Raw genomic sequence first — 72,089 nt, 5'->3', positions numbered from 1 at the left:
ATATGATTTTTTCCATGTCTAAAATCCCTGCTTGATAGCTGAGTTTGGGTATGGCGATGTTATACCCCAGGAGGTGTCATACCAAACCTGTGAACCAAATTCCTGCCCTTACAGTCTTCATTCTGGCATCACACTTCAAAAGGTGGCAGCACCTGTGAAGGCAAGAGGCCAAGCTCCAAGTTGGTCTGACAAGGAGATCAAAATTATGGTCTTCCTCTTAAGGCAGTCAGACCTGGAAGAAACTGAATAACAGTTTGCAACAGAGAATGGAAAAAAAAATGACATCTGATAAGAGCTAATGGAACACCTCTCATCCCAAACAGGAATTATCCACAATGGGCCCCAGTGCAGCACAGATACAATGACCTACAGTGGCTTATGACTGTCCAGCTAGCTGCTTGGATATACCAGATGATTGTAAGGACAGATTTCTATAGTAAGTATTTTTACATTTTTTAAAATCTAATTAAACATAGGTTTTAAGAAACATGGTAGATAAACATTCCCCAGGATTCCATAAAATCCATGTAGGCTCCATGTAGAGCATACACTGACTGTAGCCAGGTACATAGCCACAGTTCCCCCTTGACAGAACACTATGCATATTAATCATGGTGTGCTGCTGAAGGAAATCACACTAACACGGATATTGAATCCATGTAAGCTGGAATGTAGAGGCTGTCCCGTTGTTGCGGATTGTTCAGGAAATTCCTGAAATGATGTTATGCACAGGATTAGAATCTTTGTAATGTACTTTGCTATTGTATAATTATGTTTGAAATTTTTTAATGCCCATTTACACAGTGCAGTGCTTAGTGTTGCTTAGCTGCACTTACACATACACAGCTGACACCTACTAGACATTAAAAAATAGAAACTGGATATAATTAATTTGTTTAATTATTTTTTTAATGGTGCAGGGTGGTGCTTAGCAATGCTAACAGCCACCTTAGTAGTATATGTGAAGGTATACTGGCTCCCTCACTAACCAAGTAGCTAAATAGGTTAAGTCATGCCCTAAAGTAGATTATATCCCGGATTCGAGTCCTGAGCAGTCATACCTTTTTAAATTTCATGCTGTGAGAATGTGTGAGGTGACAGGGCAGTTTAATATAAAAATAAAATTGTTACATTTGCAAAAGCTGTGATGCTAAGCATTGCTTAAACATGGTCAATGGCTATTCTTGTTTGGGCATTGCTAAGCTCAGCTAAAACACAGTTGTGTGAGTTTGCACAATGCTCAGCTCCACTAAAATGGTTTGCACAATGCTAAACAGTGTGGTACTTTTTGAAAGTTACAGTATGAAGTATAAGGGTGGGAATGCTGCCTATATTATATATAACATTCAGTGGAGTCCATAGTAGCCTGTTGATATGCCTGGCAATGTTGGTGAGGGGGCGTGCTTTCGGGTGCAGAGGTGGGGTGTGCAGTAGTAAAGAGTGCTTGGTAACCAACCATAAACCCCGGCTGCTGCAGGGCAATTACACAGGCTCAGAATGTAAAGCTGAAGCCAGGTATTGGCTGGCCAGGGATCTTACCAGTGCTACTGGTATCTCCGCATTGGTGAGCAGTGTCATCACCACTATGATGACGTGAAGTGGAGGAAGAGAGAAACCTTGGACACCTGAGTCCAGGAAGCTCCGGCTGGACAGACCCTACAGATATGTAAGGATATTTGCTACTACTTTACTAATATACAAGCTGAATCCATGCAAAACTGGCATGCATAATGGTTTGCTTCTCTTCCAACAGCTGCAGCTGAACAGGCTCACAATATCCAGTCTCATGCAGGGCGTCTGGCCAGGATGAGGTGAGTGTGGTAAGTAGGGGAAAATTGCCTGATAAATGTAGTTTAATACCCACAGTAAGATTCAGGATGTCTTCTGGCCAGTTTGAGTCAAATAACGCTCTCTATTACTCCCACTCCAGGAACAAAGTATATGGGTAAGGTAGCTCATGTTCTGGGCAGATATCTATGTATATAAGTCACAGATTCTAAGGAGCAATAATAATAAAGATTAGAGCAGGACTGTGATTTGATAAGCACTGTGTTCAAATAACTGCAGTAGGGCTGTATTCACTGCATGTATGTCCTAATCTGACTCCAGTCAATTGTTAAATTAAGTGCACATTTCCCCTGGAGTCACAGCTTGTGGGTTCTACTACCCATGCCAGCCAACTAAGACATGACCAGCTGTCTAGTCTACTTAATGTACATGAACATACCTCTCAATTGTCACTATTTTTCATAATGTAATAACAACTGCTCAATCTGTTTGGTCCTTGATTAGCAGATAATTGATTACCTGGAATGCAATTTATTTGCAAATCCATTTAGAGAACACCTTGGTAGTAATGCATGTGTACAGTATGTGAAACAGTTCCCTGTAGTTATGTACCTCCATATGTTAGTACTTGGCCCATACTGTCCCATGCTAACAGATTGAGTGGTATGTACGTGCAACATCATCTATACTAGAATCGGAGTCACTGTACTCACAACTGACACTGCACAGCTGTAGATGTATGTATTAGTAGTCTGTGTAGTAATAGCATCAGCAAGTTCACTAAATATATGTTTTTCCTGTCTCTCTCCTCCACTCCTCATCTTCTTTAATTTATTAATAGGTTCATAGGTTCATAGGTTCATACTAGGCTATCTGTCCTAGGGCATTTATAAGCCTAGCCAGAGTGTGTTTGGCTTTCGCCACCCATTTTAAATTAATTTTGCTATGCCCTTTTTCGAGGTTAGTATACTGTGCCTCTGTCTAATGTTATTTATTATTATGACTTGATATTAATATATTCTGTTAAACTAATTGTTATATTGGCTTTATGGGTTATTTCATACTGGTTTGCTTTTAACATATTTACTGTTATGTTATGTATTGCTGTGTTCCACATAAAATACCTTAATATGTATTTTAATGAATCAATATTATCTTCCATTATATTAATACTAACATTTGTTTGGTTATTACTTTTCTTATCTTATGTTTACATTTAATTTACTAGTGTGAAAAAGTAGGCTGGTTCCAGGTGATCCATCTACCTTGTCTCCCCCGGCTCTGGCACTGGAGCCCAGCACATCTGGACCTCAGCTTGGTAATGCCCCTTCTGCTGCCCTTGCACTACCTGTGGTGTTGGGTAGTTCTGTCCCATGGGCTGGGGCTGAGCCCTCTCTGTGAGCAGTGGTGAAGTTGGTGATTTTCTCACCTATGATGAAATACCAGGTATGGTGTGCAGGTTGCTCCAGCAAACTGATGGAGCTTGCCTGTGCCAGATGGCGAAAATGCTCGCTACCGTGGTTGGGTAGCCTTTCTCTGTAGACCAGCCTCCACTACTGCCACCACTGGGGCAATGAAGAAGCAGTGCCAACAGTCTCTTGGGTGTAGACTTGAGTTGCACTGCTATCTTGTGGATGCTCCTGAGATTGAGATTCCACAACACCCTCTCCATCCAAGGTGTTCACCCCCCTTTGTGTCACATACAAACCCTGTCTGCTGTCTTGTCTGTCAGCAAAAACTTCCTCACCTTCCCAACTTACCTCCCCCACTTCTCCCCACATGCACCTATGTCCTTTCCTCAACATTCAACTCTCACCTAAAAAGAAAAAATGGGCACCTATCCCAAAGAAAATATTGTCCCATACATAGCTCTCCATTTCACACATGTGTCCACTGTACACATGTAATTTGGTCTAATTGGCTTGACAACGTAGTTAGGTTGTCATCACCCCTCTCTGGGGATGAGAGTCCAAATTCAGCTAATAGATCTATTAAAATGCACAGTTGTTGCTGTTGAAGAAATGGATAGCTATGGTTCTTTCCTACACCCATCCTTCACAACTCTACCTGCCTTTTACTATGTTTTCCCCATGCTTGCACCCCTTTTCACCACTGTTCTAGCTCCCCTGTTTTTCCTTTTAAGATTTGTTGCATGACTATGCATTTAGAGCAATGTTAATCATATTCAAAGTGTACACCTGCACCCTATTTCGAGCCCACAACCTTTGCACCTGCAGAGCAGTGGATCATCCCAACAAGCCGCACAGCACCTAATAAAAGCAGGTATTTTAAGCAAAACATTGTAATTTTGTAGTTCCCTCATTAAGCATGTTTAAACACTGTGTGGCATCATGTTGCACCACACAAATCAGCTAAGAGTTTCATACAAAAATAGTACTGTAATTAGCACTCTAGTACACAAATACATCACTAGAAAGGCACACACATAAGCTTAGATGTAATTGGAGTATCTGATAGCAACTAACCCTGCAGTCTGCAAAATGTAAGAACACACTTGATAAAACATTAATGGAAAAGAGGATGTTAACTGTAACTTTGTTATATAAATGCAGCACTCTAAAGTCATACACATACTAATAGATGCAAGTGCAGTACTTAACAGCAGATAACTGTGGAATGTTAACTACAACATGTAGGAATTCATCTCCCATAACAGTGACTCTGTAGCTCAGTCTGTAAAATGCATTGAAAAACATTTAGCTTTTTGGTACACATGGTCCTGGGTTCGAGCACAGCTGCATCTACCAATGAAAATTGGCCATCAATATTATAAAGTGTGATATGTATGTATGACTCATCACTATTTATCCACCCAAGGCAGTACAGTTGGAATGTCTGCATCTATATTACAGAGAGCAAAGGCATACAGATAGGACCATTCTATTCCTACACCTAGTGCAACAGGTAATGCAGTAGGCTGCATTCCCACTGGATGTTGAAATGTGTACTGAAATTGTGCCCTAAGAGTATTACACTGCAGCCCACAATGTTTTGCTGCTGATATCACAGACAATCACAGATGCACGAGTAACATACATATATTATGGTTGAGCTAGACGCAAGGGTTGCCAGCACTCACTCAACAGTGGAATACCATAGCATAACACATGATCTGGCAGTTTTCCACCTGTCTGACATCATGGTTAATCTACACCTACCTGTTTTGTAGGGCACATCAAGCATTTTGGCTTGCATTGTCTTATTGATACTGTTGGCTGACACACTTACTTGACACACACACCTTACTTATAGTGGGGTGGCTACACTCAGTCTGGCTCTGTCTATAAAACACGGCTGCCACAGGTCTCACACTTACTCTTACAGCTTGTTGTCCTGCAAAGTATTCACCCTTTCTGCGTATGCCTATTACCTGCAACATCACCTTCAGCTCCAGCCTACAGCACACACATTTGTATGTAAATAGTAGCTGCTACAGACATCCTCTCTGCCATGTCATAGGATCTGTCCCCCACATTTCCAAACCTAACATAGAGAAAGGGGTTGTAATGTACACTGTGGTCTTATATTGTGTTCATTGATTGCATTGGACTGGCTAATTATAACGCAAAGCAGATGTGCTGGCTGAACTTTGCATTTCAGAAGCACAGATTGGTTCTGAGGCAATTACTCCCTAATACAGAACCATGTTAAAAAAGCAGCTAGCTAGCCAGAGAAAGCATTGTGTATGAGAGTTACTATTCATGGTCAACTCGTTGCCACAACATTTATATATTGGTATCGTTCAACAGAGGAGTATTGTACTCCATCAGGCATGTAACCATTTTGTTTCTAACATGATGCATACTTGTCCATGTACTTAGGGGGAATGGTGATTACAGCAGTAATCCTTGAGTGGAACTGTACTTCTGACATGCCATTGATCTGCAGATGGGTTACACCTACAGAGGAACTAGTGTGCAGTACACGTAGAATGCTGTCTGTTAAATATGTATACCACTCTCCTGAGAATTTCATGTTGATAGGTGTGGTAATACTACACTGCTATTTCTGTGGCACTTCTTGTTTTTTTTTTTTTTTTAGATTCATAGATTAGTACTAAGCTAACTGCCCTTGCAAGCCATTTTAAGCCTAGCCAATTATCCCTTGTGAGACTCAAACCCTGCACCTTGTGTTTGTAAGGCAAACACCTTAAGCATTAGGCCACATATTACAAGGGGGTTTACCTATATGGCCCACTGTCACCATCCTGTATTTCAGAAGAAAGAGATCATCAAAGGCCAGGCCATTAGAATAGCCAGGATGACATCCCTTAGGGAGAATGTTATTATAGAATTTGGGTTTCTCAGGGAGATGTTTTTGGATAGGGGTTATCCTGGTGAATTCATTGATCCCATTCTTCATGAGGTTTTGGATGAGTGGGGTAAAAAATATCCACCACTTTTGGGGAGGGAGCTTATTACAAGTCCTGAGATGGGGACACAGGTAGATAATAGGGCAAACATTGATTTCCAGCAAGCTTGTGTGGTCCAATATAGCACCTTATATAAGGGAGTTAAGAATATCCTTAATAAAAACTGGAGTATTTTTAGGATCAACTGTGAAGTATATGAAACTCTAGGTACTCAACTTACCTTTTCTACTAAGATTGGTTCCAATTTAAAGACAATTTTGTAGAGGAAAAATGTTAAATCTGATAATAGGGAAAGAATGAGTGGAACTAGACTTTTTGGAAGATGTCCTTATTGTCAATATATTTTAGTAACAAAATCCATCACCTTGGCTAACACAAACACCAACACCCTTCTTTTCAGGAAAGAGAATTGTCTCTCGAGTAAGTTAGTTTATCTTGCTAAATGTAATTCCTGCACTTCATTTTATGTTGGGAAAATGGAGAGATTGTTTAAAACCAGAATTTATGAACATCTATACGATGCCAAAAATAAAAAAGAAGCCTTGGTCAGGCACAGTTTAATTGTGCAGGGTTTACTGGTTGTAAGTTTGCTATCCTGGACATGGTAGAAATAGACCTTAGAGGGGGTGATTGGCAAAACATCTTGTGTAAGAAGGAACTAGTATGGCAGCTGAGGTTAGCTGCCCACATTTCCCTGGGTTTAAATGACCGTTTAAGTATCATGCCTATTTTAAAAGAAAAAGCAGAACTAGTTTAGTCCCCACAATAAGCTTATGTTTTACACTTGATTCAAATGTGTTTTTGGTTTTAAACGTGCTTATTTATGATTCAGTGTTTAATATTCATGTGCTGTTTAATATTATAGCAATAACCCATGCCTGGGTGTGGGTAATACTGGATTAACCCACGGCTGGTGTGGTTTGGTCACGAGGGCGAAGCCCGAGTGGCCAAACAAAGCCAACCGTGGGTATATCCAGCATTACCCACACCCAGAAGTGGGTTATTGCTATTGTACAATGACATTATTTAAGAAAAAAATAATTACTTTTTTCAAATAATGGCATTTTATAATGCCTCCTTGCTGCCCTTCTGCAGCTGTCTGGTATTTTGCGGCAGTTCTGATATACTGCGCATGTGTATGCCTAAGCAGTACATCAGAGCTGTGGACAAAAGCAACGGAGAAAGCAAGATCTCTGTTGCTTTTTATAAAGCTGTCTCGCTATGTTAAACTCATTTAACATAGCGAGACAGTTTTGAAAAAAGCAAAAGAGAAAGCAAGATCTCCGTTGCTTTTTACAAACTGTCTCGCTATGTTAAAGGAGTTTAACATAGCGAGACAGCTTTAAAAAAGCAACGGAGAATCTCTGTTGTCTTTTTTAAAGCTGTCTCGCTATGTTAAAACTCGTTTAACATAGCGAGACAGTGTGAAGCAATGGAGATCTTGCATTCTCCGTTGCTGTAAAAAACGGACCTTTTTCCATTACTATAACTCTGATTTACAACGTGCATGCTAACCAATCAGTGTGCACGTTTTTGAATATTAATGGGGGGTTGTTGTATAATTATGTATTACTTAGCTTTAAATTCTATTGAACAGATTTTAACCATCATTCTTGTGGGCTATGTATTTAAATTATTTTTTTTTTGTATGATCCAATGTTCTGAAAAATTCAACTGTGGATTGATGAAAGCACTAAACTTTTTGTTAATAAACTGCTGGAGAAAAAACTTTTTGTTTATTAACTGCTGGAGAAAAATATCTTGTTTATACACTGTTGGAGAAAAGATCACCCAGATGCTTATTTTGTTGGTTCAATAGTTTTTCTTATAAGCCCTACTCCTACTATGTTTGCATGATGTCAAATGTAAGATGTGTAATCAAGCAGTGATTACTGGTAGCCATCTGTTATTGCTGTATCTCTACATACTATACTGCCATGTATGGGATCCTGACATATGTTCCCATTCTGCTGTCTTTCAAGAGATATGCAAACAAGATGCTGGTGCCCTTTTACAGAAGCTGGAAATGAAGCTATCCTTGATGTCCTGCTTTAGCATCACCAAATCCTGCTGTCTGGGGGAGGAAAAACAGAGAAGACTGGGCAGCATTGTGGGCTGACCTGGTTTGCAGTGTGAATGCTATAAGTCAGCAGAGCAGGTGTGACATCATGCCACAGATATGGTAAATTCTGCCTGCATAAGAGCAGCAAATGTGGCCAGGGATCGTAGTGTCACTGGTGGAGTGATTGCAGTGGAACAACCACTGTCAGACACAAAAGAATTCCTGGTGAACCTAGGAACACAGGACAGCTTCCAGGCATCCATCACATTGTATGTCAGGGATGTGGTTGCCACCATTTCCACACAAGAGGACTGCCCAGGTATGCTCAGTTGGAAAAGCAGTGGAATACTATAGCATTCTATGTTTCATGCTATACATACTTTTATTTTTTGGGGAAGAGGAGGAGGTTAGTTGCAGTGTGAATCTCATCTTCAGATTGTGTACATACCAAGTAACATTTTATGTATTGTAATGTGAGATATGTAGGTGTATTAACCTGTCATAGTGCAGCATGGGTTGCTCTTTACATTAATTCTCCCTCAATTTTTCACAGGACCATCAGGAATCATACATAACTGTGATCCTGCTACTGGTAAGCATAACATTGCTGTGATACAGATGTAGATTGAGTGCATTGTACTTCCTAATGTGTCATCCCAAGCCTGCTGGCTGGATTGATGTGCTGTCTGCATGATTGCCAACCTCACAGAGTTTTACCAATGGAACATGGTTTACAGTCATACCTATACCTCTTAGTTCTGGCCACACTGATAGATGTGCAGTATTTATAGGGCAGTTTAGATTGCCTTATGTGTCAACTGTGCACAGTGTTGAAAAATGTCAGCAGTGTACATCACTGCTGCTCATGAAAGTCTTGAATGAGGAGCTTATTATTTACAGGCAATTACAGATTTTTTTAGAAAGTAATGTCCTCAGGTCCTGGTATATGAGGTTGGGGGTTAAACAAGTCTGTAATACTGACAGCATTGTACAGAGATTGACATATACTGCAAGATAGTACTGTAGAGCATAGTAGTGCATGTACTAATGTACCGCTTTTCCCTTTTTATCACAGGTAACCAGGGGGGGTTGTCCCCTTCACAACCTAATGTCAGTGACTTTTCAGACTCTGATGATGATGGTGGCCAAAGTGAGGCATGGGGGGCATTGCAGAGGCTGAATCTGCCCTCATTGTCACAATGCACAGTCAGTATACCTATACATATCCTGTCCCCTGATGCCACAGATATTTGACAGTCAGAGGGTGGGGACATTGAACAGTAAAGTGTGGGTACTATGGCTGCAGTCAGTGTTGATTCTGGTCATAGTCAAAGAGGTGACAAGTTTCTACACAGGTGGAATTAGAGAGGTGCTCATAGTAGGCCTGCTGTCCTTCCACCACCTGTTGCAGATGTCCCATCATGTGTCACTTGATGTATGTTTAGGGCCATCATGGAGGCCCAGGCATGTTCCAAAAGGACCTCCAGACAAATGTTCAGTGTCATGGATACAGCACAGTCTGACATCCAAGACTGCCTCCACTGTGTTGCTGATATCCTGGATCGGCTGACTGATGCAGTGGAAACACAGTGGTCTGAGAGAGATCAAAGATTATCTGTCTTGGAACGGTCATTGTCTGTGGTGGAACATCTGGTTGGAGTTGAGCATCATAACTGTGGACATAATTCAGCAACTACATCAGCTGAGAGTCCACGTGGCCATGCTTACTCATGCTCCCATAGTGGCAGTACATCTAGAGCCCCAGAGGTGAGTGTGCTATCCACACCAAGATGTGACAGGCCATGGGCTGATGGTGCTGGGCATTACCATGGAGAACATGGTCCATGCAGACAGCAGTCACCTACAGGTAGTAGCAATACTTCTAACCTTGGGCATGGAGGTGCTAGTTCACCTTCTGGCAGAGGCAGTTCCCATGTTTGGGGGCATAGACAGTGAACTGTCAGCTCTGCCATGCATGGCTCAAAGCTGTCCAACATATAGTCATGTATGGCTAGCACTGAGCTTGACTGTGTTCATGCAGACAATCACACACCACTGTCACAATTAGGTCACCTGCGGACACACATGGCACATTCAATGGTCCATCTTGCCTGCTTCCCTTCCTGACTCACACACACACATGCTTGCCAACTTATTGGGTCAGGCTTGGTCTCCTGCACCACCACACAACACCCTGTGCAAGTGATGATACCTGTGCTACATCCCTGTCATCCTTGTCATCAATGCAGGGAAATTAAGCTATGTATCTGATGCACAGGGTGACTACCTAAATTACTATGTATTCCTTTAATCCACTGTTGTCTTTTACATGCTACTTGTACTGGTCACTGACAGACATTGTCTGCTTATGGTTGTATTGAGTACACCACATTATGTTGTGTAGATTAAGTCTGATGATGTTGTAATGGCTGTATACTTACAAAATGAACAGTGTCTCATAGAACTGTTTGTGTCAGATTCTGGATTTTTTGGGACACACCTATGGCTACAGTGCTACAATAAACCTCTGACCATTAGAGCACAGGAAAGAATGTCAGTACAGAATCAAAATGTCTTCACAAAGGTAAAGCAGTAGAGGTGCATGGCTTCATAGCTTTATATGTATATCATAGGCTAAGAGGGACAATGGCATAATGCAGCCTGCTCCTGCATCCTTAACCTTTGACACAATGCAGTTTTCTTGATAGGTATAAGCAGTGTTCTGGGAGCTGACACTTCTACAAGCTGTGAAGTAGGAGATGCACCATCTACAATCCTGTGTCCATTATAGGCATTTATCCTCATCCAGTTATGATTGCCTTGTTCTCCATCCCACTGTGTTACTTACACATGATGTGCATTACAGCAAAGGTGTGGTTCACATGGAAGGGGAGCCTCCTATTACATGTAGTGTGTAGTGTCATGGTTACATACCTGGCTCCCCAGCATGGCCTATTTATATCACAGTCAAGGTGCAGCTGTCTACAACAGGTAAGTCCCATACTCTTATCCAAAATGACACACACAGTACTTTTGTGTATACTTCTTGAAGACTGTTTAAGTCGAGGTGCTAAAGTTGAAGAATAAACTGGGATCTTGTCTGCAGCTTGTGTGTGTCATTTTGGATACTTTTTTGTTTCTGTTCTGTGGTTTTGCATGTCTCGTACTAGTACTTTCTTGGATGTGCAGGTGGTACACAGTGGCAGCTGACAGCTCCCTGTATGGCAGCCATACACCTCCCGTCCAAAGCATGTAGTGGACATAATACATAGTTTCAGCCTTGCCATAGTTTGCATTGGACATTTTATGTACACTGTGTATTGGGTTATAGTGGGATCTCTTTGGCTGTTACAGGTGTCAGATATGCCTGTGTACTTACATACCGCAGGTGTTATTGTACACAATGATAGGTGTGATGAGTGCCACATACAGTCTAAAAATAATATTCTGTGGTTTACATGCCATACCTTTATCAATAGATTGTAAAACAGTGCATTAAGTCCCACATCTTACTGACCAGTGAAATTCAAACTACCAGGCCAACTGTTGGAGGTATGTAGACAATATGGTACTGTCCAGGGGGTGTCTGACTTCCAAAAGTATAGTGTTGTGCATACATTGTCATGTAGTACTTGTCAATGGCTCTGACAGCAACTGAAAGTGTGTGTCAGCCCATCCTGGGTGACTTTTGGTGCTGTGTGCAAAACATTGACAGTCCCTTATTTGTAATGATCTGCAAATGTAGCCAGTCTGAGGTTACTCATAGTGGCCATGATGGCAGAGAATGGAATGGCTAGGAGGGGTATTCCCAGGAATGATGTGTGTGGGTAGACCACTGGTGATTTGACTCACTGTAGCTGTGGCCTACAAAAAACAATCTTCCCAGATAATGATTCTTAGACACTTGGCTATAAAACTGCTAACATGCAAGTTTGGAAAACACCTCCACAGTATGTGCAGAGTGCCTGATGGCCTAATCTTGACAAATGCATTATTGGGCCATGGTAGGTGGGGTGAGTCATTTTCCCCTCATACATTGCAATCTGTAACAATGAGTTTGGTGCAAAGATTAGGGTAGACGTGATCTGATCTTGCACAACACAAACTGCATTTGGGCCAGTGTCTGCAGGTGTACTGCATCGTTAGTGATCATTTCCATAATAAGTGTTTTCATGGCTGTAAATGTGACACTACTGAGACATCTGGAGACACCAGTTGTCACCGCATGCTACTTGCCCTGTGTGCAACTATGTATTGATTTAAATTCCAGCATGGTTTCCAATAAGATAGTCTACTAACATGTCTGTGTCTGTAGAGACCACAAGCAAGCAGTGTGGGGGGGGGGTAGTGAAAGGTAAGAAGGCACTGCTCACACAGTTATCCTGCAGCTGCACACCACTCACGCAGTGTGTACTGTGCTGATACAATTACCTCGTGAGGAATACTAACAAGAGGGAGGTCCTCTGAATTGCTGGTGTTTGGTTACTACAACTGCTGGTCTCAACACAACCACCTTCCCCTGGGATACCATGCCCCTACACCTCATCTCACACCAAAAGCAAAGCATTAGTACCAAACTTCACATAAGGTGTAGGCCACAGCCTGTTTGTTCATCCACATAGTTGTCCCACTTCATGCAAGGCTCTGTAGCCTTAACATACCCTTTACCAGGTAGATGCCTTGAGTAGCAATCAAAGCAATCATTACAGTGTGACATGTATTATGCCTAGTATTGCAGGGTTCTTGGGTTTCAGTTCGATAATGTGTGGATGGTGATTTTGAGCACAGCCGCAATGTCACACTATGATGTACAATGTCCGGTGACAGACACTTGCAAGGTTGCTCAAACAAGCACCACAGTGGCAGTGATCCCTGTCAGGTCAGAATGTCACTGCAGTTCATGCAGCCTGAATGCATGCCATGGATCTGAGGCATACTGTAGAGGGGTCGGCACCTTTGGCCAAAGTGTGTGTACCCACACTTGTCCTATGTATGTCAGACTGTATATTTGTGTAACCAGAGCACGTCTCTGCTCCCACATCATGTCACCCAACACCCAGTGTGCTGTGTGGTAGCCTGACAGGCAATGCAGTGTAGCAAGGGCCATAGTAATGAGCTGAACAAGTTCTCTGTGCATGCACAGACATCCACATCTTCATTTCAAGGTGTGCCACTTGTACAACTGCATAAACTTGGCTGTAGCTGACAGGAAGACAAGAAGAAAGTCATGGCACTGTAAACTGAGAGCAGTCATAAAATCTCCCAGTTATGTCACCTGCCACAAGAGAGTCTTCATGAATGTATGCCTGTTCACATACTCATGGCTGTAACCTAATACAAATGTGTATGTAATATCATTTCCATTGGTAACAGCAATGTTCCTGCTAAGTAGCACTTCATTAGCCACACCTGATGCACATATTCAAGGGTCATATACATGGGCACAAAGACCTGGTCATACTGGTTTACACCTACTTTACCATAGATCACCATGACTCCACAGGGATAAGACGGGTAGCATATCATGCTCATGTCATTAATGAGGGCACTGTCACTTGATGATGCTGTCTTTATAACCTCTGTGCACTCTTCCTAGAGCATGCCAACATTTCACTGCAATGGCCATTTTGTCATGTAACTTTGCAAGTACCACCATTAATTGAACACAATGCAAACTTTCCTCACAAGGGAATTCAAGTTCCCAGTATTTGACCTATGGGGATTGAGTGCAATTACTGTCATTGTAGCTTGTGTCATATAGACCACTCAAAACTGATCTCTGTCTTGTATACAGGGTGTTGTGTGACCCTGCTATATTGGACATGCTGCATCTCTGTGAGTGGAATGGTACATGTATTACCTGCTGTAAGGACATAGGATCATAGGAAGTTACTAGGCTATTGGCCATGAGTCCATTACAAACCTGCCCAAGAATTTAGCCTGTTTATCAACATGTTAGCACCTGATGCCCCTGTCCAGCAGGGACACAGGTGGACTCCCATGGGGGTGCATATTCTGGTCCCCATCCAGTTATCCAGGTTGCATTTACAATGGGTTAATGAGGTACTCATCTTGACATTGAGAGGGAGTCTATTCCATAGAAGGGGGAGTTTCTGGGACACAAATCTGTCCCACCAACAAGTCCTATTGATGTCACAGGCCAGGGAGAGGTTGCAGCAGTCCCATCAAGGTGGGGTCTCAGATTGCTGTCTATGCCAGACAGAAGCCAACTCTGAGGAGTCTGTATGAGACTGAATAGAGGGGAAGTGTTTTTAGCCTATCTGTGTAGGTTAGATGTTTGAGGTCCTGGATTAACCTGGTGAGAACCTATGTGGTCACTCCAGCTGCTACATGTGTTTTGTGAGGTACATGCTGAAAGGGGTATTGCACTCAATAATGGGTCTTATAAGGGAAGAATACAGGGATGTTATGAATTGAGGCCATGTTTCTGGCACCAGGCATTTGTTTGGGTGAGACCCTCTTGGAGGATGCCCACATCATTAGGGGAATTGATGACAGTAGCCAGCTTGCAGTTGTCTGCAGACTTGGTCAACCATAGCCCACTAGTTTTGGCCTGCACCTCAGAAAACTATATCCCAAATGACATAGGCATCAAGACCTATCTCAGATGTACACAACTTGTTATGAGTCTACTTCTTGAGGTGGATTCCCCTATTTTGAGTAGTAGGGTTCTATCCGTGAGCTAGTTTGCTACCCATCTGGTATCATACAGAGGGATCCCTAGTTGAGAGAGTTTATATATTATACCCCAGTGGGGAATAGTAGTGAAGGCTTTGGCCAGGTCAAGGTAGGCAATGTGCACCATCTTCCCCTCATCCATGAATTTGGAGACTGCTCAAAGAAGTTGACCAAATTTAACAGGCATGACCTCCCCTGACAAAACCAAACTGTGTGGGATCAGGTGTCTGGAGGTTACCAGTGTCCTTATTAATGAGTTCCATGATACTCCATCCCATGGCCTTGCAGATCAGGCTAGTTAGGCTGATTGGTCTATAAATTGCTGGATCAGTGGATGCTCCACATTTGTTCAAAGGGATGACAGTGGCTGTCCTCTACTTGCCTGGGACAAAGCCGGTACTCAGGATGTGGTTGAATAGGGCACCTAAAGGTACCACAAGTCTCATGTAGGCTGTAGACTGGGATGTTATCAGGTCCCATTACCTGGTATTTGATGCTAATAATACATGCTGGTAGGAGAGATATGTGTACCACACTGTCACAAACTGTTGAAACAAAACCCCACCTAATGGAAAACAGTGCAGCTCACTGGCCCATCTGAGATGCAATCTGTATGATTGCATGGATAACTGTCATGTCACCACAGGGCTTCTACTTGTATCCCTTGTGGACAGGGGCAATATGTGCTGATTGTGTAAATAATGGTTAGAATGTGACTGGAATTTTATGTCACCAATGTCCATTAGAATACTACAGTCCAATGAGCCTATGATCCCTGTGACATCCCTGCACTGGCCCAGTAATCAAGGAGCCTCAATCCTCACCACTACCACCAGTGAGGGACAAGCACATTGGGAGGATGATGAGTACACACACAGTAAAGTACAATTTCCCTTAAGAGCACACAGAGATCACAGTCAGTCTGGGGTTGGTTTCTTCCTCTCTCTCCAGATCCCCAATAAGACATCCCGCTGGCAGAGCTATATGGTAAGATCTCAGCTGAGTGGTCAAGCCAAATCCTCGAGCACCCTCTCTGTCCAACCAGTGCTTTGTATCCCTACCCAAGATGCTGACACACATACACTTTGAGATTTGGTTTATATACAAACACACAGACACTCTTGGGAAAGGTTGATTCAGGTTCACTAGCTATGTCCCTTCTGCCCAGACCGTAAGGTAGAAATCACTACCACCAACCACCCTTACTTATCAGCTACTAAAAGGCTCATAGAAAGGGTGACCAATTCTACTGTGTAATGTTACTATTATCCAAATGGTAAGTGTGTCCAAGACTTTAAGGCTATTTAAGAGTGGCCTGTACAGTGTTAACAAATACATGCAAGTACTCTAACAGCTTAAATATCTCTAAAGAAAGCCAGCCACAATTAAAATGTTTAAATATATTTAATAATAAATAATAAAAGAACAAGACAATACTCAATAACTCAATACAGTGACAACAGAGTTCAGAATCACAGGAAATACTTTAAAACATAATTGAAGGACAGTCTCACAAAATACAGAAACAGTTAGACTATTCTTACTAAGTTCCTATCTATCTCCAAGAGAAATAATATGATCTATGTCTTACAGAGCAAATCAAGTGCTGGTGAGATGTTTACAGGTCCAGAGACAAATACAAAATGCACAGGCTCACTCTCTGAGATAGTTCTTAAGTTACTGTCAAACATTTTTGCTGGGTTATCTCAGATTACATCATTTTTGTCACCTCTGCCTTTAGTTTCCAGGTCAACAGCACCCTAAAAGTTAACACTTCAGTGTCAGGAATACTTATTTCTTAGACGCTGACACTTATCTCTTAGAAGCTTTCCTGAAACTGGAAGTCGTAAAACTGTTACACACTTCTGCCTTTGAAACCTAATAATTATTTCTGTCCTAAGACAATAGAAAGAAACTCAAATGAATTTAAAAGACAAAGTCGGCTATTCACTTCTGTGCTGGAAATAAAAAGATTTATTAGCGCTTTTGTTTGGCAATGTTGTCAAACTTCATCAGATACGTATCCAGCACAGGAGTGAATAGCCAACTTGGTCTTTTAAATTCATTTGAGTTTCATTTTTCTTTTTTGATTCAACACAATAGAAATAAACTCTAGCTGTAGACATTCTGTCTTCTAGGTGTGGTAAATACCATTGTAAAACTCTTTACTTGTCAACTTTTTTTCTTAAAGTTTTGCAAGTTAACTCTGCATATTCCAACTTCTACCATGAAAACATACATTTGCATAGGCATATAGTCCATATACATTTCTGCTCTTTTCTAGCAGGGTGCACTGTGGTTATATTTTTGAAGCTCTGCACATAACATACAGGTTACATACATTTGTAGACAAACCTATGGATCATATTAATATTTACAATCACATAGAGTTATTTACAAAATTCTAGCTCACTGGGCTGGCAGCTTCACATTTCTCCCTTCTACAAGAACTCAAGCTAGTTTTATAAGTGACCCTTGAGAAACAGTGGTTGAGAGGTTGCCTGTCTGGGAATACTTTACCCCATTCTCTGTCTTGATATCCCATCTGCATTGGCATTGCTAATCCCACTGTCGTGCTGCACTGACATATATGCTTACAATACTAGGCTCCACCTTAGTTACTTGGATTTTGCTGGCTGACTCGATGTAGCCATGTTAAGGGTCTGGAACTACAGTAAATTTCCTTCCATACAGATAAGGCTGAAATTTCTGCAGTTCCCACACTATGGCTAGACATTGCTTTTCTACAGCTGCATAGCATTCCTCCATGGGTTGAGGCCTACGACTGAGAAAAAACAATGGGTGCTCTTTTCCCTCTGAAGAAATCTTTCTAATTACAGCTTCCACGGTTCGAAGCATGCACCTGCACAACAAATTATTTGTTGTAATTTGGACTGGCTAACACAAGGGGTCCTTCCAAAGCTTCTTTAAGCTTATGGAATGCCTGCTCACATTCTGGGGTCCACACTATCTTATATGGCCTGTTTTTCCTTTTCAGGTCTGTAAGGGCAGCAGCTATGGTACTATAACTAGGGACAAACTATCTGTAGTACCCTGCTGTCCTTAGGAATGCCCTCACCTGCTTTTTGTTAACAGATGCAGGCCATGCCTGAATGACTTCCACTTTGACAGATTCTGGCCTGATCTTAGCCTCCCACTCTATGTCCCAGATAGTAGACCTTTGCTATACCCATCTGACATTTGCTGGACTTAATGGTCAACCCTACCCTCTGTAGTCTGCCCAGCACCGCCCTGACATGCTGAAGGCACTCTTGCCATGAATGGCTCTAGATGGCAATATCATCTAGGTAAGCAGCGGCAAAATCTCCTGCTCCTGCTAGGATATGATCTACCAGCCTATGGAAAGTCACTGGGGCATTTTTCATCCCAAAGGGCATCTTTGTGAACTCATACAAGTAAAAAGGAGTCACAAAGGCTGACCTCTCTCTAGCACTGGGAGTCAAAGGCACCTACCAGTAACCCTTGGTAAGATCAATGGTTGTAAGATACTTACCCCACCCAGCTGCTCTAGGGCTTCATCTGTCCTAGACATGGGGTAAGCATCTGACTCTGTGTTACTATTTAATTTCCTGTAGTCCACATAGAACCTGGCGATACCATCCTTCTTTGGTACCAGCACAACTGGGGAGGCCCAGAGACTGCTGGACTCATGAATTACCCCTAGTTACATTTCCTATATCCCCTCCCTCAGAGTCTGTTTGACTCTCTCAGGCACCCTTTAAGGGTTCTGTCTAATAGACCTTTGTGGCCCTGTGTCTACCTGGTGGTGCACCAGGTGGGTGCACCCTGGTTTCCCAGTGAACATGTCCCCAAACTCCTGTAACACTGCTTGGATTTCTCAAACTTGGGTAGGAGATAGCTTCTGGGCCATTGCTAACCCTTCCACTGAGGTGTCAGTCTGAGCCTCACTGAGGAGATCAGTCACCAGATGTCCTTCAGTTTTCACCTGCAATCCACAGTAAATACTCTGAACAAGGGCATCCCTATCATGGTAAGGTTTCATCATGTTAACATGATACAATGTGTGCCCCTGCCTCCTGCCTAGCAGTTCTACCATGTAGTTAACATCACTGACCTTCCTTACCACCTAGTAGAATCCCTCCCAAGCTACCTGCAGCTTGTTGTGACTGACAGGAATGAAAATCATTACCTGCTGTCCTACAGCATACTCTCTAGCTTGAGCATTCCTGTCATACCAGACCTTTTTCTGCTGTAGGGCTTCTCCCAGGTTCTCCTGGGCCAAGCCCATGAGTTCCCTGAGCCTTGTCCTGAGGTTTAGAACATATGCCACAACAGACGTCCTGTGGGATTCACACTCCCCCTCCCCCTCATCTTGAATTAAATCTAGAGGTCCCATCACCCTATGCCCATACAACAACTCATGGGGAAAACCTGTGGATTCCTGGGGAACCTCTCTGTAAGCAAACAACAGATGGGGCAATTATTTGTCCTAGTCCCTCTTAAACTGATCTGCAAATGCCCATAGCATGGTCTTGAGTGTAGAGTTTAACCTGTCAATAAAACCATTAGTCTGGGGATGGTAGGGGTGGCCTTAAGGTGTTTCACCCCACAGTGCTTCCACAGACAAGCCATAAGGTCTGATATGAAATTGGCACCTCTGTCAGTCAGTCTTTCTTTTGGGAAAACTACCCTGCTTAAAATCTCTAACAAAGCATTTCCCACCTTATCTGCCTCAATGGAGGACAGATCAACTGCCCCAGGGTATCTTGTAGCATAATCTACTACCACTAGGATATACTTTTTCCCTGTGGAACTTGGGGTACTCAGAGGCCCCACAATATCCATACCTACCCTCTGAAATGGCTCCTCAGTCACAGGCAAAGGCATCAAAGGAGCTTTCACCTTGTCTCCTGTCTTGCCTACCTTTTGGCACTTTTCACAGGTCCTGCAATACACTGTTAAATCTCTGGAAATCCCAGGCCAATAAAAGGTCTGCATAATACGTCTCTTTGTATGTTTTATGCCCATATGACCTGCAAAGGGAATATCATTGGTTATGGCTAGAAGTACCTGTATTCTCTCACACTCTAGCCCTCCCCAGGGGTCCACTCTCTATACAGTAATCCTTTGTCCCAGTATACAGATTCTGCCTTCCCTTTAGAAACTGGTACCTTACTAGCTACCTGCCTCAGGTCTTGTAATGTAGGGTCTGAGAGCTGAGCCTGTCTCAACTCTCTCTTTGTAACCCTTCCCAGATCCTCTTCAACAGGAGGTCTGGTATCCTCTGACAGTAGTGCCTCACTGTCAGTCTGGGTACTACTGCTCACCTCTGCTCTTGCAGTCACTCTGTACAAGGGAACATCAGTACCCACAAGCAGCTGTGGGTCACCTTCAGTCTTATTGCTACAGGGTAGCTCCCTCCCTGAAGTAACTACGTCGCCAGTCCTGGCTGCAAATGTGGGGTATGTCTGAGTCTCCCTCAGGCTACCAGACCCACATGCTTTTCTCCAAACCTGACTGTGTGTAACTGCATGAACACATGGTACTGCATTATCAAAATCAGTCCCTAGCAGGACATCTGAAGGATGGTAGTTTGGTACGTTTTTTGTCTCAGGACAACCTACTTTTGGCATTTTGTCATTCCCACTCACTGGCTCTCCCATCTTTTGTTCCCCACCTTGCCTCTGTGGACATCTATATGCTACATGGCCCCACTGGTTGCATTTAAAACATTTAATCCTAGGTCCAAGACATGTACCTGGATGAGTGGCTTCCCATCCGACTGGCAGATTCTGTTGGGGCAGTCTGGGCTGCCCACCAAGGGTTCCCTTACACCCAAGAGCAGCACTGGGTGTCCCTTTCCTGTGCAGGCCTGCCCTGTTTGCTAGGTATAGGTCTTCCTTCTTCCCCAACTCATCTACAGTAAGGCATTGTCTATCAGGTAACCAAATCCTCATGTCCTCAAGCAAAAATGATAAGGGCTTGTTCCCTCAGCAAAAGGTCTGCAGCCCTTCAAAGGTGGTGACCTGACATCCATTCACCCACCTATGAAAATGAGTGCTTAGTTCATCAACATATTCACACACACTTTCATCTGCCTTGAGTCTATGCTCACAAATCTTTTTTCCTATAAGCTTCAGGTGTTAGCTTAAAAAATTCTAGCAAACAATTATTTACAACATTATAATTTAAAAAAGTAATTATCAGACAGTTTGGACAGAACAGTTACAGCTTTACTATGGAGTAAGGGGATCAGGATCCATGCCCAGAGCCCTTGGTCAACATCATACTGTTTCATACCCTCTCAAACATATGAATGAAACTATCAAACTTATCCCCTCTGTAAATTGTGGGAGAAAGTTACTGAGATTAGTTGCTTCTGGGGTTTGGTTACTCCCTTCACCATTACCTCCAGGACTCTGGCAAAGAGTCAGCATCTCCTTTTCATGTTGCCTCTGCCTCTCCTTCTCCTTAGCTTCCAGGCATAGCAGCTTCACATTTTCCTCAGTGTCTAGATGCCTCGGTCTCTCTGCTGCCTCTATTTTTAAACATTTGGCCACTAGCTCTAGTAACTTTAACTCCAGATGGATTTTTAACTTCTCTGTGGAAAGGTTAAACTGTCCATTCTCTGAGAGTTGTACATCTCCCCGGCCAGTCTGATCATCCTCCTGGTTGCCATTCTATGATGCAGCTGTGATAAAAGCTGCAATTATGTCTGCTTTAGTTAGGTTTCATGTACCAGTCCTTTAGCCTGACACATCTCAGCCAACTGGTTCCATATCAGCTTGCCATACTCCTCTGCTAACATGCTTGCCTGCTCTCCCTGACTAACTAAGCTAATAAAAAAATATATAACAATTGCAATATGAACTCAGAATGTTCACTGAATGGCTGATTTAGAGAACTAGCAACTTCAGTGATCACAGTACACAAGCTACAGGAATTCAATATCCACACCACTACAAGCCAATTAATATGTGATGTGGCTAACTCACCACTATCAACCAATTAATATGTGATGTGGCTATCCCACTACTGCCAAACAATTAATATGTGATGCCCCTGCACTGGCCGAGTAATCATGGAGCCTCAATCCTCAACACTAACATCAGAGAGGGATGTGCACATTGGGAGGATGTCAAGTACACACACAGTAAAGTACAATTTCCCTTAAGATGACACAGAGATCACAGTCGGTCTGAGGCTGGTTTCTCCCTCTCTTTCCAGATTCCCAATAAGACTTCCCACTTGCACAGATATAAGGTTAAAATCTCACCTGAGTAGTCAAGCCAAAGCCTCCAGCACCCTCTCTGTCCAACCAGTGCTTTGTGTCCCTGGCCAACACACACACACACACACACACACACACACACACACACACACACACACACACACACACACACACACACACACACACACACACACACACACACACACACACACACACACACACACACACGCACACACACGCACACACACACACACACAAACACACATACACACTTTGAGATTTGGTTTATGTACAAGCACACAGACACTCCTGGGGAAGGCTGGCACAGGTTCACTAGCTATGCTCAGACTTTTGTGTCTTTCGGCTTTTTCTGGTTAGGGGCCGCCACATCGGAACTCCGGTCCACTAATGATTGGTAGTGGATTTTTACGCACCGGGTTACCAGCCCTGATGCACAACCTTCAACAAAGGCATGCACCATTCACGTATGCCTCCACACAGAAGACACTCTAGCTGAGAATCGAACGGGACAACGGCTCAGACTATAAGGTAGAAATGACTGCCACCAACCACCCTTACTTATCAGCTACTAAAAGGCCCTTAAAATGGGTGACCAAATCTACTGTGTAATGTTACTATTATCCAAATGGTGTGTCCAAGACTTTAAGACTATTTAAGAGTGACCTGTACAGTGTTACAAAATACATGCAAGTACGCTAAGAACTTAAATATCTCTAAACATAACCAGCCACAGTTAAAAGGTTTAAATATATTTAATAATAAATAATAAAAGAACAAGACAATACTCAATAACTCAATACAGTGACAACAGAGTTCAGAATCACAGGAAATACTTTAAAACAACATTGCAGAACAGTCTCAAATAAATACAGAAAACAGCTAGACTAATCTTATTAAGTTGCTATCTATCTCCAAGAAAAATGCTATGATCTATGTCTTACTTACAGAGCAAGGCAAGTGCTGGTCAGATGTTTACAGGTCCAGAGACAAATACAAAATGCACAAACTCACTCTCTGAGATAGCTCTTAAATGACTATCAAATTTCTGCTAGGTTATCTCAGATTACATCATTCTTGCCACCTCTGTCTTTAGATTCCAGGCAAACAGAAACCTAAATGTTAGCACCTCAGTGCCAGAAATACTTATTTCTTAGAAGCTGACACTTATCTCTTAGAAGCTTGCCTAAAATTGGAAGCCATAAAACTGTTACACATTTTTGCCTTTGAAACCTAGTAATTATTTCTGTCCTAAGACAATAGAAAGCAACTCTATCTGTAGAAATTCTGTCTTCTAGCTTTGGTAAACACCATTGTAAAACTCTCTACTTGTCAACTTATTTTCTTAGAGTTTTGCAAGTTAACTCTGCATATTCCAACTTCTATCATGAAAACATACATATGCATAGGCATATAGTCCATATACATTTCTGCTCTTTTCTAGCAAGGTGCACTGTGGTTACATTTTTGAAGCTCGGCACATAACATGCAGGTTACTTACATTTGTAGAAAAGCCTATGGATCATATTAATATTTACGAGATAGAATTATTTACAAAATTCTAGCTAGCTGGGCTGGCAGCTTCACAATCCGATACACTGATGTAAAATGCTGTAATATCCACACACACATACACACCTGGCTACAGTGAGAATAGTACCACTTTCATTTCATATATACGGAACAGTGCACAGCTTACACAGTTCAAGTTTGTTGTAATTAGATTAGAACACCTACTTGTCTAATGGTATACACTAGGGATCACAGTACTTAATGCACATGCCACACCACAAGTGTGCTATTAACACTTCTTTAGGTAATGTTATAGTAGAAGACATGAGCCGGCCTTTTTCTGGACAGGACTGTGTTATTACATGTCACTTACAACAGCCAATATACTGCAAAACCCCACCTCTGTCTAGGTCACTGTGGTGAACACAGCATGTGGACCGGAGTGAGAACAGAACCCCTATGTATCTAGTGTTGCACACTACAGATCACAGTATTTGCAACACATGCCATGGCTTAAGTCTGACATTTCAATGGCATTTGGTAGTGTTAAGGTACATGACATCAGCAGGCCTTGTGGAAGAGAGGGGTTAGGAGGCTTGCAGCACCTTCAAGGGGCAAAACGTACAGGCCCGTTGAAATATTGAATTTTTATTTGTTATTCAGGGGATGCATAAACACACACACCAAGTGTGCCAGAGTGAGATTAGGACCTCTACCCCTACCTACATAGTGTTATACACTACAGATCACATTATTTGCTACACACATCACAGCTTAAGTCTACTGTACAACTGACTGCAGGAAAATACTAGTGGAGTGCATAAAGTAGGCTTATGTTGAACAGAGTATGTACCTGCAGAGTGATATTGCTTCTCAACTGTTCTATGCAACTAGTAGTCTTCCAGTCAGATAACTGTTGTTTATCCTAGCTATGTGTCTACAGTAGCCATTTTGCCCATATGTGACTGTTTGCATTTGGATGGGGAAGCATGTGGGCCAAAAAATGTGCCCTGTCAATGCGTGCATACACAACATGGTATAAAACACCACCTGTTCACCTGTTGGTGTATGTGTTATGACATCCAGCAGGCACAGAGGGCTGTAGGTAAGTGCACTATCTAATGTTTAAACATTACATTTGATCCTTTGAGCAACATTATACTTGTGTCATGCAGCTTTAATCACCATGATCAGGGTATGTAGGACAATGCAGACATACACTGACATATAAACATATATCTGTAGATAACAGACATGTAACTATACATGGATTTGTATGTATGTGTGTGTGTATGATATATGTATATATATATATATATATATATATATATATATGTATATATATATATATATATATAATATTGGTTATATATATATATATATGGATATATATATATATATATATATATATATATGTGTATATATATATATATATATATATATATATATATATATATATATATATATATATATATATATATATGGATCCCCTACACTACACCGACACACCACAAACCTGACAGCCAAAACGTCAACACCAAAATGCCAACACCACACAAAACCGACAGTCCACATTACCGAACACCATAACACCGACTCACAACACACACACAAAACACAAGCACACCAAAAACCTTACAAACCTACACTAAACTTACATACACAGCTATCTATGCACTAACCTTAAAACAAACCCTAACCCTAAGGTCTGTCACTATCGCACACTAACCTTACCCGCAACCTAACCCTAAGGTTCGTCACTATCGCACACTTACCTTACCCGCACCCTAACCCTAAAGTCCATCACTATCACACACTTACCTTTACCCGCACCCTAACCCTAAGGTCCTTCAATATTGCACACTTACCTTACCCACACCCTGACATCCATCACTATCACATACTTACACAGTCGCGCTCGTTTCACATGTGGTGTTTTCAGCGTCGGGATTTCGAACTGTTGGTTATTTCCGTTGTCGGTCTTCCAGTCTCGGTGTTGTGAATGTCGCTCTTGTGTACTGTCGGTCTACTGAAGTAGTCCCGTATATATATATATATATATATATATATATATATATATATATATATATATATATATATACCCATAGAATTCGTGCTTATGCAGTGCAGCAACAGGACGGGAAGTGTTTGGCCAGGATGTTTCACGGAAGTGAAGGTAAGTGAGTGTATGTGAGTGTTAATGTAAGTTGTGCATGAGAGTTAGGGTAGGGAGGTTGTGTTTGTGTATGTGTGATGTGTGTGTGTGTGTGTGTGTGTGTGTGTGTGTGTGTGTGTGTGTGTGTGTGTGTGTGTGTGTGTGTGTGTGTGTGTGTGTGTGTGTGTGTGTGTGAGGGAGTGTGGAATGTCTGCATGTGAGTAATGCATTGCTTGACTGTTGGTGCAATTTCGGAGTTGGTATATATAAGTAGGGGGTTTGTGGGTGATGCAGCCCCCCACATGGGGGGTGCAGGGAGGGCTTGCTCCTCTGCATAGATATAGTGTAGGATTGTGTAGTTTGTGTGTTGTGGGTTGAATGGTGTGTGTGTTGTGTGGTGTATGATTTGTGAATGTTCGGGATTTTAGTTTTTCGTGTTTGTGTGTTTCGGGATTGTGGTCTGTTCGAATTTCTAGTTTTGAGATACTGAAGTCCGAGCTTTCAGTATTTCGAGATTATAAAGGGGAACTATATATATATATATATATAAATATATATATATATATATATAATTATATTAAATATATATATATATCTCAGGAGAGTGAGATACTGGTAGACAGAATATGTATACATATAGGTCTATATGTGTAGACGTAGCTATATATAACAAGTCATTCTGACTGGGGAGCAACAGAAATTAAATTTGCTTAACTGTATATGAGCATGTCCAGTGGGGGCTTTGCTAGTTATAACCTGACTCCAGTCTACACTTACCTGTACTCCAGTGCAGGATTTGTGTGTTACACATAAAATGTCACATCTGTCCCTGCTTCTGCACTGTGCACCTCACTGAACTTGGCTACGACTTTCTTTGTTTGTGTGATGTAATATATATGTCACAAAAGTTAATCATATTGCACCACAGAAGACTAATGAGCTGGACAATGCCCTTTCAGGGGTTTGCTAGTTATAACAATTTTCTCCTGACCTGCCAACTAAATATCAGAAGCATAAACAATAAGGTCTATAATCTGCATGCCCTCGTAGCAGTTTACTCCCCCAATGTGTTTTGTCTTACGGGGGCCTGGCTAAAACCAGTAACTAAAGACAATGAGGTAATACCACCAGGATATGACATACTTAGATTAGATCGTGCTACTAGGAAGGGTGGTGGGTAGCTGTACTCTATAAAAATAAACTAGATGTCACTATTGTCTCCCTACAACCACCCCAGTTTAATAATGCAGAAATTCTTATGACTAAACTACAGATTAACAATAGCAAATGCATAAACATTGTCTGCATTTTCATTCCCCCATCTAATAATACAAACACCCTAGAGGACATCCTTCACTGGTTTTCCAGTACCTACCCCCAAGAAACTATGGTGCTTGGAGATTTTAACATTGTTTGGAACACCTGTTCCTCAGAATCTCCTACAAACCATGTCAACCTACATGGTTTTACACAGGTCATATCCTCCCCCACCAGGATAGGCAAACCCAATAACAAAGACAGTATCTTAGATTGAATACTTATCAACAGTCACCCCTATATGTACAAGTCATGGACCCTTCCTGATGACCTAAGTGACCACTAACTTAAGTACATTATCAAGCACAAGATGGACAACCCCCACCAGACCACCTTTAAAACCATCAGAAATATTAAAAACTTCAATTCTGTCAATTTTCAAAATGAACTTAAAGCTTGCACTTGGTCAATCCTAAAGCACCTTTCACTGGACAATGCAGTAGCATACTTTAATTCCATATTACTTACTATTCTTGATTCTCACGCTCCTGCTTGCTCCATTAGAACAAAAACAAAAACTGCCCCATGACTCTCAAAAAAAAAACAAATCTAAAATCATAGCTAGAAATAAGGCATGAGAAAAATGGCGTGCCACAAAAGACCCACTAGATCAACTCAGATACCAACAGCTAAGGAATCACACAAAACAATGTATTATACTAGACAAAAAAAACTTCTACTACCATCTTCAACAAAAATATCACAACAAACCTCAAAAATGTTGGGCAGGAATAAACAACCTTCTTCAGCCAGGACAGTCCTCCACTCCTTCCCTGCCAGCTTCCAACCATACATCCCCAGAGGATATTGCAAATATCTCCAATAGTTTCTTCACATAAACTATCCAGTCCCTAGCCAGCCAACTGACACCCAACTGCTCCAACCCAAATTCTGCCACATCCAATACCCCACTCTCCTTTAGCTAATACCCCACTCTCCTTTAGCTAATACCCCACTCTCCTTTAGCTAATAGCCCACTCTCCTTTAGCTTTCAGCCTCTTTCTACATCACTTATCAGATCTCTAATTAAGAAATTAAAACCAACTACTCTAGCAGCTGATCTCCTCCCACCATAGTATCTGCAAAAAGCAGCAGATGCCATAGCATACCCCATCTCCATCATAATCAACAGAACATTATCTGAAGCCACCATCCCCTCCATTTAGAAAATATCTCATGTAATACCACTCCATAAATTAGGCAACTCCTTCGAACTGTCAATCGTTAGACCTATAGCTATTCTGTCATCATTGGCTAAAATTATGGAGAAGTGTGTCCAAAAAAAAAAACTTATGTATTATCTTACCCAGAATAAGCTGTTGGCTAACTCTCAGCATGGTTTTAGTCCACACCACAGTACCACCTCAGCCCTCCTATCCTTCTCTAACACCATAAACTATAACTGAAATACTAGCAAGCTTTCCTTAGCCCTCTTTTTAGATCTCTCCAAGGCCTTTGATATGGTCAACCACCAAATACTCATGCACACCCATAAGGCATTCTCACTAAATAGCCATGCATTTCAATGGTTCCACTCTTACTTGTGTGGTAGACAACAAGCCATCCTATGCCAGGACAAACTATCAACTCATTACTGATAGAACCCACACTGTAAAAGTAGCCAACTCCAAATCCAGCTCCAGACAAGTGACAAGTGGAGTACCTCAGGGTTCAGTCCTGGGACCGCTCTTGTTTGGCATCTACTTCTCTGAAGTACAGGCCAACACTTGGGACTCTGGCTAATAAAGTTCGCAGATGACTGCAAACTGGGAGCCATTACTGAATCCCCAAATGATGTGGATACTCTACAAAAGGGCCTTACAGAAACAGATGCTTGGTGCCAGAGCCATGGGCTCAAGCTCAATGCCAAGAAATGTATAGTTATCCCCTTTGGGAAAAAACATGTATCGGTGAATTACCATATAGGTGGCAGTACACTAAACACCGAAAGTGTGATAAGAGACTTAGGGACACAGGTGGACAGTGGTCTCACCTTCGATAACCACATTGCCACAACAGTCAGGAAATCCTACTATGTGGCACACCGCATATCTAAGGGCTTTTTATCCAGAAAAAAGGAGGTCATTCTCCCACTGTACTCATCCCTCATTAGACCCATTATAGAATACAACACTTCATTTGGTATGTACCTCTCAAGACATCTGCAACAACTGGAAAGGCCGCAGAAATACCTCACTAAAAGAATCACAGGCCTAAAGCAGATGCCCTACATTGACCACCTTAAAAAACTCCAGCTATACTCTGTCGCATATCGTCTACTCAGAGGTGATCTCTGCTTAACATACAAGGCCATGTCAAACCCAGAGCTGTTGGACATGCTACACTTAAAGAAATCCCAATCCCTCAGAGACACATGCTCCAGGGATCTAAACCTTGTCATCTCAATAAACAAAACATGCTGGAGGGATAGGTTCCTGACCCAGAGACTCCCCAGACTCTGGAATAGATTGCCCATACATGTCAAGCAGAGTGCCTCTTTGGCCCTCTTCAAAAGGAACCTTGACGATTGGATGGGTGAAAGGAAATTCACCCCGGGGATCACATCAGTCACCCTGCTAGACATGGGTCCAGGGAAGTAAATAGTGTGGGAAGAAATAGCCAGGGAATTGTTATGGCTAGGCTTGTATAAGCCCTAGGGCTGATAGCCTAGTACCAACCTATGAACCTATGAACCATCTACCCATCACCCTAGGTGTCCCACAGGGCTCCATACTAGGACCCCTTCTTTTCTCTCTCTCTTTATTAATGACCTTCCCACTGTCATCCCAAATGCTACCTGAATCCAATATGTGGATGACTCCACCTTGATTTGTTCAGCCACCTCCCCGACAGATCTAATGACATTAACCCAGAATACTTTCAATATAGATGAAAACTGGCTCTCTAAAAATCACCTGATATTAAACCCTAACAAAACAAAGTTGCTTCTTTTCTCCCCCACTTGTAAATCTTCCTCACTGCTCTTTACCATAAAATCTAATAATGGCACCATTATCTCCCCAGATGTGCAAACCAAACCCTTAGGTGTCACAATAGACAACACCCTCAAATTTGATATCCATGTCACTCAAACTATCAAAACCATTAGCAACAAACTTGGCTCCTTCTATAAGATCAAACCTTTCCTTACTCCATTTGCTAGGATTGCTATTGCTCATTCCCATTACTCTCCACTCTTCTCTATGCCTCCCATCTACTCACTAATTAGAACAAATCTACTTTTAGCAAACTCTCCAGCTGTTATAACCATATTGCTAGATTTGCAACAGGCCTAGCTTATAGGACCCATCATTGTCACAAACTAAATCTTCTGGGGGTGGCTAGAATGGCCTACCCTACAACCAGCTTATAATTGCCCATAAATTTCTCAACCACCTGATAATATGCCTGCACTTATAAATATCAACAACCATTATAGCAACCTGAGATCACTTCACTCTTCTAATAAACTGCTGGTTCAAACATCCAAAACCATTAACTCTGCTGGGGATTTTCTGTTTGCTAACTTCGTTGGCAAAACTTGGAGCTCTCTTCCTGCTGATCTTACTCTTGAACTCTCTCTTACTCGGTTCAAAAAAAGCCTCAACCTATACTTTAAAACTCACTGGCTATGTCCTTGTTCAAAACCCAACTAGATCCTCCTCTATAGTCTGTAATCATGTTACATTGCCTAGTCAATTTGTCAATACTGTTTTAAAAATGCATGATTATATTACCTGCTTGCTCAACTGGAGCCTGTAAACTGTGTGTAACTTGTAATCATTTTTTTATTTTTACTGTACGTTCTACCTTAGAGCTTTTCTCCTTAGGCCTCCGCTGAAAATGGACATGTATCCAGTCAGACTATCCCAGTCAGTAAAATACGATACTCTAAAACCAGGAAATGAACACACAAAACGGATCCAAATAGGAAACACAGGACAACTTTATTGCAGTAAAGCGCTTTTCGTCTGAAGAAGTCTGTGTACCACACAGACGAAAAGCGCTTTACTGCAATAAAGTTGTCCTGTGTTTCAGCACGTTTTGGCTTATTTGGCGTTGGTTGAGACTATCCCAGTCAACAAATGTAAAATAAATAAATAAATAAATAAAATAACCTGACTCTAGCCCACACCTGCCTGTACTCCAGTCCAGGATTTGTGTGTTACCCATAAAATATGACTGTCCCTGTTTCGGCACTGTGCACATCACTGAACTTGGCTATGATTTTCTTCAGTTGTGTGATGTAGTTAATGTGTCATAAAGGTTAATAATATTGCACCACGCAAAAGACTGATGGTCTGTAAAACAAAAAGTAATACTACATGACATGCAAAAGAAATGATTACATCTAGATTACAACCCTGAACACCAGTACACAAGCTAATCACCCTAGCCCTTTGAGCCACACACCCTGCTTGCCAAACAGCAAGCATTCATCACACATTCAACCGCAGACATATGTATATAGTTATTCTTGCTCTAAGTAAAATATAGAATGTATGATCATTTTCTTTGATACTGTACTGAGACTGCCTAGCATGCTGCTATACCATTGCTGAGTTTCTGTTACAGCAGTTTCAAGGGAACACCACTGTTTTGGAGGTGGTGGAACACCACCACTTGTTCTGCTGGGATACACAGTAGTCTATCATGTCACCCCACTGTCTAACATCTCCCTTGACAGATGTACCAGTACTTGTTTGAAGAAGCTCTGCATGAGTATTTTGCACATGGGGCCTAGTGATTATTTATGGAGACAAGATAGTTGAATGGGTATCTGTATTCCCATGTGGATGGAATTTTTATGCAAGTAGCCCGCTATATTTACTTGCATAATGTACCAGATCTGGTACTTAAGTATTATCGCAACCAGATTGGGAACCCAGCATAATTCCTGAGGGTATGGCAAAACAAATGTATTGTAAAGTAAAAAAAAGGTGTGTGAACTACAAATCGCTAGTGTGGCACCTTTTGTGTGAAACAAGAATAGGAATAGTTGTCAAAATCGTATTCCCGGGGAGCGTCCTTTAGTGCCGTGACTTAATGCAAAATTAAATTAATAGGGCAGATGAAAAAATGCTGCAGTTATTAAATTAACAATTACAGATTCTTCTACGGTCAAGAGTCAGGATTGTGTTTATTCTGACTGTATAGTCCTGTAGAAAAAATGATTACCAATACACAAGACATTGCAATGGATAAAGCAACATGTGGATTCTACCCTTTGATGAGATGAAGCCTGTGAGACAGGCTGACTGTGCTGTAAAAAAAAAGAAAATAACACACTTTGAAAAAAGGACATCCATGCATGGAAGAAAAACAGCTTGCAGGCCTTATTTCAGCCCTATGTGGACTCAGAGCAAAATACAACAGTTAAAAATGCGATTGTAAATAACCACATTAAGGAGAAGCCTGAATACCTGGTGTTACTGGCAAGCTGCTACTGTATGCATTAACCAATTCTTGCATTCAGTTAGGTGGTAAAGCACGTGACCCACTAGGAGGAATTTGGCCATTATTCCTGTCCCTTTCGCATATCCGAAGTGATAGAAGTAATGTGGACTTTACACACCCCTTGCCAGTGCAGGATAAACTACTTTCTCTGTAACATTAGGAAATAGGGTGACTTTGCAATCTGGTTGCAATAATATGTAAGTACCCCAGATCCATACATACAATGCCATATCATGATAATCCTTATGAGTACTGTGAAGGATGCACACTTACATTGAAAATGCAGCAGCTGACACAACCATAGATCTGGCCTGACTCTGTCTGATGCAAGCAGTTCACAGCCAATATATTAGTAGGTACAGGATGTGAGGGTTGCCTGTAATAATTTTTCATTTCTGTATGTGAGTAGTAGTAAGGTGTCAGTCCCTAGGGCCTCAGGTTGTCAATGGATGTGCTATGTGTTGCCTCTTAACCAATACCAGGGTGTACTGAGCATGCCTACATCTGCCTACATGGACATCAGCAGGGGCTTCCTCCTCTGAGTCCTCCTGTGACTGCGGCTGAGGTGAAGTAGGCACTGGTGGGGGGCTGTGTATTCTTTCCTTTTGCTGCTCCTGCTGCAGCTGTTTCCAAAGGGTCATATTGTGTAGCATAGCACATGTTGTGAATATATGTGCACATGTGGCTGGGGAATACTGCAGGGCTCCACCAGATATATCTTGGCAGCAGAAGAGTGACTTCAGCAACTCAAACACGTGCTCTATGATGTTCTTAGTTTGTGCGTGTGCCTCATTATGGCATTCTTCTGTGGCTGTGTGTGCATTTCTGATGGGGGTCATCATAGGTTCATAGGTTCATAGGTAAGTACTAGGCTATCTGCCCAAGGGCATTTATAAGCCTAGCCAGAGTGTGTTGGCTTCGCCACCCCTTAGATTAGTTCTCTGTGCCTCTGACCAGCAGAGCCATTAGTTCCTTGTGCCTCTGTCCAGCAGAGCCACTGCAGTGATCCCCAGGGTAAATTTTCTGTTTCCCATCCACCCGTCAAGGCTTCTCTTGAAGAGTGCTAGTGAGGGGCTCTGCCTGATGTATATTGGCATCTTGTTCTAAAGCATGGGGAGTCTCTGAGTCAGCAATCTATCCCTCCAGGACATTCTATTTATCATTGTGGTAAGGTTTATATCCCTAGAGCGTGTGTCTCTCAGGGATTTTTTTTTTTTATATGGAGCATATCCATCAATTCTGGGTTGGACATGGCCTTGTATGTCAAGCAGAGATCACCTCTGAGTAAGCGGTATGCAACCGAGTACAGCTGGAATTTCTTTACTCAGGCTGCACATGTCATCTGTTTGAGGCCAGTAATCCTCTTGGTGAGGTACTTTTGTGGTCTTTCCAGCTGTTGCAGGTGTCTTGTAAGGTACATCCCAAATGGGGCATTGTATTTTATAATGGTTCTAATAAGTGATGAGTAGAGAGGCACAATAACCTCCTTTGTTTTGGATGAGAACCCTTTTGAGATTAGGTGGGCCACATAGAAGGATTTTCTAACCACCTTGGCAATATGATTATCAAATGAGAGATTGCTATCTACTTGGGTCCCCAGATCCCCTATTACTTTTTCTGTATTTAGGGGACTACCACCTATGTGGTAGTTTGAAGGTACTTTGTTTTTTTCCAAAGGGGTTGACTATGCACTTTTTGGCATTTGGCTTGATGCCATGATTTTGACACCAGGTATCCATCTCAGTGAGACCCTTCTGGATGGTGTCTGTATCAGCCGGAGAATCAATTATGGCCCCTAGTTTGCAGTCATCTGCGAACTTGGTCAGCCAAAGTCCTCCTGTGCTTGCCTGTACCTCTGAGAAGTATATACCGGACAGGAAGGGTCCTATGACTGAGCCCTGGGGGATGCCACTTGTAACCGGTTTAGAGTCGGACCTAGATTCTGCAACTCTCACCATGTGGGGTCTGTCCATGAACCAATTTGCAACCCATCTCATGACGTAAATTAATGTTCAGGTTGGTGAGTTTGTCTATAATACCAGAATGGGGAATGGTGTCAAAAGCCTTTGCGAGGTCTAGGTAGGCTGTGTGGACCTCCTTACCCTCATCTAATGCCTTGGTAACTGTCTCAAAGAAGTCCACCAGGTTTAGGAGGCATGATTTGCCCTTAACAAAGCCAAACAGGGTGGGGTCCAAAGTTTGGAGTTTCCCAGTGTCTCTGTTAATGAGTTCCATGATGATGCACTCCATAGCCTTGCAGACCAGGCTAGTCAGGCTTATAGGATAATAGTTCCCGGGGTCCGTTGTGATGCCACCTTTGTGGAGTGGGATAACTGTTGCTGTGTACCACTCTGTGGGTACGTAGCCTGTAGAGAGGCTGAGTTTGAACAGTGTGTTTAGGTGAGGGATTAGTTCATTTTGCAGCTCTTGTAAGACACAGCCTGGGACACCATCCAGTCCCACTGAGGCTGTGTGTTTGGCTTTGGATAGGGCTGTTTTAACCTGTGTGTTGGTGATTGCTGGGGCCTTACATTCTTCTGGTATGGTTATGGGCCCTTTAGGGGGTGAGAGGGGTGTGAAGTTTGCACTGAACCTGTCTGCCAAAATGTTGGCAATATCAGTCGGTCCAGTGTATTTTGTGCCATTCTGCACCAACTCAGAGCAGATCTGAGAGTATCTACTTAGGTTCTTGGCATAGCTAAAGAACACTTTGTGGTTATCTTTGGAGTTCTTGGCAATTTTTCTTTTGAAGCTAGCCTTGGATTATTTAATGAGGGATCATAGTTTCTTGGTGATACTGATCAGGATTGTCTTTCCTTCTAGGGATTTTACTCTTATCTATACTAGTTTCCTCCTTCTATTGTAGAGCCTGTTTATGGCAGGGGTCCACCAGACTGGTTTCCTTTTCTTGGAGGAGTGAGTCTTAGTTTTACTTGGGATAGCATGGTCCATGCATTCCTGCAGATGATCATAGAGTGTCTTTGTATAGGTTTCAGCAGCTTGGACAGCATTGTCCATTTGCATGGGGGCTGTGAACCTTTCCACCTTGGTCTTAAGCAACGTGAAGTTTGCTTTTGAAAAGTTTTTCACTGTGGTTTCCTTGATTGGGATTGGGGTGGAATGTGAATATCCAGAGTGATTAGTCTATGGTCTGATCTAACCAGCGAGGGGTTGACATTAGGTGTGGAACACCAGTCGCCCATGTTGTTGATGACCAGGTCCAATATGTTGTTCCCTCTGGTGGGTGTGTTGAGCAGTTGATCTAGGGCATTCGAGTTTATAAATTCTAGGAAGCGTTGGGCAAGAGAGTTAGTATTTGAGTATTTCTCCCAGTTAATGTTTGGGTAATTGAAATCACCCAGTATTAGGGTTTTTGGTAGGACCTTCATATTTTCCAGTGTCTCTAGAAATGCGGAATTGGGGTCCTGGGTCATCGTGCGTGATCTGTAGCAAGCTACAATTTGGATTGCAGTTTTGCCCTTTGTTAGTTGCACTTGGATAATTTCTGATACATCATGCTGCACCACTAACCTGGAGGTGTGAGTATCCTTGATGAATATGGATACCCCTGCCTTTTGCATTTCAGTTCGGGATCTGTGGCCGAAAGGTATGGTATGAGTTATAGCCTGGTAGTGCTGGAGTGCTGTTTGGAGCCTTAAACCAGGTTTCTGTTACTGCACAGATATTGATGTTCTCCATACTGTGGAGTGCCTTGAGTGTGTGCATTTTGAGGTTTAGACTTCTGGCGTTGGCTCCAGGGCACAGCCAGCATCCCCCAGTAAATGGTCATGTGGGATATCCCCCCTAGCAAACATCTGGTACAGTTGTGATGTCCGCCAGATATGAGAGTAATGATAACTACCATGGCTGCCAGCACACACATTCACGATAATCCACTGGATATTCCACATGACCTGATAGTTGATGCAGTGGTACCCCTTGCAGTTAATGTAGAATCTACCCTGCTCACTAGGTGCAGTCTTGATGTGTACCTGGATGCAATCTTTGGCATCCAGTACCTCAGGGTATATGCTACATGATAGAACTGTTACATATTGCTGGCTCTTGCCTTATGGAAGATGGGAAAACATATGTGCTCACTGGCATGTGGTAGCATAGCATCATGGAACTGGTAGAATATCCTGGATGCAGATGGCTGTGAGACCCCCATCCTGTCCCCCGTTGGTCTTTGAAATGCACCTGTAGACTCCTAAGGGCTACACATACCTTAGTTTCTACTGAATGGGTTCCCATCTGTTGGCTATGGCTCTGAATTGAAGGTGGCAGCACTCAATTAGATCTTGTAATATGTCCCTATCCACCTTGTAGCACTTTATAATCTCCAGCTCATGTAGTCCTGGAAGGTTATCATGGGCCTAAATACTCTTCTCCTTCTCAGCTAGCCCTATTGTCAGCAGCTCCAGCAGCACTGATGTCAGCCTCTAATACATGCAGATATAGTATAGCTGCAGCATCATGAGTTAAAATTTCCAAATCAGTACTCCAATGCTTCAGAGTATTGAGGGAAAAACAGATTGCAGGGGGTATGCATAGTTTATACAGGTCTGCTGTAGGTCCACCATATGTGATTGGCTACTTATTATGCATTTCACCTGCCTAAATTGTAATCAACACCATTTAATGGCCTTACTTTGGTGTGAGGTGCTTCGCTATGTGCCTCGTCACTCAGCATAGCTTATTCACTCCTAAAGAATCATCACGGTCATGTGATAAGTCTGCAATGTGTACACATTAAGCTATGCACAGTGCCGTGCAGCCAGAGGTTATATGAAAGTCACAATCAATAATTGTATATATCCACTTTTAATTACTTGCTGCCTACTTCATCACTGTGATATGGGTGCTCTGCTTTCATGTGAATACATTCAGCTAAGAGGCAAGTCATGCAAACAAGTGCACCGTGTATTACAAAAATTCCTAAAAGTAATGGGACACACCCCGTGCTGGCATCCACATCCAGTGGTAATATCAACATGGTGTAGGAGCCTACACAGAAGAGATCTGTGAACATGGTCACTCCTTTTACTGACTCAACAAATTCACTTCATTTGCATACATATCAGTGCTGACAGCCTGGTAACTACATGGTCCATAGCCATATGACCTAGGCGAGAATACATTTTTTCCTTTTTTTTTAATTAGGCATGTGTGTGCCCTGGAGTACAGAGTGCAAACATGCCAAAATCACTAAAAAATATATTTTTACATATAGCCTTGCATTTTCAGACATCAGCAATGCATTTTTCTCACATCACTGAATGTGGTCTAACCATTTTAGGGGAGGTATGTCCATATTTATGGAATTTTATATCCCCTTCTTTCTGTGGGCACTCCTGTATGTGGAAAATTTCCGCATGCACTACAGACACAGACACAGGCTCTACATGGATGCCTTTATGCTTGTTGAGTCACTCTACCTGGGTAATCTGCATAAAATTCACCTGCTTATGAGATAATTTGCATTAGACAAAACTTTCCTTGTTTGCACATGCTTGAGCTCCAATAAGCGGTGCTTACTGAATCTAAAACCTTTCGTGCTTGTGTACACATCTCGCAGCAATGCATACATGAAAAAGATTGTGTAGGGATTACTGAATTCCCCCCAATGTGTACTTGCAGATAAAAGTAAGAAGAAATTGATGTGTAAATATGTATTCATATGTAATACAAAGGTATGAGTAGGCATAATAAAAATGCATCTGAATACAAATAGCGCATGTTTCTGTGCAGATATGGTTTTGTGCATAAACCCAAATGTATACGTAATAGTAAAAAAAAAAAAAAATATATATATATATATATATATATATATATATATATATATATACATAATAGTGTAAGTGTTCAGAAGTATTCATAAACTATATATATATATATATATATATATATATATATTTATATATACATATATATATATATATATATATATATATATATATGGGGTATATCTATATATATATGGAATCGGTACTGATCCCCGAAGGAACTTTTCACCGAAGCACAAACAGCTGGGCATACATCCGCAAAAGTGCTTTTTACTGAAAAAGCACTTTCGTGGAAGTATGTCTGTAGCTAGAGGGAATCGTGGGGGAATAACTGTTACAGAGATCATACTACAGTGCGGATAAGGGAATATTCCCTTTTCCTCACTGTAGTGCAATCTCGGAGTGAGAATATGAAAGTAGGGGGTGTGGGGGGTGCAGGGGGTCTTGCCCCCCTACATAAAATAGATTTATTTATTTATTTATTTATTTATTTTTAACACACTTTAACAAAAGTACTTTTTCAATGAAAGCGCTTTTGTTAAAGTGTGTTTGGTGATTGTGGATTCGGACTACTGAACTTTTGTTCAATAGTCCTAGATCCATATATATATATATATATATATATATATATATATATATATATATATATATATATATATATGTATATGTATATAAAAATCATACTCTAGAATGTCCAGATTTTTGTCTTGTATTTTTGGTTTACTCTGCATACAATTTATAGTTTTCTAGCAAATCAGTGAAAGTAGATATCACTAAATAATGACACACATTCCATTTTCAGACTTTACATCCCTCAGAAAATGTATGCTAACACAAATCCTGTTATTCTAGCATTCTAGCAACTATAATTATTTTCCCTATTTTGCCCCCCTCCAATATTTTAGGCCTTGTCCACATTTGTTGTGCTAAGAGGCTGAGAGGTATGATATACATCTATATCTATATAACTATATCTATATCAATCCTGGGGACTCAATAAAGTCTGTGTAGACCTAGAGCAAAGCCTACACAGAATTTCCATGCTTGTGCAATGAGTAGCTGTGCTTATTGCGTATGCATACCATGCTTTGTGCTTATACGGATAGAAGAGATGTTTCAAGGTCAGGAAACCAGGCAAGTAGCACAAAGACATATAACACATGCAGACAAGGTTACATATAGGCAGACTTGCTCTGTTACCTATGGGAAGACTTGCTCTGCAACATTATGTGGACAGCCGGGTCTACCTGAAAATGCCGAAAGTCTACAATGCTGAAAACGAGAACACCGACACCGGAAGATCGACAACGGAGATAATCGAAAGTTGAGAATCCTGACGCTGAGAACACCGACATGTTAAGCTATGTGTGCGATAGGGACGGACGTTAGGGTAATGGTGTGGGTAAGGTAAATGTGTGATAGTGACGGACGTTAGGGTACGGTTTGGGTCAGGTAAGTGTGCGATAGTGACGGACTTTAGGTTTAGAGGCAGGTTAAGTGAGTTAGGGTTAGGGTGTGGGTAAGGTAAGTGTGCGATAGTGACGGACTTGAGAGTTGGGGCAGATTAAGTGAGTTAGGGTTAGGGTGCGGTTAAGGTAAGTGTGCGATAGTGACGGACCTTAGGGTTTGGGTTAAGGTTAGTGCATAGATAGTTGTGATGTAAGGTTTAGTGTAGGTTTGTAAGGTTTTTGGTGTGCTTGTGCTGTGTGTGTGTATTTCGGGAAAGGTATTTGTTTTGTTGATTGTCGGGACTGTGGTTTTCCGGGCATGTGAAGTTTCGTGTTTTTGAACTTTCAGTTTCTTTCATTTTTTTCGTGTTGGTTGTTTCGTTGCCAGTGTTTTGGCGTGTTGGTGTTATCAGGTAGACCCGGACAGCCACAATGACTACCCAGGCTAAAACCAATTAAATGAATGCAATAATAACTCATTATAGAAAAGTGTACTCAGTGCAATCCACACTACAACATGCTTTTTGCATACTGAAATAAAGGTTATGTGGTGATCATCAAGGGTACATAGAATGCACTATAAACATACTAGTCTGGTGAAGTGGGTGCATTGAAAAGGGCCACGGACATGAACAGTAAGAATGAAGACAGAGGAAAAGGATGTGATACATGACAATGTACACCAGATAAGGGTATGTCAATGTATGTACACCCCAAAGTGAAGTCAGTAGTATGAAAAGCAATTACATATGTACAAATTACAGTACTTACTGCTGTTTGCACCTCCTGTGCAAGTATATTCATGTCATCACACATTACAACTGTATTATGTGACTGTCACACAAGTTTACATATTACTCAAGATGACTGGTTGTGATATAAATGTCCTAATATGATGACTTGGGAGGACATTTAGGAAGGATGGTACATATAATATGGGTATGTGTATGTTGTGAATGTGTGCAAAATGAGTTGCTTGAATATGACTGAAAAGTCAGCATAGCTCTCAACTAGTCAGGGGCACATAGCAACAAGCTGATTGACAACAGCAGAGAGAAGCAGGCACAATCATGACAATTTCAGACTAATACCACCTTTAATCTATGACACTGACAAAAAATGTGTTATTGTAAGTTATCATACATGTTCTGCAGGTAAAACTGTAATGATTTGTCAGTAACCAATAAGGGGAAGTCAGCACATCTTCCCCAAAATTGAGCACTTCTTGGAGGGGTTAAGAGGGACAGTTATTTACACCTACAGATTAAATTAGGAACAATCTTGTCCAGATGAGAGATTTGCGTGACACATATGCCACAATCCACACATTCAAGAATGTAATCCATGCCATCAGTGTTGTCAATGAGCTGTGTATTTACCGGGTGCATGACAGAAAGAAGTATCACACATGCATCTTGTAGAACACCTTGAATGAAGTCTGCACTGTCAACTCAAAATGTTTATGGATTACAAAGAATACTTATGCATGGCCAAAGAGATGTGTTGGAGTTCACTGTGGCAAAAGTGATACACTAGATTAAATCATCCCTGAAAGACATAGATATCAGTCATATGGATAACAACACAAAAAGTATGCACTGTCATCAGTAGATTCCCTACACACAGCCATGTATTGCATTCATCTCCCATGTGTAGTAGCAATGGATATTGTCTGCAGCATCTGCAATTGATGTGTGAATTAATAAGTGATCTGTTATAATGAATGGTACAGCACTATGTGAGACTGATGGCAACACATGAGTATTCCCATGTGCACAGAAACTGCAGCACTGCAAAGTGTATCATCAAAGAGTGAGGACACTTTCACTGTGATATTGTTCACATACTAAATGCTACATGGAGCACACTTTCTACCAGCAACTGTCAAACCCAAAACATGTGACACACAATCACCGTCACCCTGACATTGCCATGAAAACTTTTAGACTATCATGAAATCCTGACATGCATGCATAAGTGTTCATGCAAGCTATCTAGTGGTAATACTGACATGATATAATGGTACGTCTGTGATGCCGAGCGGTCACACTATAGCTGAACCTAGAATATAATTTTACTTCATAGGTTTATAGGTACATAGCCGGGTATTTGGCTTAAAGGGATAGTGTCAATGTTGCAGCTTTCAGAACACTTTTTTTATTTTTTGTCACCAATGTGTACCTTAAGTAAGGTACTGGGGGCCCATGTCACTGACTCTGCACTCTTCTGCTGTTTTTTGTGTAAATACCCTGCTTTTACTTTCAGAGCGTCCCTCTTTCAGTCTGCCAAGTAAGACCACCCACTGTATGATGTCATCAGTCACACCCCCTTCTCTGCCCTCCCTTCTTTAAATTTGACCATGCTTGAATTTTCCCAAATTGCTTTCATTCCCTATGGAAAACGGATACAATGTGGCATTGGTTCCACTGTAGGCACACTCCAAAAATGGCATAACTGAATTACTTTGTTAGTCTTTCTGTGGTGTGTGTGTGTGTGTGTGTGTGTGTGTGTGTGTGTGTGTGTGTGTGTGTGTGTGTGTGTGTGTGTGTGTGTGTGTGTGTGTGTGTGTGTGTGTGTGTGTGTGTGTGTGTATATATACAAGTTTTCGTGGCTGTGTTAAAAAACATGTTTGTAATAAATTATAAAAAGAAAAAGAGTTAAATACAGGACTAACTGCAGAATCAGTACTGTAAGGTTCTGTACAGATCACTTCCCTCATAACTTATCAGCAATACTGGCACTGTACTGCATCAATCAGTTCCCTCATTGCTCTATACTGTTTTGTTTCCTAATCAGGAAAAGAGCGATGGTGAAAAAAAGTCCAAAATGAGCAACAATTATTTAAATACAACTCTGTTCAAAAACAAATAGAACAAGGGACTTTATATCTTGCACTTTCTGAATAAAAATACAGAACTCTTGGGGATGGTATTACGGACCGAATGTAATAGTATTACAAAGCCCAGTGTCCAGGTGTCACTTGGTACCTTTTTCCAAAGATTAGGGAAATCTCTTCTTCCGTTAGTAGTATTCACCTAAAGTCTCACTGAAGGTGTGAATAACGTGTAGAGGAGCATGGGCAAGGCAGATGCTGACTTTCCATAGAACTACCCCACTAAGGCCTTTTTTAGGCAAGGCTCTAAGACAAACCCACCTCCATCCTTATCACACACTTTCGAAACAGTAACTTACATACACCCAAGAAGTCTAAACCTCAATCAATAGCTACCATCAATATCCATCAATCCACCATCGTGGCCACACAAGTAACACAAACCTGTCAAAAGGCTCCGACTATCCAGCACTACCAAAACTGTAGGTTAAATATCCTTCAGACCCACCACTGGACACAACCAACCTCCCAATAGCACAGAAACCAGACTTGGCCCCATGAAGAGAATAAACCACACATACCCAATAGGGCCCCACACTTACCATGCAACCACTACTTCCAAAACTGCCTGACACCTATGGCCTGCCTGAGACTGCTCTCCCAAACACCCTTACCCCAAAAAACTTATATGACAATATGTATGGAACAGAATTATAGACTACACTATTAGCAATACTTCAACTACCCACTGCCCATCTGGGAACATTACTTGAACAAACTATAAGATCAGAAGTCCTAGAAATTGGAAACTATCAAGACCATAACAACGTACCCACTGGACCAGAAGGACAACAGGACACCCAATCTCATAACCAACATGGGAACTACTTCTGTAAGATTGAGAAAATCACTCACCAAAACCGATCAGACCAAAAACTTCCACACCCCCAAAGAAAAACTGAAAACCTTCACTACAGAAGGTAGAAAGGAGCCTCAAAAGCAAACCCAGAGCAATGAAACCCGCATACAAATCCAACCAAAACCCCCAGGCTCTCTCCATCGGCAGGAACCACTTCTGGGAAACCAATGCCCAAAACTATAAGTCAGAAAGAGGACAAACCAACCAAAACAAATTCAACCAATAGTCAAGTAAGGGCAGGCATCTCTGATCAGAAAAAGCAAAAAAAGAAGGGCACTCATAAAATAGAAGGAGGGCAGCTACTGTGAAATAAATCAAACAGGAAACTAGGGCAATCACAAAAAATGGTGGCAAAACTACAGGCCTCTGGGAATTTTCTAATATTTAATTGGACGAATTGCACGGGACAAAAATACACCGGGCAGACAGTTCTCAAAAAATATTAGCCCTCCCTGGGTGGGAAAAACCAGTCCCCCCTCTCCCCACCAAAGGGCAAAAAAAAATCCTAACCAGGTGCTGCCCAGCCAACATCAAACAGAGGTCTAACGCCGCAAACTCAAAGCCCTAAAAGAAGCAAAGGGCAAATGGACATCCTCACAGAGTGCAGCCCCCATGACATCAGATGCTCCAGAAATCAACGCCCTACTACAGTTCAATCCATCAAATGGGACCAGATGGTGTCTACATACCCTTCAAGTGGAGCTAGACAGCAAAAGTCCAACAAAGTTCAGTGCCTCAAGCTTGGCAGGATACAGGAATCCTACAAAAAGTGGGCCTGAGCAACGATGGTCCTCAAGCTATGGAAAAAGCCTCATCATGCAAAGGAAAATAAAAAAGCATGGAGGACGGGTCACTGGAAGATATGGAACCCTACATTGTTTGGGCGAGTCCTAAAAATATTGGGGACCTACAGACACTGGATCAAGGTGAAACAGTCACCAGTGAAATTGGGTTGCCCAACAAACCACACCTATTTCTTACAAACAGTCACCAAAGACCCCACAAATAAAGATATGAAGGTGCATACCATAGCCTAAATGGACCTTCTAAAAGCCTTATGATTAAACAAACGGGCAAAAGGATGCTCCCCAGTTGGTTACTGGCTCCTATGAAACCCATTACAGACACCAAACCACAAGTTGAACCCGTCCACCAGGCATTGCTGTAGGGCCTCTCCAGTTAGGTAGTCCCACAAGTCATCTCTTTGAGGCTACAGAAGGGACCCAATGGCTCCAGTAGTGATTTCATGTGATTGAGCTAGAGCAGAAGTCCAAGCTCACACCAGGAAGGCACTGCAATCTGGGTGCAATAATCTCCACTCCAAACAGGCTGCAGAGCCATGGGGCTGCTCAAAACAGACAACTGTCAAGCTAAATGCCAAACTCAAACTAAATGCCTTTGGCTAAAACATCCATCCCCACTAAATAAAACAAATACAGTAGAAATTACCAGGGAGAGTCCATGGGACCCAATACTCATTTGATCTTTGGGGACAAGTTGACCCAGACAACTATGTAATCTAACATTTAACAACCAAAAAATTGGTATAGACCACCAAATCATGGGAGGATTCATCATGACCAGGGACATCATCCCTCTTTACATCATCATGCCCTCAGGCAATGCCCCGAGTACAATGTAATGAGACAGATGCTGTGCCCACTGGAAAGACTGCCAAACAGGAACAAAGCAAACCAAAAGACTCAAATCAATGCACGCAAAGAGGATCAAAATTAAAAACACTCTACCTACTGCAGCCCGTTTAAAACCGGCTGTGTGCCACGCCCTGGCCTGCAAAGCTATGTCCAACCCAGGCAGAATATAAATATATTACCCAGAATTAATGGTCATGCAAATCCTCAGAAATCCAAGCTTCATCGACCCTGCTCACTGAAGGAAATAAATAGGACATGCTGGAGGGACAGATTCATAGGACAGATTCACCCTTCAAGCTCCCTCTGGATCAAAATCCCAGTCCAGGTTAGGCATAGTCCCACATTGACTCTCTTCAAGAGATGATGAGTGGATGGATGATCGTCGAGGTTTACCCGGCTATCACTTACTGTGTGGCACTGTTAACAGAGGCACAGTATACTAACCCTCAAAAAGCATAGCAAAATAAAAAATGGGTGGTGCCCACAACACACTCTGGGAAATTATAAATGCCCTAGGGCAGATAGCCTAGTATGTACCTATGAACCTATGAACCTATGTCAAATGTTAGCTTCTTTCAGGTATCAGCTGCAGAGGTCTCACTTGTTTGTCTCCAGATACAGAACGGTAATCCGGTAATCAGGCACATATTTTGAACTATTAATTTCTGTAACTTGCCATGGTAGAATAGAAGAATATGAAGTAATGTTCACGTTCAGATGTAAAAAAAGTGAATGACTTATTAACAACATTTGAATGTATTTCTCACCACATTTTTTAGATTACTGCCAAACAAACTGTCAGGGTACAACGATGCTGCAATATAATCTTCTTCTTCTTCTTTCAGCTGCTCCCATTAGGGGTCGCCACAGCAGATCAACTGTTTCCATTTCTTCCTGTCCTCTGCATCTTGTTCTGTCACACCAACCACCTGCATGTCCTCTCTCACCACATCCATAAACCTTATCTTAGGCCTTCCTCTTTTCCTGTTACCTGGCAGCTTCATCCTTAACATCTTTTTCCCAATGGTGGTGCTGCGGTAGTGCTGTCACCTCACAGTAAGACGCTGTCCAGATCGATTCTCAGCTAGATCGTCTTCTGCGTGGAGACATGCGTGAATGGGCGTACCTTTATTGAAGGTTGTGAATCAGGCCTGGCAAGCAGGTATGTAAAAATCAACTGCCAATCATTAGCGGACCGGAGTTCTGCTGTGGCGACCCCTAACTGGGAAAAGCCGAAAGACACAAGCAAACTCTGCATCCCTCCTCAGCACATGTCCAAACCAATGTAATCTTGCCTCTCTGGCTTTGTCTCCAAACCTTCCAACCTGGGCTGTCCCTCTAATATACTTATTCCTAATCCTGTCCATCCTCGTCACACCCAGTGCAAATCTTAACATTTTCACCTCTGCCACGTCAAGCTCTGACTCCTGCCTTTTTGTCAATCCCACTGTCTCCAACCCATATAACATAGCTGGTCTCACTACTCTCTTGTAGACCTTCCCTTTCACTCTTACTGGTACTCGTCTGTCACAAATCACTCCTGACACTCTTCTCCATCCACTCCATCCTGCCTGTATTCTCTTCTTCACCTCTCTTCCACACTCACCATTACTCTGAACTGTTGATCCCAAGTATTTAAACTCATCCACCTTCGCCACCTCTACTCCTTGCATCTTCACCATTCCTCCCTCTCATTCACCCACATATATTCTGTCTTAGTCCTGCTGACCTTCATTCCTCTTCTCTCAAGAGCATATCTCCACCTCTCCAGGGTCTCCTCCACCTGTTCCCTACTCTCACTACAGATCACAATGTCATCTGCAAACATCATAGTCCACAAGGACACCTGTCTGATCTCGTCTGTCAACCTGTCCATCACCATTACAAATAAGAAAGGACTCAGAGCTGATCCTTGATGTAATCCCACCTCCACCTTAAAAGCATCTGTCACTCCCACTGCAGACCTCACCTCTGTCACACTACCCTCATACATATCCTGCACCACTCTTACATACTTCTCTGGCACTGCCGACTTCCTCATACAATACCACAACTCCTCTCTAGGCACCCTGTCATATGCTTTCTCTAAATCCACAAGGACACAATGCAACTCCTTCTGACCTTGCAATATAATACTAGCTTAAATTAATTCCGGTGCTGATTTTATGGTCGCGATTGAAGCGATAAAGCAACAGTGCGCCTATTGATTTTGCTTTTTTTACAGTTTTTCACAAAGCATTCAAATTTGTATGTATGTCCTATCTTGATGTAAGAAAATATATTTCTTCTTTATAATTCCCATAGCTACAGCTCTGAAGAAAGACAAAAATCAAGGACAGTTTTTAAATGTATTCTAATACACTGTGTAAAGTTAATGGAGTAACAACTGTTGCATAAGCAAGCATATTCAGAACACCGTGTGCTACTGTTGACAAACTGTGATCCTCCCTAATGAAAATCACAGATTTTACAAAAGAAACTTAGCAACATCCGTACTGTAATATTCTGTACTACTTGCTTCCCTTGTGGCTGTCAAGTCTTTATTTCAAGTATTGTATGAAACCTGATGGCAGGAAGGCTCAAACAATGGAAACCATTTTAAATATTACTTTAATTCTCTTGGAAAGTTGAACAACTGGATTTCCATCAGTGTGCCTGTTCTGAGCAAGAAGCATGAAACATTAATATATGGCATTGTTCCTTGGCTACAAGCCTTAGTGTCTTTAGCAGTAAATTAATCATTTTGTCAGGGGATGGGCAAAATCAAAGTCTATCTACAAAATTAGAGACACCTGAGAAGTATGCTTATTACCAAAGTGTGTTCCTTCAAATCAAGCTTTTACTAGGGAAGAAGCAAAAATGCTGGGCAAAATAAGGGACAGTTGAAAGGTGTATTTATTGTTGTTCATAGGTTCATAGGTAGGTACTAGGCTATCTGCCCGAAGGCATTTATAAGCCTAGCCAGAATGTGTTGGCTTTCACCGCCCCCTTAGATTAGTTCCCTGTGCCTCTGTCCAGCAGAGCCACTGAAGTGATCCCCGAGGTAAACTTTCTGTTTCCCATCCACTCGTCAAGATTTCTTTTGAAGAGTGTTAGCAAGGAGCTCTGCGTGGTGTAGATTGGGATCTTGTTCCAAAGCATGGGAAGTCTCTGGGGCAGGAATCTATCCCTCCAGCATGTCCTATTTATTGTTGTGGTGAGGTTTAGATCCCTAGAGCGTGTGGCTTGTGGGGATAAGGTTTTCTTTAGGTGAAGCACATCCATCAGTTCTGGGTTGGACATGGCCTTGTATGACAGGCAGAGATCACCTCTGAGTAGGCGGTATGCAACCGAGTACAGCTGTAATTTCTTCAGTTGAGCTGCATAGGGCATCTCTTTGAGGCCAGTGATCCTCTTGGTGAGGTACTTCTGTGGTCTTTCCAGCTGTTGCAGGTGTCTTGTGAGGTACATCCCAAATGGGGCGTTGTACTCTATGATGGGTCTGATGAGTGATGAGTAGAGGGGCACTATGACCTCTTTTGATCTGGATGCAAACCCTTTTGTGATTAGGTGGGCCACGTAGAAGGATATTCTAACCGGTTTGGCAATGTGATTATCAAAGGTGAGATTACTATCTGCTTGGGTTCACAGATCCCTTATTACATCTTTCTTATTTAGGGGACTATCACTTATGTTGTAGTTTGTCGGTACTTTGTTTTTCCAAAGGGGATGACTATGCACTTTTTGGCATTTAGATTGAGGCCATGATTTTAACACCAGGTATCCGTCTCAGTGAGAGCCTTTTGGAGGATGTCTGTGTCAGCCGGAGAGTCAATTATAGCCCCTAGTTTGCAGTCGTCTGTGAACTTGATCAGCTATAGTCCTCTTGTGCTTGTCTGTACCTCTGAGAAGTATATGCTGAACAGGAGGGGTCCTAGGACTGAGCTCTCAGGAACTCCACTTGTAACTGATTTAGAGTCGGACCTAGCTCCCACAGCTCTCACCATGTGGGTTCTGTCCATGAGCAAGTTGGCAACCCATCTTGTGATGTAGGGGTTTATGTTCAGGCTGGTGAACTTGTCTATAATAACAGAATGGGGAATGGTGTCGAAGGCATTTGCAAGGTTAAGGTAGGCTGTGTGTGCCACCTTTCCTTCATCTATAGCCTTGGTAACTGTCTCCAAACACACATAAATATATAAAAACATACTCAGAAGCTCTAAATAAAAATCTGCAAAACCAACAGAAACCTCCAAAGCAAACATCCAAGCAACCTCCACCCCCCAACACAAACCATGAAACACATACTTCACAAAACCAGTGTGCCATGCAATCACAGCCCTTAAAGCAAAATAACATACCCAACATACTAGTAATAGGTGACTCTATAGTCAGGCACACTGACGTCCCACTCACTAGGCTGAATAAAGAGAAGGTTACTGTTAGCTGCCTGTTGAGCACCAGGATCCGCCACATAACACAAGCACTCAGGTCATCCGCCACATAACACAAACACTCAGGTCACTACAGAACAAGTACAAATATGACTCTGTCATTGTCCATGTTGATGTGAATGACCTGAGCCGTTCATCTCTGGACTACATGAAAAGAGACATAGAAGAGTTCTCTGATCATGTAGCCCAGGCCAGTATGACTCTGGCCCTGAGTAGCATCCTGCCCTCACTAAGAATGATACCACACTATAAAGAAAAAATTCTCAATTTCAACAATTGGCTAAGTTTCTGGTGTCATTCAAAGGGGATCCAGTGTCTGTCTGCCTGGGATGACATGCTCGACAAGCCACGATGCTTCGCTAGAGATGGCTTGCACCTGTCACCCTTAGGCTTTTGAATACTGGCCAAGGCTCTTGCCACCCCCATAGTGCCTTTTTTAGGCAAGGCTCAAAAGACAAACCTACCGCCATAAATAGCACAAGTAACAAAAAACTGAGGGTAGTGCTACTCAATGCCAGAAGTCTGAACCTCAAAATGCACGCACTCGAGGCACTCCTCAGTATGGAGAAAATTGATATATGTGCAGTAACAGAAACCTGGTTCAAGGCTCCACAGAGCACCCCAGCACTACTGGGCTACAACTCATACCATGCAATTTGGCCACAGAACATGGACCAAAACACAAAAGGAGGGGGTGTATCCATATTCATCAAGGATACCTACACATCCAGGTTAGTGGCGCAGCACAATACTGCCGAGATCATCCATGTGCAACTAACATCAGGCAAATCTGCAATGCAGATTGTGGCCTGCTACAGATCACCCTCCATGACCCAGGACCACCACTCTGCCTTTCTGGAGACACTGGAAAACATGAAGGTCCTACCGAACACTCTGAAATTGGGCGATTTCAATTACCCTACCATTAACTGGGAAAACTACTCAAGTACAAACTCCCAGGTCCAGCGCTTCCTGGAATTTATCAGCTCAAATGCCCTGGATCAGCTGGTTAACTCCCCTACTAGAGGTGAAAACATATTGGACCTGATCATCACCAACATGGGCGACAGGTGTTCCACACCAGAGGTCAACCCGTCACTGGTTAGATCAGACAATAAACTAATCACTCAGGATGTCCACACCACACCACCACCTCCAACCAAGGAAACCACAGTGAAAAACTTTTCTATAGCAAACGTCACCTTACTTAAGACAGAGGTGGTAAGTTTCACAGCCCCCACGCTAAAGGATAACAGTGTCCAAGATGCAGGAACCTTTACAAATGCACTCTATGAGCACCTACAAGGATGCATGGATTGTGCCATCCCTAGCAAAACCAAGACTCACTCCCCTAAGAGAAGGAAACCAGTCTGGTGGACCCCTGCCATAAACAGGCTATACAACAGAAGGAGGAAACTAGTTCAGAAAAAAGCAAAGCCCAAGAAGGAAAGACATCCCTGATCAGTATCAGTAAGAAACTAAGGTCCCTCATAAAATCCTCCAAGGCTAACTTCGAAACAAAAATAGCCAAGGATTCAAAAGATAACCACAAAGCCTTCTTTAGCTATGTGAAGACTCTAAGTGACAACTCGCAGATATGCTCTGAGCTAGTGCAAAATAGCAAAAAATATACTGAACCCACTGATATTGCCAACATCCTGGCAGATAGATTCAGTGCAAACTTTACTCCCCTCTCACCCCAAAAGTGCCCACAACAATACCGGAAAAGTGTAGTGTCCTGGAAATCACAAACGCACAGGTGAAAACAGCCCTTTCAAAAGCCAAAAGCACAGCGTCAATGGGGCCAGATGGTGTCCCAGGCTGTGTCTTGCACGAACTACAGAATGAAATAACCCCCACACCTAACCTCTCTGCTCAACCTCAGCCTCTCCACAAGCTAGGTGCCCATAGAATGGTGCACAGCAATGGTTATTCCGCTCCACAAAGGAGAGGCCACAACTGACCCTGGTAACTATTGCCCCATAAGCCTGACTAGCCTGGTCTGCAAGGCTATGGAGCGCATCATCATGTAACTACTTAACAAAGACATTTGGAACCTCTAAGCACTTGACCCGACCCAGTTTGACTTTGTTAAGGGCAGATCATGGCTACTAAACCTGGTTGACTTCTTCGAGGCAATCACCAAGGCCATAGATGAGGGTAAGGTAGTTCACACAGCCTACCTTGACCTCACCAAGGCTTTTGACACCATTCCCCACTCGGGAATTATAGAAAAACTCACCAGCCAGAACATAAACCCCTATGTCACAAGATGGGTTGCCAACTTGTTACAGACAGAACTCACACGGTAAGAATAGCGGGCTCCAGGTCCGACTCTAAACCAGTTACAAGTGGTGTCCCACAAGGCGTGGTCCTGGGACCTCTACTGTTCGGCATATACTTCTCAGAAGTACAGGCAAACACAGGAGGACTATGGCTAACCAAGTTCATCAATGACTGCAAACTGGGAGCCATAATTGTCTCTACAGCTGACATGGACATTCTCCAAAAGGGCCTTACTGAGACGGACACCTGGTGTCAAAGTCATGGTTTCAAGCTAAATGCCAAAAATTGCATAGTCATCCCATTTGGGAAAAACAAAACACCCATGAATTACCACATAGGTGGCAGCCCCTTTAATACAGAAGAGGTAATAGGAGATCTGGGGACCCAGGTAAATAGTAATCTCTGCTTTGACAATCATATTGCCAAAGTAGTTAGGAAATCCTTCTATGTAGTTCATCTAATTACTAAAGGGTTCACATTTAGAAATAAGAGGTTATAGTGCCCCCAGGGGCGGCCCGTGCTATTGGACTGCCAGACTGCAGACCCTCAAAACAAAAAGAACTAAAAAAATAAAAAGAAAAAACAGGTTTTAAATTTCGCACATGCGCAGTAGACCAGACTACTGGTCTACTGTATGCGCATGCTCACAGCAGTCCGGCAGGACTGATAGGGAAACACGAGGAGACATCTGTGCACTTTAAAGTGCACAGACACACTGGGATTATACATTGTGGCCAGACTGCAACCCGAGCTGCAGTCTCATCAGGAAAGGGTTTGGATCTACTCTTGTTGGAGTATTGCACGGGAAGGGGTTTGGATCTAACATTAGTTATTATGGAGAACAGGCAAGTGTTGAATATATGGTGCTTTGTGCTTGTGAAACTGGTTAGTATGGAGAACAGGTGTGGGTGTGTAAATGCCCCAGGTGCTCATGGTGGTGTGGTAGGGAATACCTCAGGCTTGAACCCTGTACCCTGTATGCAGGGGTTAAAGACTTGAGTTCCCTAACCACCACCATTTGTAAAAAAATTGCAGATTTTTGCCTCATATTTGATCTGATCTGTTCCTCATAATATCTGTGGTTTGTAAATATTGCAACGCTTGATATTTGATGGTGAAGTAGTAGCATTGCTGCCTCGCAGCTGCAGCTTCTCAGGTTTGATTCTTGGCGGGGGTTCCTTCTTTGTGGGGTCTGTATCTTCTCCCTGTGTTTGTGTGGGGTTTGCTTTTATTTGATGGTGCACTGGTAGCATTGTTGCCTCACAGCTGCAGGTTCTCAGGTTTGATTCTTGGCTGGGGTTCCTTCTTTGTGGGGTCTGTATCTTCTTTCTGTGTTTGTGTGGGTTTGCGTTTGTGTCCTCCCATGTTACAAAGACATGTCTGCATTATTTTTTCCTGGGCCTCTGCTGAAAATAGTTTTTTTGTTCCAAGTCAGACTGTCCTGATTAACAAATGTTAAATAAAATTGACAGGCATTTGAATTTCAGACTTCAGGTTTCTGAATGTTTAATTTCTTACATATTTGATGGTGCAGTGGCAGTATTGTTGCCTCAGAGTCACAGCTATAGGATTTGTGGTTTGATTCTTGGCTGGGGTGCCTTCTTTGTGGAGTCTGCATCGCATGTTTGTGTGGATTTGCTCTGGTGTCCTGCCATTTTACAAAGACGTGTCTACAGTATTTCTCCCTGGGCCTCTGCTGAAAATTGTTTTTGTTCCATCACAAGTAAAATTGACAGACATTTGAATTTCAGACTTCATAGTCTTCAGAAAATACATAGTAAAACAACTTTTTATTCTAGCAATAAATATATAGTAACACAACCTTTTATTATAGCAATTTTTTAAGTTTATAAGGTGACTATTTGAAATGTTTCCTTATTTTTGGGACTGTAATACCCTGTTAGTGGCTTTGTCCAGGTTTTTTGTGCTAAGGTTGACAGCTATGGCAAGACCTGAATTCACTGAATATGTTTTTGAGGGCTGCATTCCCTCATTACTGGGTTTGTCCAGGTGTTTTGTGCTAAGAGGTTGACAGCTATGGTGAAAACTGAATTCATTAAATGATAGCCATTTAAGTTTCAGTCTTCCTCTCGTTCACAAAACAGCTGATTTGGCATAGTGGTATGTTGCTCTTGACTGTTTTGCACAGGGACCTTGTCTCTAAAATGTACGGTGGTAACACAGCATTTTTCTTTCACAAAGCAGGTGATTTGGCATAGTGGTATGTTATGACTCTGTTTTTTGCACAGGGACTTTGGCAGTAAAATGTATGGTGGTACCGTGGTAACACAGCATTTTATTCTAGCAGCTTTCCAAGATTATACAAGCAATGTTTAATGTGTCCCTGGTTTTTGCCCTTTTGACCCACCCCAATAAATTTGGCTTTTTCCAGACTTCTTGTGCTGCGAAGTTGAGATGCAGTTGAGTATTGAGTAGATTTTACAAGGAGCTGAGAGCTGCAGGGGAAGAGATGTTTAGTGCTAATAGCACAACAGGCTGTGTGTTTGCTTTTGATGCCGAAGGTTGTTGGTTCTATATCCATAAGGGGTGAATGCTGCCGTACTGAAAGTTAAGATACTAATTATGAGCCTGTTTGCCATCCATTTCCTATTGCAATATTACTAGCTTATTTTTAATGTAATTTAGGCAATTTATTCCACAGGGGCATCAGACACTTTATTGTTCGATGAAACCATGAAATATAAAGGTGATTGCTAGCACCAACCTCTTCATTACAGATTTATTTAACGTGGAATTATTTAGATGACTTTTTTACTACTTCAGAGATTGTGCATATTTACTGATAATGGTGGACTGTAGAATTGTGTATATTTACTGATAATAGTGGACTGTAGAAGTTTGAGTAGACTTTTATGATGGAAATGTTCTGAATTGGACAGTTTTGTTTCATTGTTTACTGGAAAAATGTTCAAAGCAATAGGAAGGTGTATCAAAGAGCACATGTGTTTCATATGCAAGGGGCCTATGATTTGAAAACAGCCCAGAATTAATTTTTATCTGCCACAAGTAAAATGTATTTTCTTTGAATGTGGATTTTAATGTTGTTTCAGTGATTGTGAGTTTCAAGGGCAGAGAAGGTTTAATGCCAAGTTTGTTTAGCAGATGTCTTAGTGTTTGTGCTGTAAAATGCAAAAATAAAACTTTCAAATGAAGTTCAAATCATCATAGAAGTAAATCAGTATGCACATTAGTGTTTATGGTAAATGGAGTGAAATAGCAAAGTAATGGATCATTGGAATGGCTGCAGGAGGCTCCATTCGACCAGGATTTGTGAGGGGAAGGGTGGCAAACTTAGACAGCCCCAGCTGAACCATACCTCCCAACTGTCCAGATTTTCAAAGAATGAATAGATTTTTTGCTTCTTATTTTTGATTTGTTCCTCATAAAAATTTGTGGTTTTCTGGCAAATCATTTAGGAATTAAGTCACTAAACAATGACACACCTAGTTTCAGACTTCATAACCTTCAGAAAAATCCATGCTAAAGTAAGACCTGTTCTATCAACTGTCCCAGTTTATAGAAGAGCATTTTTTAGTACTGTTTATATGTTCCCCCCAATATATTTGGCCTTGTCCAGATTTATGTCCCAGTTTATACAAGAGCAATTTTTAGTACTGTTTATAAGTTCCCCCAATATATCTGGCCTTGTCCAGATTTATTGCATTAACAGGTTGAGAGGTACATGCAAATAAATTGCTTTATAGAATTAGGCATAGCCAAACCTCTGAACTGTCCCTGATTTTGACTCAAAATGTTGCTCTTCCCCTAATGATCCCTCCGCAAAATAGCAATTTTGGAAGAAAACATGGAGGGTTTATAATTAAGAAATAACTGTAATAATCAGATTACTTTTATTTCAGCAATGCATGTAGATTATTTTATTTTGTCAGCTGCTCAAGTTAGCAGTACTAATATTAAAGTGTCCCTTCTTTGGCAGGTTCCCAGCTGTATTGTGTTGCTATTTTATATTTTTACATCACATTTTTTGGTCCATTTTTCATAAAATTGTGTTTTTTTGGCAAATCAGTGACAAATAATTAAAGACTGAAGTTAGAAAATAGTGACAGATATTTGAGTTTCAGATTTCATACCATTCAGAAAATTCATACTAATGCAAGACCTCTATTAGCTTCCTAAGGTTATAAGAGCGATATTTTAAAAAATGTCCTTATTTTTGGGCCTTTGTCCCATTTCTTTGTATGGCTTTGTCCAGATTTCTTGCTCTGAGGTTGAGAGGTATGACAAATGTGTCAGGGCCATCACAAGTCAGCCAGAGACATTTCAAACTGTGACATACTTGTTACACCCCACTCCCCCATGTAGTGACTCTGGATGTGTCAAGCAAGGCAAGGAGTAGTTATGCAGTGTAAATGTGCAGAGAATCCCACCCATCCAAGGTAGACACAAGTACTAGAGTGGCTTTTCATCTGTCCTTGATTTTTGCAGAATGGTCTGGTTTCTGTCATATTTTTGTACTGTTGATTTATGCTTATTACTCAAAGTGCCTGTTGCTCTGTGTTTAAGTAGCAATACTTTAATGACCATCAGGTAAGCTTGGCTGAGATTGCAAGATGCAAGTAAGCTTTAATAAGCATTCTGTTAAAGAATTGCCAACATTGAAAGCCTTTCTGTTGCCATGTAGAGAATACTTAACTAGATAATGTATAAGCCTTGGGTATTGAAATGCATATGCCAGTATTTGTAATGAAGGACAGAATTACATTATTTTAAGAGTCTCATTACACTTGGAGACTTACAGACAGTCATCTCTGCAGGCTTTAACCATAAACCGAATGCCAATCGTGTGGTCTATAACCTGTACAGTAATCCTTTTAAGCAATGTATCTTGAGCTTATTTCTTGTTTGCTTTTCATTTTTTACTTTGATCATGTTTTCCCCATGAAACAAGTAGATGTCAGGCAGCAGGTCTTTTTTTGGATAAGAAACATTTTTACAAGTGGGGGCATCAGAGATTTCAACTTTCAGCATGTTACTTGTTACTTTAATAAAGCTGAATATAAATTATAATTAGAACTGCAGTGCAAGAAGTGGTTTGAGTTGAGTGCTGCTTGTTTTTCTTATACTTAATTTTGACTGGCATTCCATTAATGTATTTAAAAAAAAGTAATTCATTTTTTCATGCCTCACGACCTTTTTTGTTTCCATCTAGATATTAAGCTGTCATGCAGCCAATGTATTGAAATATTTTTATTCTTCTACACTTCATTTTGTCTTGATTGGACTCTCATGACAACTGTTTGGCACCCAGTGCAGTATATTTAGTTTTTGAGGTTTGCTACTACAGGTGTTTGTGTGTGGGAATACCTCAGGCTTGAATCCTGTACCTTGTATGCAGGTGTTAAAGACCTTAATTCCCTACCCACCACCATTTGTAGTAAAAAAAAGCTGCAGATTTTTGCCTCATGTTTGATCTGATCTGTTCCTCATAATATCTGTGGTTTGTAAATATTGCAATGCTTGATATTTGATGGGGCAGTTGTAGCATTGTTGCCTCACAGCTGCAGGTTCTCAGGTTTGCTTCTTGGCTGGGGTGCCTTCTTTGTGGGGTCTTTATCTTCTCCCTGTATTTGTGTGGGTTTGCTTTTGTGTCCTCCCATGTTACAAAGACATGTCTGCATTATTTCTTCCTGGGCCTCTGCTGATTTTTTTTTTTTTTTTGTTCCAAGTCAGACTGTCCTGATTAACAAATGTTAAATAAAATTGACAGGCATTTGAATTTCAGACTTCAGGAATCTGAATGTTTCAGTCCTTGCATATTTGATGGTGCAGTGGTAGTATTGTTGCCTCACAGCTATAGGTTTTCTGGTTTGATTCTTGGCTGGGGTGCCTTCTGTGTGGAGTCTGCATCTCCTCCCTGTGTTTGTGTGGATTTGCTCTGGTGCTCTGTCATTTTACAAAGACGTGTCTGCAGTTTTCTCCCTGGGTCTCTGCTGAAAATTTTTATTCTGTCAGCAGTAAAATTGACAGGCATTTGAATTTCAGACTTCATGTTCTTCAGAAAATACATAGTAACACAACCGTAACACAACCTTTTATTCTAGCAATTTTCTAAGTTTATAAGATGAATATTTGAAATGTGTCCCTATTTTTGGGACTGTATTCCCTCATTATTGGCTTCATCCAGGTTTTTTGTGCTAAGGTTGACAGCTATGGCAAGAACTGAATTCACTGAATGTTTGAGGGCTGTATTCTTTCATTACTGGGTTTGTCCAGTTGTTTTGTACTAAGAGGTTGACAGCTATGGTGAGAACTGAATTCACTAAATGATAGCCATTTAAGTTTGTGTCTTCCTCTTTTACAAAGCAGCTGATTTGGCGTAGTGATATGTTGCTCTGTTTTGCACAGGGAGCTTGGCGGTAAAATGTATGGTTCTAGCAACTTTCCAAGATTATACAAGCAATGTTTGTGTCCCTGGTATTTGGGCTTTTGACCCCCCCAATACATTTTGGCTTTTTCCAGTTTTCTTGTGCTGCAAAGTTGAGTATTGAGTAGATTTTACAAGGAGCTGAGAGCTGCAAGGGAGCAGAAATTTAGTGCTGCTTAAGTGAAGTTGGTTTACCTTGTTAATAACACAACAAGTTGTGTACTTGCCTTTGATGCAGAAGGCTATGGGTTCTACTCCCACAAGGGGTGGATGCTGCTGTATTGAGAATGTTCACCTTGGTGAAAATGCTAACTATGAGTCCGTTATCAGTTTGCCATCCATTTCCTCTTGCAATATTACTAGCTTATCATTTTTTAATGTAATATAGCCAATTTATTCCTGAGGGGCAACAGGCACTTTATTTTTCAATGAAACCATGAAATATAAAGGTGTTTGCTAGCAGCAACCTCTTCATTAGTTACAGATTTCTTTAATGTGGAATTATTTAGATGACTTTTACTTCTTCAGAGATAGTGCATATTTACTGATAATGGACTGTAGAATTGTGCATATTTACTGATAATGGACTGTAGAATTGTGCATATTTACTGATAATGGTGGACTGTAGAATTGTGCATATTTACTGATAATGGTGGACTGTAGAATTGTGCATATTTACTGATAATGGTGGACTGGAAGTCTGAGTAGACCTTTATGATAAATGTTCTGAACTGGGCAGTTTTGTCATTATGGGTGCATGCATTTTGTTTCATTGCTTACTGGAAAAATGTTCAAAACAAATTTAAAACGCCCTCTAACAACTGTAATATATTGTACAAGGAATATAATTTAGTACAATGAGGAAGGTGTATCAAAGAGCACATGTATGTTTCATATGCAAGGGGCCTATGATTTGAAAACAGTCCAAAATTAATCTTTATCTGCCACTGGCAAAATGTATTTTCTTTGAATGTGGGTTTCAATGCTGTTTCAATGAATGTGAGTTTCAAGGGCAGAGAAGTTTTAATGCTAAGTTTTCATTGTGAGACTGCATTGCTTTGTTTAGTAGATGACTTAGTGTTTGTGCTGTAAAATACAAAATAAAACTTTCAAATGAAGTCCAACTCATCATACAAGTAAAGCAGTATGCACATTAGTGTTTATGGTAAATGGAGTGAAATAGCCAAGTAATGGTTCATTGGAATGGCTGCAGAGGCTCCATTCAACCGTGATTTTGTCAGGGGGGAAGGGTAGCAAACTCAGACAGGCCCAGCTGAACTATACCTCCCAACTGTCCAGATTTTCAAAGAATGAATAGATTTTTGCTTCTTATTTTTGGTTTGTTCTTCATACAATTTGTAGTTTTCTGGCAAATCATTTAGAAATTAAGTCACTAAATAATGATACACTGAGTTTCAGACTTCATAACCTTCAGAAAAATGCATGCAAAAGTAAGAACTGTTATTCTATCAACTGTCTCAATTTATACAAAAGCAATTTTAGTACTGTTTATATGTTGCCCCAGTACATTTGGCCTTGTTCAGATTTACTGCATTAACAGGTTGAGAGGTACATGCAAATAAATTGCTTTATAGAATTAGGCATAGCCAACCTCTCAACTGTCTCCGATTTTGGCTTAAAATGTTGCTTTTCCCCTAATAATCCCTCCACAAAATAGCAATTTTGGAAGAAAACATGGAGGGTTTACAATTAAGAAATAACTGTAATAATCAAAGTTATAGATTACTTGAAATGCATGTAGATTCTTTTATTTTGTCAGCTGCTAAAGTTAGCAGTACTAATATTAAAGTGTCCCTTCTTTGACAGGTTCCCAGCTGTATTGTGTGGCTATTTTATATTTTTGCATCACATTTGGTCCATTTTTTATAAAATTGTGTTTTTTTGGCAAATTAGTGACAAATCACTAAAGACTGAAGTTAGAAAATAATGACAGACATTTGAGTTTCAGATTTTATACCCTTCAGAAAAGTCATACTAATGCAAGACCTATTCTATTATCTTTCTAAGTTTATTAGAGCAATATTTAAAAATTGTCCTTATTTGTGGGCATTTGTCCCATTTCTTTGTATGGCTTTGTCCAGATTTCTTGCTCTGAGGTTGAGAGGTATGACAAATGTGTCAGGGCCATCACAAGTCAGCCAGAGACATTTCAAACTGTGACATACTTGTTACACCCCACTCCCCCATGTAGTGACTCTGGATGTGTCGAAGCAAGGCAAGGAGTAGTTATGCAGTGTAAATGTGCAGAGAATCCCACCCATCCAAGGTAGACACAAGTACTAGAGTGGCTTTTCATCTGTCCTTGATTTTTGCAGAATGGTCTGGTTTCTGTCATATTTTTTGTACTGTTGATTTATGCTTATTACTCAAAGTGCCTGTTGCTCTGTGTTTAAGTAGCAATACTTTAATGACCATCAGGTAAGCTTGACTGAGATTGCAAGATGCAAGTAAGCTTTAATAAGCATTCTGTTAAAGAATTGCCAACATTGAAAGCCTTTCTGTTGCCATGTAGAGAATACTTAACTAGATAATGTATAAGCCTTGGGTATTGAAATGCATATGCCAGTATTTGTAATAAAGGACAGAATTACATTATTTTAAGAGTCTCATTACACTTGGAGACTTACAGACAGTCATCTCTGCAGGCTTTAACCATAAACCGAATGCCAATCGTGTGGTCTATAACCTGTGCAGTAATCCTTTTAAGCAATGTATCTTGAGCTTATTTCTTGTTTGCTTTTCATTTTTTACTTTGATCATGTTTTCCCCATGAAACAAGTAGATGTCAGGCAGCAGGTCTATTTTTGGATAAGAAACATTTTTACAAGTGGGGGCATCAGAGATTTCTACTTTCAGCATGTTACTTGTTACTTTAATAAAGCTGAATATAAATTATAATTAGAACTGCAGTGCAAGAAGTGGTTTGAGTTGAGTGCTGCTTGTTTTTTCTTATACTTAATTTTGACTGGCATTCCATTAATGTATTTAAAAAAAAGTAATTTACTTCTTCATGCCTCACGACCTTTTTTGTTTTCATCTAGATATTAAGCTGTCATGCAGCCAATGTATTGAAATATTTTTATTCTTCGACACTTCATTTTGTCTTGATTGGACTCTCATGACAACTGTTTGGCACCCAGTGCAGTATATTTAGTTTTTGAGGTTTGCTACTACAGGTGTTTGTGTGAATACCTCAGGCTTGAACCCTGTACCTTGTATGCAGGTGTTAAAGACCTTAATTCCCTACCCACCACCATTTGTAGAAAAAAAAAGCTGCAGATTTTTGCCTCATGTTCGATCTGATCTGTTCCTCATAATATCTGTGGTTTGTAAATGTTGCAATGCTTGATATTTGATGGGGCAGTTGTAGCATTGTTGCCTCACAACTGCAGGTTCTCAGGTTTGCTTCTTGGTTGGGGTGCCTTCTTTGTGGGGTCTTTATCTTTTCTCTGTGTTTGTGTGGGTTTGCTTTTGTGTCCTCCCATGTTACAAAGACATGTCTGCATTATTTCTTCCTGGGCCTCTGCTGATTTTTTTTTTTTTGTTCCAAGTCAGACTGTCCTGATTAACAAATGTTAAATAAAATTGACAGGCATTTGAATTTCAGACTTCAGGAATCTGAATGTTTCAGTCCTTGCATATTTGATGATGCAGTGGTAGTATTGTTGACTCACAGCTATAGGTTTTCTGGTTTGATTCTTGGCTGGGCTGCCTTCTGTGTGGAGTCTGCATCTCCTCCCTGTGTTTGTGTGGATTTGCTCTGGTGCTCTGTCATTTTACAAAGATGTGTCTGCAGTATTTCTCCCTGGGTCTCTGCTGAAAATGTTTATTCTGTCAGCAGTAAAATTGACAGGCATTTGAATTCCAGACTTCATGTTCTTCAGAAAATACATAGTAACACAACCGTAACACAACCTTTTATTCTAGCAATTTCCTAAGTTTATAAGATGAATATTTGAAATGTGTCCCTATTTTTGGGACTGTATTCCCTCATTATTGGCTTCGTCCAGGTTTTTTGTGCTAAGGTTGACAGCTATGGCAAGAACTGAATTCACTGAATGTTTGAGGGCTGTATTCTTTCATTACTGGGTTTGTCCAGGTGTTTTGTACTAAGAGGTTGACAGCTATGGTGAGAACTGAATTCACTAAATGATAGCCATTTAAGTTTCAGTCTTCCTCTTTTACAAAGCAGCTGATTTGGCGTAGTGATATGTTGCTCTGTTTTGCACAGGGAGCTTGGCAGTAAAATGTATGGTTCTAGCAACTTTCCAAGATTATACAAGCAATGTTTGTGTCCCTGGTATTTGGGCTTTTGACCCCCCCAATACATTTTGGCTTTTTCCAGTTTTCTTGTGCTGCAAAGTTGAGTATTGAGTAGATTTTACAACGAGCTGAGAGCTGCAGGGGAACAGAAATTTAGTGCTGCTTAAGTGAAGCTGGTTTACCTTGTTAATAGCACAACAAGTTGTGTACTTGCTTTTGATGCAGAAGGCTATGGGTTCTACTCCCACAAGGGGTGGATGCTGCTGTATTGAGAATGTTCTTCTTGGTGAAAAATACTAACTATGAGTCCGTTATCAGTTTGCCATCCATTTCCTCTTGCAATATTACTAGCTTAACATTTTTTTAATGTAATATAGCCAATTTATTCCTGAGGGGCAACAGGCACTTTATTTTTCAATGAAACCATGAAATATAAAGGTGTTTGCTAGCAGCAACCTCTTCATTAGTTACAGATTTCTTTAATGTGGAATTATTTAGATGACTTTTACTTCTTCAGAGATAGTGCATATTTACTGATAATGGACTGTAGAATTGTGCATATTTACTGATAATGGACTGTAGAATTGTGCATATTTACTGATAATGGTGGACTGTAGAATTGTGCATATTTACTGATAATGGTGGACTGTAGAATTGTGCATATTTACTGATAATGGTGGACTGGAAGTCTGAGTAGACTTTTATGATAAATGTTCTGAACTGGGCAGTTTTGTCATTATGGGTGCATGCATTTTGTTTCATTGCTTACTGGAAAAATGTTCAAAACAAATTTAAAATGCCCTCTAACAACTGTAATATATTGTACAAGGAATATAATTTAGTACAATGAGGAAGGTGTATCAAAGAGCACATGTATGTTTCATATGCAAGGGGCCTATGATTTGAAAACAGCCCAAAATTAATCTTTATCTGCCACTGGCAAAATGTATTTTCTTTGAATGTGGGTTTCAATGCTGTTTCAATGAATGTGAGTTTCAAGGGCAGAGAAGTTTTAATGCTAAGTTTTCATTGTGAGACTGCATTGCTTTGTTTAGTAGATGACTTAGTGTTTGTGCTGTAAAATACAAAATAAAACTTTCAAATGAAGTCCAACTCATCATACAAGTAAAGCAGTATGCACATTAGTGTTTGTGGTAAATGGAGTGAAATAGCCAAGTAATGGTTCATTGGAATGGCTGCAGAGGCTCCATTCAACCGTGATTTTGTCAGGGGGGAAGGGCAGCAAACTCAGACAGGCCCAGCTGAACTATACCTCCCAACTGTCCAGATTTTCAAAGAATGAATAGATTTTTGCTTCTTATTTTTGGTTTGTTCTTCATACAATTTGTAATTTTCTGGCAAATCATTTAGAAATTAAGTCATTAAATAATGATACACTGAGTTTCAGACTTCATAACCTTCAGAAAAATGCATGCAAAAGTAAGAACTGTTATTCTATCAACTGTCTCAATTTATACAAAAGCAATTTTTAGTACTGTTTATATGTTGCCCCAGTACATTTGGCCTTGTTCAGATTTACTGCATTAACAGGTTGAGAGGTACATGCAAATAAATTGCTTTATAGAATTAGGCATAGCCAACCTCTCAACTGTCTCCGATTTTGGCTTAAAATGTTGCTTTTCCCCCTAATAATCCCTCTGCAAAATAGCAATTTTGGAAGAAAACATGGAGGGTTTACAATTAAGAAATTACTGTAATAATCAAAGTTATAGATTACTTGAAATGCATGTAGATTCTTTTATTTTGTCAGCTGCTCAAGTTAGCAGTACTAATATTAAAGTGTCCCTTCTTTGACAGGTTCCCAGCTGTATTGTGTGGCTATTTTATATTTTTGCATCACATTTGGTCCATTTTTCATAAAATTGTGTTTTTTGGCAAATTAGTGACAAATCACTAAAGACTGAAGTTAGAAAATAATGACAGACATTTGAGTTTCAGATTTTATACCCTTCAGAAAAGTCATACTAATGCAAGACCTATTCTTTTATCTTTCTAAGTTTATTAGAGCAATATTTAAAAATTGTCCTTATTTGTGGGCATTTGTCCCACTTCTGTGTATGGCTTTGTCCAGATTACTTGCTCTGAGGTTGAGAGGTATGACACGTTTCAGGGCCATCACAGTCAGCCAGAGACATTTCAAATTGTGACATACTTGTTGCACCCCACTCCACCATGTACTGACTCTGGATGTGTCCAAGCATGGCAAGGAGTAGTTATTCAGTGTAAATGTGCAGTGTGTCCCCCCCCCCCATCCAAGGTAGACACAAGTACTACAGTGGCTTTTCATCTGTCCTTGATTTTGCAGAAAGGTCTGGTTTCTGTCATATTTTTGTACTGTTGATTTATGCTTATTACTCAAAGTGCCTGTTGCTCTGTGTTTAAGTAGCAATGCTTTAATGACCATAATGTAAGCTTGTCTGAGATCGTAAGATGCAAATAAGCTTTAATAAGCATACTGTTAAAGAATTGCCAACATTGAAAGCCTTTCTGTTGTTGCCATGCAGAGAATACTTGACTAGATAATGTATAAGCCTTGGGTATTAAAGGACAGGATTCCATTATTTTAAAAAGCTCATTACACTTGTTGGAGACTTCCAGTCATCTCTACAGACTTTACCCACAAACTAAACAGAATGCCTGTCATGTGTGGTCCATAACCTGTACAGTAATCCTTTAAGCAATGTATCTTGAGCTTGTTTCTTGTTTGCTTTTCATTTTTTACTTACATGTTTTCCCCATGAAACAAGTAGATAGTTGTCAGGCAGCAGGTCTTTTTTGGATAAGAAACATTTTTACAAGTGGGGGCATCACAGAGATTTCTACTTTCAGCATGTTACTTGGAACTTTAATAAAAATGAATATACATTATAATTAGAACTGCAGTGCAAGGAGAAGTGGTTTGAGTTGAGTGCGGCTGGTTTTGCTTGTATTTGATTTTGACTGGCATTCCAGTAATGTATTTAAAAAGTAATTTATTTTTTCATGCCTCACAACCTTTTGTTTCCATCTAAATATTAAGTAAACAGTCATGCAGCCAATGCATTGAAATATTTTTATTATTCTACACTTATTTTTGTCTTGATTGGACTCTCATAATGATGGTTTGCCACCCAGGGCAGCGTATTTAATTAAATTTATTTTTTGTAGTTTTGAGCATAGCTCCTCCCCTTTCTGGTTGGCCACACCCCTTCCCCTTGACCCCACCCATTCAGCTGTCTCCTGCAGCTCCCCTTTGATTTGAAGTCACCAACCACCACTGAGTGCCCCTCTACTTGTCACTCATCAGATCCATCATACAGTACAATGCCCCATTTGGGATGTATCTCACAAGACACTTCCAACAGCTGGAAAGACCACAAAAGTACCTCACCAAGAGGATTACTGGTGTCAAACATATGTCCTATGCAGCCCGACTGGAAAAACTCCAGTTGTACTCAGTGGCATATCGCTTACTCAGAGGTGATCTCTGCCTGACTTACAAAGCCATGTCCAACGCAGAATTGATGGACATGCTCCACCTAAAGAAATCCAAGTCACTGCGAGCCACTCGCTCTAGTGAGCTAAACCTCACCACAACAATAAATAGAACATGCTGGAGGGATAGATTCCAGTCACAGAGACTCCCCATACTTTGGAACAAAATTCCTAACTACATTAGGCAGAACCTCTCACTAACACTCTTCAAGAGAAACCTTGACGAGTGGATGGGTAACAGAAAATGCACCCCTGGGATCACATCATTGGCTCTTATTGACAGAGGCTCAGTTAATGAATCAATTGGGAGGCGAAAGCTGACACACTCTGGCTAGGCTTATAAATGCCCTTGGGCAGATAGCCTAGTACCTACCTATGAACCTATGCCAGCAGAAGTGAAAAATGGCCATATTAAAGTTGATGAAGTGCTAACTGCATTGGTTTCTGGCTTGGTAGTGATTTTCATTTCATTGAATGAGAGGTTTAAATGCTAAGCTGTTTAAACTTTCTTATTCATTTCAATGTATTTATGTATTTGAATGTGTTAACCAGTGTAATCTATTCATGCATTCATTACATAGTAGTAAATTCAGATACTTTCTGGGTGCATCCTGTGTAGAGACAAGGCTTGGCTTAATTGTTTGGGTTGGTATGTTCTTTTATGAAATGAAATGTGTGTCACTTTCTACAGAATTCAGCTCAGTTGTGGGACTCACAATCATAATGGAAAGTTGAACAAGAGGTTAGTGTAGCCTTTTTTATAAATTACTACTTTTATAAGCATTTTACTTTTTTGTGATTAGTGGCATTGGGACTATAAATGACTGTCATGATTTGCCATAGGTGACTTGAATTTTGCAGTAACTTTTACAGATAATGGCTATATTCTGATGTTTAAGCAGTGTGTAGATTTTGTGCAAGACATTCTGAGAAGCAGTCAGTTTTGTAGGAGATGGCTGCTAGAAGAAGTAATGGGACTTATTTAGACTGCATACTTGGACATTACAGGTAAGTGAACATTTTATGTTTGGCAAATTCTGATTCAAACTGTGTATTATAATGGGATCATAGGAAGTTGCTAGCCTATTGCCCTGACGCCCTTACAAGCCTAGCCAAGAAGTTAGCCCATGTTTGGACAAATCAGCATCCGATGCCACAGGTGGAATCCCAGTGGTGTATTTTCTGTTCCCCATCCAGTTATTCAGGCTGCACTTAAAAAGGGTTAATGAGGTGCTCTGCTTGATGTGGAGCAGGAGTCTATTCCATGGACGGGGGAGTCTCTGGGACACAAATCTGTCCCACCAACAAGTCCTGTTGATGTCACAGACCAGGTTGAGGTCACATGTGCAGGTTACTCGAGTGGAGCTTGACTTACGGATATGCAGCAGTTCCATCAAGGTGGGGTCTGAGATTGCTTTGTATGCCAGACAGAGGTCACCTTTGAGGAGTCTTTAGGAGACTGAGTAGAGGGACAGGGCCTTTAGCCTATATTTGTAGGTAGGTACTAGGCTATTGGCCCAAGGGTCTAAGTAAGCCTAGCCAACAAGGTTCCCTGGCTTACACCACCCAAGAAAGTTATTTTCCTGTGCGCCTGTTGAGCAGAGCCACAGAAGTAACCCCGGGGTGTATTTCCTATTTCCCATCCACTCATCAAGATTTTTCTTGAAGACTGCTAATGCGAACTTTGCTTGACATAGATGGGTAGCTTGTTCCAAAGTATGGAAAGTCTCTGGGATAGGAATCTATCCCTCCAGCATGTCCTGTTTATTGTAGTGACAAGGTTTAGGTCACTAGAGCATGTAGCTCGGAGGGATTTCTTTAGGTGTAGCATGTCCAACAGCTGTGGGTTTGACATAGCTTTATATGTTAGGCAGAGATCACCTCGGAGTAGGTGATATGCTATGGAGTAAAGCTGGAGTTTTTTGAGATGGTCAGTGTAGGGCATCTGTTTGAGGCCAGCAATTCTCTTTGTGAGGTACTTCTGCGGCCTTTCCAGCTGCTGCAGATGTTTTGTGAGGTACATTCCTAAAGGGACACTGTACTATATAATGGGTCTAATGAGTGTCGAGTAAAGGGGAACAATGACCTCTTTTTTTTCCCTGGATGAGAACCCTTTTGTGATGAGGTGTGCCATGTAGAAGGATTTCCTGACTACTGTGGCGATGTGATTCTCAAGGGAGAGACTACTGTCCACCTGGGTACCAAGATCTCTTATCACACATTCAGCATTACGAAGACTGCCACCTATGTGGTAGTTCATGGGTACAGAGTTTTTATCAAAGAGGATGACAATGCACTTTTTGGCATTGAGCATGAGGCCATGGCTCCGACATCAGACATCTGTCTCAGCGAGGCCCTTTTGTAGGATGTCACATCATTTGGGGACTTGACTATGGCTCCTAGTTTGCAGTCATCTGCGAACTTCATTAGCCAGAGGCCTTCTGTGTTAGCCTCTACTTCAGAGAAGTAGATACCAAACAGCAGAGGTCCCAGGACTGAACCCTGTGGTACTCCACTTGTCACTGGTTTGAAGTCAGATTTGGAGTCTGCAACCTTTACAGTGTGGGTTCTGTCAGTGAGCCAGTTGGCAACCCATCTTGTGATGTAGGAATTTATACCCAGTTTAGTGAGTTTAGCTATAATTCCTGAATGGGGGATGGTGTCAAAAGCCTTGGCAAGGTCAAGATAGGCTGTATGAACCACCTTACCCCCATCCACGGCTTTGGTGACTGCCTCAAAGAAGGCAATCAGGTTCAGGAGGCAAGATCTGCCTTTCACAAACCTGATCTGGGTGGGGTCCAGAGTTTGGAGGTTACCAATGTCTTTTGTTTACAGACCAGGCTCATCAGGCTAATAGGTCAATAGTTGCCAGGATCAGTGGTGGCTCCCCCTTTGTGGAGTAGGATAAGTGTTGCTGTGCACCATTCAATGGGCACAAAGCCTGACATGACGCTATGATTGAACATGGTGCTTAACATGGTGCCTAGGTAGGGAGACAATTAGTTTTGAAGTTCATGTAAAACGCAGCCTGGGATGTTGTCCATTCCATGGATGCTGTGTTTTTGCCTTTAGATAGTGCAGCTTTTACCTGCATAGTTGTGATTACAGGAACGCTGCATTCTTCCTGTATAGATATGGATCCTTTAGGGAGTGAGAGGGGGGTAAAGTTAGCACTGAACCTATCTGCCAGGATTTTGGCAATATCAGTCTGTTCTGTAATTTTCATGACAATTTGCTGTAACTCAGAGCAGATCTGGGTGTTGCCATTGAGATTCTTGATATAGCTATAGAATGCTTTGTGGTTGTCCCTAGAATCAGTGGTGATTTTTTTTTTTTGTAGCTAGCTTTGGAGGATCTTATAAGGGATCTCAGCTTCTTACTGAGTATGACCAGGGAGCTCCTCCACTCATGGGATTTTACTCTCTTTTGTAACAGTTTCTTCCTTCTGTTATAGTTTGTTTATGGCAGGGGACTACCAGATTGTCTTCCTTTGTTTGGAGGATAGCGTCTTGGTTCTGTTTGGGATAGCACGAGCCATGCACTCGTGTAAGTGCTTATAGAGTGCATTTGTGTAGGATTCAGCAGTTGTAACTGTATTGTCCATCTGCATGAGTGTCAGGAAGTTCACCACTTCTGTTTTAAGAAGCGTAAAGTTGGCTTTGTAGAAATTTTTTACCATGCTTTCCTTAATGGGGAGTGGGGGCGGGATGTAGATATCTAGTGTGTTTAGCTTATGGTTGGATCTGACCAACAAGGAGTTGACTTCAGGTGTGGAACACCAGTCACTCATGTTGGTAATGACTAGGTCTAGGATATTGTTGCCTTTGGTGGGAGTGTGGATAAGTTGATCCAGGGCATTGGAATTTATGAATTCCAGAAAGCATTGAGCAAAGGAGTTGGTACATAAGTAGTTTTCCAAGTTAATGGTGGGATAGTTGAAATTGTCCATTATTAGGGTGTTTGGTTGAACCCTAATATTTTCCAGTATATCAGGAAAAGATGAGTGGGCATCCTGGACCATGGTGGGGGATCTGTAGCAAGCTACAATTTGGATTGCCATTTTGCCCAGAATTAATTGCACTTGGATAACCTCAGATACATTATGCTAAGCAACTATTCTGGAGGTGTGGATATCCTTAATAAATATGGACACACCTTCGCCTTTGGTGCTCTGGTGCAGGTTAGGTGGCAGAAAAGTGTAGTATGAGTTATAGCCTGGTAATGTAGAGGTGCTCTCTGGAGCCTTGAACCAGCTCTCAGTCACTTCAAAGATATTGATGTTCTTCATTTTAAGGAGTGCCTCAAGGGAGTTCATTTTGAGATTTAGACTTCAAGCATTAAGCAGCATTACCCTCAGTTTTTGCTTGCCTGTTCCTGTTACAGTGGTGAATTTGTCATTTGAACCTTGCCTAAAAAAGGCACTATAGGGGCGGCAATAGCCTTAGCCAGTATCCAGTAGCCTTAGCCAGTATCCGGAATCCGAGGGGTGACAGGTGCAGGCCATCTCTGGCAAAGCATCATGGTCTGTTGACCATGTCATCCCAGGCAAACAGATATTGGATCCCCTTAGAATAACACCAGAAGATTAGCCAATTGTTGAGCCAATCATTTTGTCCTTGTACTGCGGTATCATTCTGGGTGATGGCAGGATGCTACTCATGACTAGAGTCATACCTGCTTGGACTACAAGATCAGAGACCTCATTCATGTCTCTTTTCATGTAGTCCAGGGAGGTACATCTCAGGTCATTCACACCAACATGGACAATGACAGAGTTATATATGTACTTCTTGTGGAGTGACCTGAGTGCGTGGGTTATGTGGTGGATCCTGGCACCCGACAGGCAGCTGACAGTAACCTTCTCCTTGTTTAGCCCAGTGAGTGGGACATCCATGTGCCTGACTATAGAGTCACCTATAACTAGTGTGTTGGGTACGTTGTTTTGCCTTATGGGCTGTGGTTGAGTGGCACACTGAGTCTGTGGGCTATGTGTCATTTGGGTTGAGTTGGGGGTGTAGGTTGCTTGCTTTTCTGCTTTGGCGGTCTCTGTTGCTTGAGGAGATTATTATTGAGAGCCTCTGCAAAAGTTTTTGTGTTTCTATGTATGGAGTTTGGTGGTGTAGGTTTAGTGGGACTATATGATGAGTGTGGTTTGATGCAAGTGTTTACCTTCTCCTCTTGACTGTCAAGTTCAGTCTTGGTTGGAGAGAGCTTTACCTACAGTTTGGCTAGATAAGTGCATCTCTCACAGGTTGTAGTGTTGGGTGGTAGGAGAAGAGGGTTGTCTGTGTACATGAGGCAATTGCTACATTGCCCCAAGATGCCCAGATTCATCTGATAGACAGGAAAGAACAAATTTGAGCTGACCCTTGGACATGCCTGAATAAAAAATTATTTTCATCTAGACAAGACAAGAAAGTGAGTATAAGAGCTGTTTTTTCTCTAACCAAGTGAGGAAAGTAAGTACAAAAACTGTTTTCCTCTAGGTAGTGAGGAAGGTTGACTGCTGTAGTAATTTGTAGCTTATTTAGTGCTTACAACAAGTTCTGAACAAGTGCTGAGCACAAATAAGCAAATTCAAGTGCTAAAACTAATAATCTGTATCTGAACTAGACTAGCTACAGGAAAGAAACATGTGCAAATGCGGGCTTTTAAATCAGAAAGTTGAAAGAGATGGAAAAATTGCCCAAATGGCCAGAAACCACTTCTTATGTGGTAAATAGGTTACCTAGTGCTTACCACTCCCACTGATAAGCTAGCAAGCTTCCCTCCAACACAGAAAGGCTTGGGGCCTCAGGAGCTTACAAACAGTCCTGGATATAGCAAATCTATATCTGGACTAGACAAGTTACAGGAAAGGGCGGAAACAAGTGCAAATGCAGGCTTTTAAATCAGAAGGTTGTAGGGTAGATGTTTGAGGCCCTGGATTC

Source organism: Protopterus annectens, chromosome 2.part2 (genome assembly GCF_019279795.1).
Source record: "Protopterus annectens isolate FY-2018-M chromosome 2.part2, PAN1.0, whole genome shotgun sequence".
Classification (NCBI taxonomy): Eukaryota; Metazoa; Chordata; order Ceratodontiformes; family Protopteridae; genus Protopterus; species Protopterus annectens.
This window is presented reverse-complemented; position numbering follows the sequence as displayed.